We start from the raw sequence: 72089 nt of genomic DNA, 5'->3' as shown, positions 1-72089 counted from the left end.
TAATTGGGCCCCCCCCCCCAAAAAAAAATGTAAATAATTGTTGGGGGCACAGAAGAGCAGATCTCACAACTTTCCAGCCTTTGCATAGCAATTTTCTTCCTTGCTGAAGTCCTAGATTCCTCTTTCATTGCCCCATAAAATGTGATGCCAACAAGTGTCCCCCCCTCCTTAACACAGTATGATACCCCCCATGGTCCTGCACACAGTATAATGCACTCCCTATGGTCCTCCACACAGTATAATGCGCTCCCCATGGTCCTGTACACAGTATAATGAACTCCCCATGGTCCTCCACACAGTATAATGAACTCCCCATGGTTCTGTATGCAGTATAATGCAGCCCCCCATAGGGTAAAAGGCAGCCCCCACCATACGGTAAAATGCAGCCTCAGTCCTCCAGTATTATCAGTACTCACTGATTTACAAAAATAAAATAAATAAATACATACTTACCGCTCCTCGTTCCCCGCTGCTTCAGTCTCTGCAGAGCGTCTCCATCATCACCTCAGCAGCTGCCAGCTCCACTGTCTGACAGAGTGTGGAGCGTCATCACCCCACTGCATCAGACGCAGAGGAGGAATGATGGGATATGGAGTGTCATATGACTATCCCTCCTCCATCATTGCTATCAACCAGGGCCGGCTCCAGGTTTTCGTGGGCCCCGGACGAAAGAGTCTCAGTGGCCCCTTTAATACATACCACGATTCATGATGCATAGATATGGCGGAGAAATGTAGGTATACAACACAGGGCAAAGGCTGCCCTCTCATCCTTCACATATGCAGACATGCACACAGCACGCAGACATGCTCGCACGCACACAGCATGCAGACATGCACACACACAGCATGCAGACATGCACACACACAGTACGCTGACATGCATACACACAGTACACTGACATGCACGCACACACACAGTACGCTGACATGCACGCACACACACAGTACGCTGACATGCACGCACACACACAGTATGCAGACATGCTCGTACACACACACTGTACGCAGACGTACACACACACACTGTACGCAGACATGCACACACACGCGGTACGCAGACATGCACGCACACACACAGTACGCTGACATGCACGCACACACACAGTACACTGACATGCACGCACACACACAGTACGCTGACATGCACGCACACGGTACGCAGACATGCACACATACATATGCAGAAAAGCACATACACAGATACGTACATATTTGAACACATTCTTAAAAACACATAAAACAGACATAAATATATATATACACAGTCATACACACTGACATACACACAATACACATTAGAAATATATTTAATATTGGGACTGGGGAATCTGGTGGCAAGCCTCACTTACCTGCCCCTTGTCCTGTGTCCGGTCCAGCTGTGCAGGGCCGCCGGCATGTCTTATGGCCATCACAGGCTCTGGACCATCAGAGGGGCCCACTCACCGTCGGGGCCCCGACCGCTCCCCCAGCATGTCCACAAGGATGACCTCTGGCGGTGTTTGATTGCCAGCACTTAATCGGGGCCCCCCTCCTGCACCCTCTGCTCCGCCGGCGCTGCTTAATTGCCGGCACTTCATCAGGGCCCCCCCCCCTCGAGGCCTCCCTTCATCAAGGCCCCCAACGGGATCTCCCTTGAACAGGGCCCTCACGGGGCCTCCCTTTATCAAGGACCCCCATGGGGCCTCCGTTCATCAAGGACCCCCACGAGGCCTCCCTTCATCAAGGACCCCCCCCGGGCCTCCCTTCATCAGGGCCCCCCACAGGGCCTCCTTTCATCAAGGACCCCCACGGGGTCTCCCTTCATCAAGGACCCCCCCCCGGGCCTCCCTTCATCAGGGCCGCCCACAGGGCCTCCTTTCATCAAGAACACCCCCCCGGGCCTCCCTTCATCAGGGCCCCCCACAGGGCCTCCTTTCATCAAGGACCCCCATGGGGTCTCCCTTCATCAAGGACCCCCCCGGCCTCCCTTCATCAGGGCCCCCCACAGGTCCTCCTTTCATCAAGGACCCCCATGGGGTCTCCCTGCAACAGGGACCCCACAGGGCCTCTCTTCAACAGGAACCCCCTCGGTGCCTCTCTTCAACAGGGCCCCCCCTCCATCGGGGCCTCCCTTAAACAGGGCCCCCCTACATCGGGGCCCCCCTCCTGCACCCCCCGCTCCCCTGTTTGATTGCCGCCGCCCGTCTACACGGTTTTCAGACATGGCCGCGCAGTGCGCTGTGTGTGGCTGTGTCTGCTAGTAATGACGCGGCAGAGGTGACAAGCACAATTAAAGGCGCAGTGCCGCCCCTGCCGTCATTACTACAAGACACAGCCGCACAGCGCATGGCCATGTCTGAACACAGTGGCAGTGGTGGCGGCGGCAATCAAACAGCGGAGCGGGGGTTGCAGAAGGGGGGCGACTGCTACCGGGCCCCCCCGGCTCACAGGCCCCATAGCAGTCACGTGGCCTGCCGCCATTGGCGGTATGCCACTGCTTATATGGACCAAAATCGGTTTCCAAGTAAACGTGAGAGAGATAATGAGTCACCAGCAGTATCTGTTTAAGTTAAAGAATGAACAAAGCTCTACCTCAGTGAAGACGGTATCCTGTATCGTAAAGTAAGACAAAACCGACAGTTGGTACTACCCCGAGTGTTCCGTAAATTGGTCTTCAAAGAACTCCATGAAAACATGGGACACCTGGGAGTGGAAAGGACAACAAACTTGATCCGTGAACGTTTCTTCTGGCCGTACAGGCAGAAAGATATTGAGAGGTACGTGACCAGGGAGTATGGGTGTCTGAAAGATAAACGTCCCAACACATCAACCCGGGCATCTATGGGCAACATCCAAACTACGTATCCATTTGAGATGGTCTCAATACACATGCAAGGGTGGTTATGATCAGGGGTGGATTAAGAGTAGCAAGGGCCCCTGGGAGTTTAGAAAGCGCGCCCCCCCCCCACACACACACAGACACCTGATGTATCACATGTCACATGATCCCCTGTGATAGATCATGTGATAGTTCACGTGAAATTAATTTGGCACAATATTAATTATAATAATTATTTTTAGGCTGTGTGCCCACTATGCGTTTATTAAGCAATTCCGCTGCAGAAACGCTTAAAAAACGCTTGGTAAAAGGTAGAAATTTCCGCTGCGGATTATCATTGTGGAAAAATCTGCAGCACTACTAATTATTTTGCGGAAGCGCTGCGTTTTCGCCCCCATTGACTTGCATTGGAACGCGTGTAATCCGCATCACTGCATCTGTACATGCGGATTCTATGTGTTTCAATGTGCGGATGGTACCCGGGTCTGGAGAAGAGGAGACTCTCCTCCGGACCCGGGTACCATAGAATCTGTAAAAAAAGAATAAAATAAAAAATAAATATTATACTTACCTTCTGATGGCCCCCGATGTCTTTATCCGATGCGTCCTGGCTTGCCGGCAGCTCACGATGGTCTGAAAAGGACCTGCCGTGACGTCATTTAGTCATGTGACGGGTCACGCGACCGCTGACGTCGGCAGGCCATCAGAAGGTAATTATATATTTATTTTTTATTTTTTCCCATTCTTTTACGGTCACACTATATAAATCCATGCCGGCTGCATGGATTTATATAGTATGACCAAGTTGTCAAGCATTTTCCAAGTGATGCTAAAATCGGTTGGAAAAGCGCTTGATAACCTGCATGCAGAAATGCATGTGAAAAACGCTTCACATCCGCATGTCCCTGGCAGGAAAAATGCATGTAAAATCCGCATGTACAATCCGCATGCGTTTTTTCTGCAAGGGCGATGCAGAAATGCTCAAAAAATATCCGGAGCATTTCTGCATCGTGGGCACATAGCCTTACATTAATTGTATGACTCAAATATTGAGCACACGTAGCCATCTATACACGGCGGGAGGCCGCACGGCGCCATCTATACACAGCGGGAGGCTGCACGGTACCATCTATACACAGCGGGAGGCCGCCCGGCGCCATCTACACACAGCAGGAGGCCACATGTAGCCATCTATACACAGCAGGAGGCCGCATGTAGCCATCTATACACAGCAGGAGGCCGCACGTAGCCATCTATACACAGTGGGAGGCCGCACGGCGCCATCTATATACAGTGGGAGACCACACTGAACCATCTATACACAGCAGGAGGCCGCACGGCGCCATCTATACACAGCAGGAGGCCGCACGGCGCCATCTATACACAGAGGGAGGCCGCACGTAGCCATCTATATACAGCGGGAGGCCGCACGTAGCCATCTATAGACAGCCGGAGGTCGCACGTAGCCATCTATATACAGCAGGAGGCCGCACGGCGCCATCTATACACAGCAGGAGGCCACACAGCGCCATTTTTACACAGCGGGAGGCCGCACGGAGCCCCCCCCAGAGACAGCGGGAGGTCACACGCAGTCACGCTCACACAAACATATACAGACATATATATACACGCATAAACACATTTGAAACACAAAAATACATATAAACAGACATTACACAATGATATCTGCACACACACTCACTCAATCACACATACACACACTCACTCTCACACTCTCACACACAGACACACACACATACACACACTCACCATCCCTCGGCTCCTCTCCGGTGCAGCACTGCAGGCCGGGCGCGCACTGCGTGACGTCAGAGCTAGGAGACACGGCCGCGCACAGGTCTCCAGTAGCCCTAGCAATCATTGGCTTTCTCTGCAGAAAGCCAATGGAGAAATAAGAGGAATCAATCTTCTGTCTCACTCTATACTTGCTGTCAGGGTCGGTCTGGCCTGGCGGGAAATCGGGAAATTTCCCGGTGGGCCCCGATATGAGAGTGAGAAAATTGGTGGCGGGGGCCCTTTAAAAGCGCGGCTGAAGCAAATGTAGCATCGCACATTCATTGGTGACAGCGGGCCTGCAGTGACGTGCATGCAGCATACTTACCACGTGAGTCTCTGCCACTGAGAGGACGGATTCTTTCTGGGCGGTGACACGCACTGCGCTCTGCTTTCCCGCTGGCTGGCAGACTGTGCTGTGGTGTCAGGTGACACTGACGCTGCCGCCGCTCTCTTCTGGCCTCTGATACGCGCGCCCGCGCTCTGCAGTGCTTTCTCTCTGCTCCGGGGCCGGCCTCTGAGACGCCAGCGCCACCGCAGCTGATGTCTCGCTCTGCTCTCCCTGCTCCCGGGCTTCTGATACGTCCCATCCCGGCTCCATATCTGCCCTGGCCTGCTCCCCTGTAGTAATACTGGCTCCCGGGTGGTGGCACCGCCCCCTTCTCTCCTGCTCTGACTCTGGGCTTTCTTTTACCGGTTCCGGGGCTGGATATGTGGACGGTGACCTGCAGCACTCTACAGTTCAACTCTCCAACCTGGCCTGGAATTGGAAACAAGGCTGCGGGCCTACAGCTGTCACTGCTTCAATTTCATATCAAGAGCACCGTGCCAAATATTCAATAACGTTTTTATGGGTGAGTCATATGCCTGTGTGTGTGTATATGCCTGCAGTGCATGTGTGTATATGCCTGCGGTGCGTGCGTGTATATGCCTGCGTGTGTGTGTGTACAGTGTGTGTGTAAATGCCTGTGTGTGTACAGTGTGTATGTATATGCCAGTGTGTACAGTGTGTGTGTGTATATGCCTGTGTGTACAGTGTGTGTGTGTATGCCTGCGATGCGTGTGTATATATGCTTGCGTGTGTGTGTGTGTGTGTGTGTATATGCCTGCCTGTGTGTATATGCATGTGTGTACAGTGTGTGTGTGTATGCCTGCGATGCGTGTGTATATATGCTTGCGCGTGTGTGTGTGTGTATATGCCTGCCTGTGTGTATATGCATGTGTGTACAGTTTGTGTATATGGCTGTGTGTGTACAGTGTGTGTGTATATGCCTGTGTGGCACCCCAGGGGTCTGGTTTCCACAGTAATAGCAATATTATGTCTGAGAGCAGGTGGGAGGTCTCTTGGTCAGGAATCCTATGCATGCCACACCTCCTGCCCAGTCCTGGGAGGGGAAGAACTTCCCCTATATAAAACTGGGGCTGAGGCAGGGTGAGTTGGTTAAGAAGAGGAGAAGCAGCTATAGGAAAAAGAGATCAGGAGCTCTGGGGAAGTCGTGCTAAAAGGAATCAGGGGCTGGCAGCTGTAGAGCTCGCCCTGATTGAAGAGTTACCACCGGACCCGGAGTCCGAGGCTGTGGGGACTAATCCTTACCCAGCAGCAGAAACCGACCGGCAGGGGATTTCAGGTCCTCTGGCCAAGAAACCCGAAGGCACGGTCACACGCGTGGGACCAGCACCGCCGTCGTGGAGCGGAAGCCACTAGAAGGCCCCGAGTCACCGGCCATACGGGTGAGCACCACACGGTACACTCAGGGACGTGGGCTACTTGTACCCGCCTCTAGCAAGGTAGCCAGTAGAGTACAATTAGTTGGGGAGGCCTACAACTCCGCCAGGCCAGGGGAGATCCCATCTGTTCAAGGACTGACCAGGCCCCGACCGCTAGCCAGTACTCCGTGAGGGTCTATTTTTGTCACCAGTAAAGACCCTGAACTACACCGCATCGTCTCTGAGTGGTTCCTGCTACCCCCATCATCCACGTCGGCTGCCCTGAGGCCATACCCCTCCCGTTGGGGGTTATACCATCCACGCTGCACAATCCTTCCACCGGCCTCAGCGGTCTGCCCTGCAGCGGCAGCTCCATAGCTGCATTCAACGGGTGGCATAGTCGTCCAACATCTACTGCTAATACTCAGCCACACAGTTTGACTCCCTGGGCACGGACCGGGTCACCGCCACGAGACTACTACCCCCAACAGGCCCGGCTCCGGGTAGTCCCCGCGTGCGCAACGCTACACCAAGTAGGCCCAGGGGCGCGTCAACTTTGGCGTAGTCGGCAGGATTTCGTGCCCGCAACCACCGGGTACTGCGTGCCTGAAAAAGACTGTTCAAACTTACCAGTGGTGAAGATTCCCGCCATCCGGCGCCATCTTCTACCTTCTTCCCGCCATCCGCGAAGTTTTCCCGCCATCCGGCGCCATCTTCTGCCTTCTTCCCGCCATCCGTGGAGTTTTCCCGCCGTTGGATGCCATCTTGAGGACGCCGCGCGGGAAGAAGAGTGGCGTGGACTCCGAAAGCGCGCGAGAACTGAAGCCCCGCCTCACGTCCGGACGTTGCGTAAGGTCCTGGAAGGAGCCCAGCAGACGTCGACGTCACAGGAGCGCGACGGAAGGTCCTCAACCCTGACGATCCACTGCGGAGCCGCGGCCTACGGAAGAGGATCATCGCAAGGTAGGCCACGGTCCACTAGGGGGGAGAAAGATGTCGGATACGGAGGAGAGCTTCACTGCCTCAACCCCCGCCAGCGCCACCGCTGCTGCAGTCATGCCTTTCACCATGCCCTATATCCCGGGAGCAGCCTGGCTACCCCAGTACTCAGGGGAGTCACATACCCTGAATGACTTTAAAGAAAAGCTGGATAGCCTCTTTCAGGTGTACCCCCTCACAGAAGAGCAAAAAGTGAGCATCCTGGTGGCCCAACTAACCGGGGCAGCCCAAAGGGAGGTAAAGTCCTGGCCACCTGGGAGGAGGACTGTCGCAGGGATACTAACCCGGCTGAGGGACACCTTTGATACCCGCACCTCAGCCGAGATTAAGCTTAGATTCTATGGGTGCAAGCAGCGAGCACATGAGAGTATAAGGGACTATGCACTAAACCTACAAGAGGCCCTGAGAGCCATTAAGCAGACCGACCCTGACAGCGTGGGAAACGAGGACAGGCTGTTGACCGAGCAATTTATAGAGGGACTATATTGCAATGTCCACCGAACCCAGTTGCGGGCCATAGCCTTACAGGATCCTCATCTGGACTTTGCACAGTTCAAGGACAGAGCCATCCGGGTGCTCCGAGAACCGACACCGGGTGGCGTTGTGACCCACAGGCGCCCAGCTATCACTTACCACCAGGAGGCGGCGCCCTTGTCGGCAGGGCCTGTGGGGGCTGATGCGCAGGCTTTGAACAATGACCCGGCTCCAGACCTGCACCATCAGGTCCAAGAGCTAGCTAAAAGCGTTGCTGCGCTAACCCGAACTGTGCAGTCTTTACAGGTTTCCACTCCAGGGAAGATCCAGCTGGCATCCGGACCGGAGGACATCCCGTGGCGTCGACCAAGGAGGACCCCACCGGCCAGAGGAAGACCCAGCGACCGGTACAACGAGGACGGACAACCCATCTGCCGCCGCTGCAATCAACCCGGACATATGGCAAGGTACTGTCCTTTAAACTGGCACAACCTGGGGTAGAGGGCCAACCCCCAGGAAAAAGATCACCAGGCCCATCGAACTGGCGCGACAAATATGTGGGAGGACGTCCAGTCTTGCCTGTGGTACTGGATGGCATCCCTATGAGTGCCCTACTGGACACCGGGTCACAGGTCACCACCATCCCGTACGTGCTCTTCAAGCAGTACTGGAATGACTCGGATATCACCCGCTATCCAGACGACGACTTGAGTATCATCGCCAGTAATGGTCAGCCCGTTCCACAGATCGGATTTAAAGAAATGACCATTAAAATCGGTAGAGTCGAACTGGCAGCACAGGGACTGATCATTGTAGACATTGACAAGCGCGAGAGTCACCCAAAGATAACTCTAGGAACTAATGTGATTGAAAATTGTCTTGCAGAGGTGATTTTCATTTTACAGCAGGTTGCCAAGAACGCCAGCTCCGGCCAGCAGCGAGTGCTCCAGAAAGAGATCCGGGCACTGATGCGACGGCAACAGGTGGAACTCTCCGGTGGTGAGATTGGTAGCGTAAGAATGTGTGACCCTTTCCCTATTGCCATGCCCCCGAAAAGTGAAATGATGATTTGGTGCCGGGCAGCTATTGGTCTGAGAGGTAGAGATTACCAGGCCATGGTAGAACCAGTCTACTCAGACAGTAGGCCCACCATTTTGACAGCACGGGGGGTAGTTGATGTACGCCATGGGAGGGTGCCCGTTCGTATAATAAATATCGGGAAAAGGGAAGTATACCTGCCCCGGTATGCTACGCTAGCCAAATTATATACTATCAACCAAAATTCTATACAGTCTGTGGAACCCTTGCCTCCATCTCACCCGGAGGAAGGTAACGGCTCTACGAAAATAATGGAGGATTGGTGTCAGCAACTACATTTGGGTACTGACTCCACTCCCTCCCACCAGAAACAGGGAGTCTACCGGGTGGTTCGAGAGTACGAGAGAGTGTTTAGTAAACACCCGTTAGACTTCGGGCGAGTCAAGGGGGTAGAACACCACATCCCCACGGGAGACCATCCTCCCATAAAAGAGAGGTATCGACCCGTACCCCCTGCACACTACCAACACGCCAAGGGGATGCTTAGAGACATGAAGGAGGCTGGGGTAATCAGGGATAGCTGTAGCCCCTGGGCAGCTCCACTAGTCTTGGTCAAAAAGAAAGACAACACCATGAGAATGTGTGTAGATTACCGGAAAATTAACCATATCACACACAAAGATGCGTACCCCTTACCAAGAATAGAGGAGTCTTTGGCTGCTTTAAAATCTGCTAACTTCTTCTCCACCTTGGATCTCACTAGCGGGTACTGGCAGGTTCCTGTAGCAGAGGCGGACCGGGAGAAGACCGCATTCACCACCCCGATGGGACTTAGCGAGTTTACCTGCATGCCGTTCGGACTCTGCAACGCACCAGGAACCTTCCAGCGATTGATGGAATGCTGCCTGGGACACCGAAACTTTGAGACGGTCCTGTTATACCTGGACGATGTAATCGTCTATTCCAAGACCTACGAGGACCACCTGAAACACCTGGCGGAAGTGTTCGAAGCTCTGGCAAGTTACGGCCTAAAGGTGAAACCCTCCAAGTGTCACCTCCTGAAGCCAAAGGTGCAGTACCTGGGACACGTGGTGAGTGCTGACGGAGTGGCTCCCGACCCTGATAAGATCACCGCAATTAAGGAATGGCCAAGCCCCTCCAGCGTAAAGGAAGTGAGGCAGTTCCTCGGGTTGGTAGGCTACTACCGAAGGTTCATTCCCGGTTTCACCAAAAAGGCAGCTCCTATGCAGGACCTCCTGATAGGCCAGTCCAGGAAGGCCAAAAACCAGAAGCCACCCTTCAGATGGGAGAAGCTGGAAGAAGAGTCCTTCCGCCAGCTGAAGATGGCCCTCACGGGGGATGAAATCCTGGCGTACCCTGATTATAGCCAGCCCTTTATCCTCTACACCGACGCCAGTAACATCGGGCTAGGAGCCGTACTGTCCCAGATCCAGCAGGGGAAGGAACGGGTAATTGCTTACGCCAGCCGAAAACTGCGACCCACCGAAAGAAACCGTGAGAATTACAGCTCATTTAAGCTAGAGTTCCTGGCAGTGGTGTGGGCAGTCACCGAACGCTTTAAGCACTACCTCGCTGCTTCCCGGTTCACCGTGTACACGGATAACAACCCGTTGACTCACCTGGACACTGCAAGACTCGGTGCCCTAGAGCAGAGATGGATGGCCCGCTTGTCCAACTATGAGTTTACAATCAAATACCGGGCAGGACGCTCCAATACCAACGCGGACGCCCTGTCCAGGATGCCGAACCTACCGGACGTAGGGGAAGATTCAGAGGAACTGGAAGAAGTTGAACTCCCCGCGTTCCACCGTCATGGGACTATCCAGTATTCCCACCGTGTAAGGAGTAAGCAATCCGCTACGTTCAACCCATTACCTCATTACAACTGGGCGGAGACGCAAGACAGTGACCCTGCCGTCCGACTGGTAAAGGAGATGCTGACTCGGCCAGATGCACGCCTTGACCCAGACGCTCCGGAGGAAGCCAAGCAACTGTGGGCTGAGAAGAGTCGACTGTTCCTTTACAAGGGGAAGTTGTGCCGCAGAATGGTTAACTCCCGGACGCATGAACTAATCTGGCAAGTAGTGGTGCCAAGAAGAGACGCAGCTATGGTGATGGAGGCATACCACGACGGAGCTGGGCACTTCGGATGGAAGAAGCTGGAGTTCCTGCTGCGCGGGCGGTTCCATTGGGTAGGCATGAGAGGAACCATCGAGAGGTGGTGCAGAGACTGTGGCCCATGCAACCTAAGAAGGAGGGACCGTGCCAGCCAGAAGACTCCCCTGCAGTCCATCATTACCAGACAGCCGTTGGAACTGGTAGCCTTGGATCATGTAAAACTGACCCCAAGCAGAAGTGGCTACGTCTACGCGTTAACCATCGTGGATCACTACTCCCGGTTCTTGGTTGTCGTCCCCGTCAAGGACTTAACGGCTCAAACAGCAGCTAGAGCCTTCCAGCAGCACTTCTGCCGTCTGCACGGATACCCGGAGCAGGTGCTGACGGACCAGGGGCCTGCCTTTGAAGCGGAAGTCTTCCAGGAGTTCTGCACCCTGTATGGCTGCCGGAAGATAAGAACAACACCCTATCACCCGCAAACTAATGGACTTTGTGAGAAAATGAACCAGGTGGTGATAGATCTTCTGAAAACATTGCCCCTGGAAGAACATAGTCTGTGGCCTGAAAAGCTGCCCGACCTGGTGGACCTATACAACCACATCCCTGTAGGTTCCACCAACTGTACCCCGGCTTACCTAATGAGGGCAAGACCTGGTAAGCTTCCTGTTGATCTGGAGATGGGAGTCCTGACACCCGAGGACACTTCACCAGAAGCAGACTGGGACACAGAGAGGCAGCAGCAGTACCGGAAAGTACAGGAGAGCGTGGAGCGAAGTCTCTGTCAAGCTAGGGAAAGACAAGAGAAAACTTACAACCAGTATGCTCCCGCTGTTCCCCTGGTGCCCGGAGAGCAGGTCTTGAAGAGGAAAAGACGGCTCCACAAGTTGGACGACCAGTGGGAGAAGGACCCATACACCGTACTGCCCTCAAGCCACGACAACCCAAAGATCTGTACAATCAGTAAAGACGGAGGGGAAACCACAGCCATTGTATCCCGGGATCACCTGAAGAAGTGTCCCGAACAGCTACGGAACCCTGAAGAGGAACAAGAAGACCCTCGACCCGTAGAGGAAAGGGAAGATATGGTTAGTACTGTGCTCGGAGACTTCCCTCGGTCTTGGACTCAAGTCAATGGTGCTGTTGTGGTACCCGTCCTCACGTTCCTCCAACCAGCATCCCAAGTGCCTACGGAGACACAGGTAGAGCTGGAAGAACAGCCGGTCCAGGAGGCAGAAGACCCCACGCAAACAGACCAGGAGAATCAACCCTCTGCTTATAGTGAGCCTGCCATACCCCTAGTGAGCCAAAGAGTCCGTAGACGGCTGCCCAGTTCACCCTTGACAGCTCCTATACCCTGTAGCTCAGGACCAGTCAGCCAGCTCCGTAGGTCCACTAGGGTCACTAGAGGCCAGTTGCCCATACGGTGGAGGATCTAAATGTTCAAGCTATTTTATTAATGTTTACCTGTTTGTTGTTGCTTGTGTATAATTATGTGTTTCTAGTTATTTGTAGGAGTCTTTGGTGGATTTACCGGGAATCCTTTGTGCATATAGTTGGAGCGTAACCCAGGACGGACTAAAAGACTGATAAGGACTCGGGGCAGGACAGACCCCTACCTGGTTACGTCTCCCTGTTTTGGTGAAATGGACACCTTTGTTTTCCTCAAAAGTTACACCCGGTTGCGGACACGCCGTGACCACCTTATGTGTTGTCTCTACCAGAACGTTATTGTTTATACCTTGTTATGTTTACAAAAGTATGTTTAGTCCCGGAGTACTAAATTTCACTAGGGGGGAATGTGGCACCCCAGGGGTCTGGTTTCCACAGTAATAGCAATATTATGTCTGAGAGCAGGTGGGAGGTCTCTTGGTCAGGAATCCTATGCATGCCACACCTCCTGCCCAGTCCTGGGAGGGGAAGAACTTCCCCTATATAAAACTGGGGCTGAGGCAGGGTGAGTTGGTTAAGAAGAGGAGAAGCAGCTATAGGAAAAAGAGATCAGGAGCTCTGGGGAAGTCGTGCTAAAAGGAATCAGGGGCTGGCAGCTGTAGAGCTCGCCCTGATTGAAGAGTTACCACCGGACCCGGAGTCCGAGGCTGTGGGGACTAATCCTTACCCAGCAGCAGAAACCGACCGGCAGGGGATTTCAGGTCCTCTGGCCAAGAAACCCGAAGGCACGGTCACACGCGTGGGACCAGCACCGCCGTCGTGGAGCGGAAGCCACTAGAAGGCCCCGAGTCACCGGCCATACGGGTGAGCACCACACGGTACACTCAGGGACGTGGGCTACTTGTACCCGCCTCTAGCAAGGTAGCCAGTAGAGTACAATTAGTTGGGGAGGCCTACAACTCCGCCTGGCCAGGGGAGATCCCATCTGTTCAAGGACTGACCAGGCCCCGACCGCTAGCCAGTACTCCGGGAGGGTCTATTTTTGTCACCAGTAAAGACCCTGAACTACACCGCATCGTCTCTGAGTGGTTCCTGCTACCCCCATCATCCACGTCGGCTGCCCTGAGGCCATACCCCTCCCGTTGGGGGTTATACCATCCACGCTGCACAATCCTTCCACCGGCCTCAGCGGTCTGCCCTGCAGCGGCAGCTCCATAGCTGCATTCAACGGGTGGCGTAGTCGTCCAACATCTACTGCTAATACTCAGCCACACAGTTTGACTCCCTGGGCACGGACCGGGTCACCGCCACGAGACTACTACCCCCAACAGGCCCGGCACCGGGTAGTCCCCGCGTGCGCAACGCTACACCAAGTAGGCCCAGGGGCGCGTCACCTGCATGCGTGTGTGTGTGTGTGTGTGTATGTATTTGAGTGCCTGCATGTCTACATGTGTATATGTGTCTTCACACGTGTGTGCGTGCTTTCCAGCATGTCTGCATTTTTGTGTGTGATTCTCTGAGTGTGTCTGTGCATGACTGCGTGTGCATTTCTGTGAGTGCTTGCCTGCGTGTGTACGTGTCCCCATTTCTGTATGTGTATCTGCGTGTGTATATTAGGGCTCTTTCACATGTCCTGATATTTACGGGACTGGAGATATCCGTGTCCACCTGTGTGTCATCCGTGTGACACATACCAGCGCTTGGAAATCAATGTACAGTTAGCGCTGTTCCCAAGAGCTGGATGCTGCCCTCGTCATAGATCCCTGCCGGTGCTGCGATCAGCAGCAGCAGGGTCAATGATGAGAGTAGTAGTCTACTCCCGCCGTGTCCAACTGTAAAAATAGGAATAAAATTAAAAACTCCTTATACTCACCTCTCCTAAGTGTCACCCACTGTAATCCGTGCGAGCGCTCATGCCGAGGAGAACAACTCCTGCAGTGAGCGGGCCCCGGAGCTGTGCTCAGTGATTGACAGGGCACCCCTTGTTGAGCGCAGCTCCGGGGCCCGCTTGCTGCAGGAGTCATTCTCCTCGGCGTGAGCGCTCGCACGGATTACAGCGGGTGACACTTAGGAGAGGTGAGTATAAGGAGTTTTTTATTTCATTCCTATTTTTACAGTTGGACACGGCGGGAGTAGACTACTACTCTCATCATTGACCCTGCTGTTGCTGATTGCAGCGCCGGCAGGGATCTATGATGAGAGCAGCGTTTAGCACCCGGTGCTTGGGAAGAGCGCTGTCATCAGTGTGCGGGACGTTTTGCAGGAGGTGCAGCAGGTAAAAACATTCATTTGAATGGGTCTGCGTGTACCAATGTCTCTGGTACGTGTGGAAACTGTCATCGCATGTACTGACGTGTGAAAGAGCCCTTAGTATGTGTCTGTGTGCGCTTGTTTTCGTGTGTGTAAGCGTGCTTCTGCATGTCTGTGTGCTCTTCCGAAGATTTATTATATTTGGGGAGAGATGGGAGAGAAATTTTAGGAGACAGAATGGGGAGATGTGTGAAATAACTAGGGGAGGTGTGGGAATGGGTGCGGGAACAGAATGGGGAAGGGGGATGTATGAGGAAACAGTACGCAGAGTGGAGGAATAGTGTGAGGAGACAGTATGGAGGGAGAAAAGTGTGAGGTGACACAGCACAGAGACTAGGTAGTGTGGGGGAAGGTATAAAGATGCGGCAGTATGGGGGAAACAGTGTGAGGGCACAGAAAGGGGGGAACAGTATGCTGAGGAGGGGGAGTGTGATGAAGGGGCACAGTATAGAGACTGGGCAGTATAGGGGGGACACAGTGTGAGAGGACAATGTGAACAGGGGGCCCAGTATGGAAAGGAGAGGACAGTGTGCTGAGGAGGGGGAGTGTGATGAAGGGGCACAGTATAGAGACTGGGCAGTATAGGGGGGACACAGGGTGAGAGGATAATGTGAAGAGGGGGCCCAGTATGGTAAGGAGAGGACAGTGTGGAGAGCAGGTACCATAAGAGGGGTAGAGTGTATGTCATGTTTTGTGCAGGGAGCATTGTAAGAGTTAGGTTTATTCAGGGGCTCAGTGTAGATATTGTTATTCAGGAGCATTATAATGACACTGCTATCTTTAAGGGCATCGTGTTGGGATGTGCTGCAGAAGACCGGAGAAGATGGAAATCTGCAGAGACGAGCTGTGGATGAGAAAAGTCCTCAAGGGGTCTGGACAAGATGGAGACGAAAAGAAAGAGAACGACTCTAATCAGAGAAGACGTCTCAGGTAAGATACCTGGATGTAAATGTTCATTTGTGATCCTGCCTGTGTCTCATCAGTACTGTGGTTCCTGTATGGTCCGCAGTCTGATGATGACTGATAACTCCCAGTATCTCTATTGTTAATTACATACTGGGAGTTGTAGGTTTATGCGATACAAAGATATATGGGTCTGACCTGACATTACAAATGATGGTGGTTCAGATGATGCATTCATGTACTGATGTGTTTGTGCGCGTCTGCGTGTCTGGAATAATATGTTTTTTTGTAAGATGATTCATATGCTTGAGGCACCTTTACTAAATCTATTAGGTCTCTTTCACATGTGTTAGGGAATTCCATTTGTCTTTCCACATTTAGGAACAGACAAGTGAAATTTGCTAGCCTTGTCATAACGGTCACCTTTGGGATGTGCTTGTATGGAGCGGGTTCAGGAGCTGAGCCTGCTCCATACCGGGCAGATATCGGCTGTGTTACATAGCCGGCGTCTGCCTGTAACAGCAGTGATCAGAGCTCGCCTTGATTGCTGCTGTTTTGAGTATTTAAGTACCCTTGTCAATCACTGACAGCGGCATTTAGATAGCACAATGGCCGGTGCATGCAGTCACCTGCTCCCTTCAGCCCCCTGTGACGCAGTTGCAGGTTGCTGTTCGGTTGCCAGTAGTGCTGAGTGAGCGTGGTCGGATAAGAGACATTACAGTCACCGCGAACTACAAAGTGAGCGTGCTGCAATAACGTCCGGCACCTTGATTGTGACACTTCCATGGAGGCCAACCTCAGGCTGAGCTTCATTGAATGACTAACATGGTAGCTGCACCTGGCAACTAGTGCTGAGTGAGTTTGGTCGGATAAGGTGTGATCCCAGCATGCTCGGGTGTTATCCGAGTATCTTGTAGTGCTCTGCTAATATGCTCGAGTCCCCGGGGTAGCATGTTTTGCGGTGATAGACAGAAGCAACGCATGCAGGGATTACCTAACAAACCGGCAATTCCTGTATGTGTTGCGTCTGTCTACCTCCGTAAAACATGCTACCCCGAGGACTCGAGCATAGTAGCAGAGCACTACAAGATACTTGGATAACAACCGAGCATGCTGGGATCACACCTTATCCAACCACGTTCGCTCAGCACTAGTTGCCAGGTGCTGCTGCCATGTTAGTCATTCAATGAAGCTCAGCCTGAGGTTGGCCTCCATGGAAGATGTCACAATCAAGGTGCCGGATGTTATTGCAGCACCCTCACCGACCCTATGACAGGAAGCGAGTGGCGGCAGGGAGAATAAAATGTAATTTTCTCCGTGTAGCCAATGCTTTTCCAATAAGCCGTCTAACCAGGCTTTACACCCTATTTACCTGCAGATTACCCCTATATCTGCAGCTGAAAAATGCAATTTAAGGTGACAAGTTACCATTAAAGGCACTCTGGCAGTACGGAATGACTGTTCGAAGAAAGTCCTGCCGCTTGGTGCTCCACAGCGCGGCCAAACATGTAATTATAGTACATTATAGAAAAACATAACAAGTAATAAAACCGTTTAGGTGGGCTGTAGTGTGGGCCCCTAGAGTCAGTTCCCCTGGTGGGCCCTAGGCACCCCAGTCCGACCCTGCTTGCTGTGATCTCTTTAATTGCATCACGTGAAAAGTTAATTAAGCAAACACTGGCAGCACTCAAATTCCTCTGCTACATCTCTGCTAGGAGGAGGAATTAAAAGCTGCAAAGCCGTAATCACCCAAGGATCAGGATTCCTGAGTGAGTAATCACTGCCCTTTCACATCCTAATGGAAAGTGGCAACTCTATAAGGACGTGAAAGGACAGTGCAGTGATGAGAAGTGGTTAATTGTTAGAACTTCCTTCATTCTGAACATGAATATGGCTTCTCCCCAGTGTGAATTCTCAGATATTTAACAAACTGTGATTTATAAAACATTCTGGGCATGTATACGGCTCCTCCTCTGAGTTCTTTGATGCTCATCACTCTTTCTGTGCCTTAAAGCCCAATGAGACGAGTAGATAATTGTAAAAGTGATTTATTATATGATCATCAGAAGTGACCTAACGTTTAAGTCGGTGAAAAATTTACATGTAAGGATTATTGTGTACAAATAATTGCTTATTCTTTCGTCATTTACAGGTGTTGTTATGGAAACAACCTCCATCTCCACTGCATAATCAATGAGCATGAAATTATTATTTATTACATTACACAAATATTATAAATGATAAATCATAAAAGATTGTCCCACGAACCAAAGGACGTATTAATCAATAGATCTTGGAATAAAAATAAGTTCCACAGTTGGATGTGCTAAAAAATATGTTCCTGTGCTGAGATAATCTTATAAATGTGCCCCTGCTATTTACTGTATAATGACTGCGTCTGAACGTGTAGGAACATGGTCTGATCATACCACAGCTCTTGGCGGTGGAGTAAATACAAGAGTATACAGAGAGGACAGAATGGGTTCGTAGATGCTGCTTGTGAGGCAAAACATTTCCTTGTCTCACAGAAAGAATCACCTGGGATCCCATGTGTCATGATTCCACCCCTCACTGTCCTGGATGCAGTGAGTGAAAGCTCAGCTGCCATATTGAATCAAGGTCATGCTGATCTGTCAGTATTGTGAGTGAATCTAGCCGTTTAATCAGGGCAGGGTCGTAGTAGGTGTCTCCAATTCTGAGCGAATACCTGCCTATTTAGATGCTGTTAGTGTATGATTATTGCTCTTCATAGCTTTATCTTGGTGGTGTGTGTGTGCGCCTTGTTTTCCAGTGCAGTTTCTGATCTTTTGCTGCCCAATCTTGGACCTTGCCTTTGACCATCCATTTACCTAGCCCCCTTTATCTTGATGAGATACCTTCCTCGAATTCTGACCTTGAACTGTGACCTGACTACACCTTTGTCTTACCCCTCTGTTTATGATGAGCTCTCTATGTATTGGACATTGAACAACCCAGTCTCACGGCTTGTCTATGAGTAGTGACTCAGCACCACACCATGCTGTCTTGTCTATATACTCTGTATAGTCTCTAGAGTAAAAAATAAAAATGGCTTTAACCCTGTGGAAGTCCTTTGATGTTCAATCCTACTTGATTTAGAGCTATAATGTGTTCCACATTCTAAACTTGAAAGTGGTTTTTCCTTTGTAAACTGATTGATGTTTAACAAGATCTGATCTAATAGTGAAACATTTCCCACATTCTAAACATGAAGCTGGCTTCCCTCTGTGTGAGATCTTTCATGTCTACCAAGATGTGATTTTTGGCAAAAACATTTTCTACATTTAGGGCATGAAAATGGCTTTCACCCTGTGTGAATCCTTTGGTGTCCAATGAGATTATTTTTCTGGTTGAAACATTTCCCACATTGTGAACATGAAAATGGCTTCTCCCCTGTGTGAATTCTTTGATGTCTAACCAGGTGAGATTTCTGTTCAAAACATTTCCCACATTCTGAACATGAATACGGCTTTCCTTATCTGTGAATTCTCTCATGTTTTACCAGATGTGATTTCTGGTTAAAGCATTTTCCACATTCCTCACTTGAAAATGGCTTCTCCCCAGTGTGAATTCTCTGATGCCTAACAAGATCTTTTTTCGTGGTAAAACATTTTCCACATTCTAAACATGAAAATGGCTTCTCCCCTGTATGAATTTTTTGATGTTCAGTAAGAGCTGATTTTTGTTTAAAATATTTTCCACATTCTAAGCATGAAAATGGCTTCTCCCCTGTATGAATTTTTTGATGTCCATTAAGAGCTGATTTTTCTGTAAAACATTTCCCACATTGTGAACATGAAAATGGCTTCTCCCCTGTGTGAAGTCTCTGATGTTTAACAAGATCTTTTTTCCTGGTAAAACATTTTCCACATTCTAAGCATGAAAATGGCTTCTCACCTGTGTGAATTCTGTCATGTGCAATAAGAGTTATTTTTTGGTTAAAACATTTCCCACACTTTAAACATGAAAATGGCTTCTCCCCTGTGTGAATTCTCTGATGTGTAACAAGATTTTGTTTCGTGGTAAAACATTTTCCACATTCTAAGCATGAAAATGGCCTCTCCCCTGTGTGAATTCTTTGATGTGCAATTAGAGTTATTTTTTGGTTAAAACATTTTCCACATTCTAAACATGAAAATGGCTTCTCCCCTGTGTGAATTGTCTGATGATTAAGAAGATATTTTTTCGTGGTAAAACATTTTCCACATTCTAAGCATGAAAATGGCTTCTCCCCTGTGTGATTTCTTTGATGTTTAATAAGAATTGTTTTTTGGGTAAAAGATTTCCCACATTGTGAACATGAAAATGGCTTCTCTCCTGTGTGAATCCTTTGATGTTTTTTAAGAATACGTTTCTGGTTAAAACATTTTCCACATTCTAAACATGAAAATGGCTTCTCCCCTGTGTGAATTCTCTGATGTGTAACAAGATTTTGTTTCGTGGTAAAACATTTTCCACATTCTAAGCATGAAAATGGCCTCTCCCCTGTGTGAATTCTTTGATGTGCAATTAGAGTTATTTTTTGGTTAAAACATTTTCCACATTCTAAACATGAAAATGGCTTCTCCCCTGTGTGAATTCTCTGATGATTAAGAAGATATTTTTTCGTGGTAAAACATTTTCCACATTCTAAGCATGAAAATGGCTTCTCCCCTGTGTGATTTCTTTGATGTTTAATAAGAATTGTTTTTTGGGTAAAAGATTTCCCACATTGTGAACATGAAAATGGCTTCTCTCCTGTGTGAATCCTTTGATGTTTTTTAAGAATACGTTTCTGGTTAAAACATTTTCCACATTCTAAACATGAAAATGGCTTCTCCCCTGTGTGAGTTCTCTGATGTCTAAGAAGATTTTTTTTCATGGTAAAACATTTCCCACATTCTAAACATAAATATGGCTTTTCCACTATGGGAACTTTTTGATGTTCAACACCCAGTCTGTCACTTCTATTTTGCTTTACAGTCTGCGATGAATCAGGAAATAGGATCTGTGTAAAAGGATCAGATGATACATTTTGGATATGAGGGGCAGAGGGTATATCTTCAATATTGGCATTCTCCTCATAGGCATATTGAATGATATTACAATCATCTGCATAAAAATGTGAAGATACCGGATGTTCCTCTGGGTTCCTGGTACAGTCATCTACAAAAATAAAACCAATTATATTATCTTTTAGCAATATAACCTCCATAATTATAGTAATGTTTTATGACATTATAAAGAAGAGATTTATATAAAAAAATAAAAAAAAAATCACTCATTAGCAGACTAAAATAATTTAATTGCAAAACGGATCACAATTTCAGAGCAGGGAGCACTAGGTCACGATGTTACAGTTTTCTCCTTCTGTGCTGAAGACATCTTCATGTCTCGTATGTCTCATTGCTCTTTTCTAGTAAATTGCCCGGTGGAGAATCATAAGTGAACCTGTAGGTCAGAGCTGCGGGGGGCGTCCATCTCACACAATCCCGGTCACGTCTGCTACATTTACTTTAGCACAGAGCATAGCAAAGGGGAGGAGAAGTATGGTCATGGTCAAAGAAAACCGATCAAAGGATCTCACTGAGGAGCCCTGTGATGTACACACCTGGATAAAGGGTGTATAATGAAATGTATAGTCATGTGATTGATAACACGGGCATATATGTAGTAGGACTGTATACAAGGCTACACCAAAGAGAAATCATCTACAAAGAAGCCTGAAGTTTTATACTTTTTCCATCACTTTACACTAGGAGTGGATACACTAAAATGATACATTCATTATACAGCCGGCTCCTGCCTTTACCAGCAGCAACCGGAGCTAGCTCCATTCACTGCTGTTTAATCATTTAGATGCAGCTGCAATGGGTAAAGGGAATCTGTCACTAGGGTGAACAGCATAATGTAGGGGCAGAAACCCTGATTCCAGGAATATGACACTTACTGAGTTGCTTGCTGTCATCTTGATAAAATCCCTGCTTTCTCTGCTGCAGATCTAGCAGTTATCTTACTGTTGAGCTCTGTATAACTCCGTCCGCACCACTGATTGGCAGCTGTCTGACCATATACAGTTTACACAGAAAGCTCGTCAAAAAAGAGAAAAAATCCAGCACCGAATAAAGGAAAAGTTTCTTATGGCTAAAAATCTTATTTATTTAGATCCGTTAAAATACTATAGAGTGCATTATTCATTAATTTTTAACCACTTGAAAGCCTGGTGCGTATTAGTACGCCCCAGGACATCACCCCCGATTAAGTGAGGGCTCCGGCGCTGATTTAAACAGGTGACATGTGCCCGCAACAGCCGCGGATGGTATCGCGATCCACCCGCGGCTGTTAACCAGTTAAATGCTGCTGTCAATCTCTGACAGCGGTATTAGCCCCGCTCGTCGGTGACCCCGTCACATGATCGCGGGTCACCGATGCGTGGACATGACAACCCTGGGTCTGCAGCAGACCCTTGTGGTTGTCATGTAAAGATTGCTATGAGCGCCACCTAGGGGTCGGTGCTCATAGCAAGTGAGCATTTCTGCTACACAGAGGCGATCTGCTCATCACCTCTATGTAGCAGAGGCGATCAGACTGCTGCTGCTTCTATTCTCCTATGGAGACTATAGAAACAAGCAAAAAGTGTAAAAAAAAAAATGTTTTTTTAAAAAAAAAAAAAAAATTAAATTTAAATCACCCCCCATTCAAAATAAAAAAAAACAAAAAAAAAAACACATACATATATTTGGTATCGACGCATTCAGAATCGCCCGATCTATCAATATAAAAAAAGAATTAATCCGATCAGTAAACGGCGTAACGAGAAAAAAAATTAGAAACGCCAAAATTAAGTTTTTTTGGTCACCGCAACAGTGCAATAAAATGCAATAACAGGTGATCAAAACATCAGATCTACCCCAAAATAGTATCAATAAAAACTTCAGCTCGGCGAGCAAAAAATAAGCCCTCAGCCGGCCCCAGATCCTGAAAAATGGAGACGCTACGGGTCTTGGAAAATGGCGCCATTTTTATTTTTTTTTAGAAAATTTTGGATTTTTTTTTCACCACTTAAATAAAAAAGAACCTATACATGTTTGGTGTCTACGAACTCGTAATGACCTGGAGAATAAGAATGGCAGCTCAGTTTTAGCATTCAGTGAGCGTGGTAAAAAAAATAAATAAAAAACAACTGTGGTATTGCACTTTTTTTTACAATTTTACCGCACTTGGAATTTTTTTCCCGTACACAATATGGTAAAACTAGTAATGTCGTTCAAAAGTACAACTCGTCCCGCAAAAAATAAGCCCTCACACGGCCATATTGACCAAAAAATAAAAACGCTATGGCTCAGGGAACAAGGGGAGCAAAAAACAAAAACGTAAAAACAGAAAATCCCAAGGTCCTTAAGGGGTTAATGCACTTTATTGTATTTTAATGGATCTACATAAATAGCATTTTTATTCATAAGCAATTTTTCCTTTATTTGGTGCTGGATTTTTTCTCTTTTTGATGTGTTTTGCTGATGGAGAAACCGACCCCGCTATATCCGAGCATCAGTCCTGGTACTTCATTTATATTTGCCTGGACTTCATGGTGAGCTGCCAATCAGAGGTGGGGGTGGGGTTATACAGAGCTCATGAATACGCTGGACTACCTGGCAGCAGGTTTACAAGTCCTCCAGTGATAATCCCAGTGATATTATCAAAACTACAGCAAGCAGCCCAATAAGAGACATATCACTGGAATCAGGGTCTCTGACCCTATGATATGTTGATCTGCTGATCAGGTGGAAAAGGAAGGCCTAATGACAGATTCCCTTTAAACTAAAGTAGTAAGACTAAAAAATTAATAATAAAAAAGAGTTAAATTAATAAAACAAATGTAAATATATACAAACACACACTTATGGTATACAGTACAGACCAAAAGTTTGGACACACCTTCTCATTTAAAGATTTTTCTCTATTTTCATGACTTTGAAAATTGTACATTCACACTGAAGGCATCAAAACTATGAATTACCACATGTGGAATTATATACTTAACAAAAAAGTGTGAAACAGCTGAAAATATGTCTTATATTCTAGGTTCTTCAAAGTAGCCACCTTTTGCTTTGATGACTGCTTTGCACACTCTTGGCATTCTCTTGATGAGCTTCAAGAGGTAGTCACCGGAAATGGTCTTCCAACAATCTTGAAGGAGTTGCCAGAGATGCTTAGCACTTGTTGACCCTTTTACCTTCACTCTGCGGTCCAGCTCACCCCAAACCATCTCGATTGGGTTCAGGTCTGGTGACTGTGGAGGCCAGGTCATCTGGCGCAGCCCCCCATCACTCTCCCTCTTGGTCAAATAGCCCTTACACAGCCTGGAGGTGTGTTTGGGGTCATTGTCCTGTTGAAAAATAAATGATAGTCCAACTAAACGCAAACTGGATGGAACAACATGCCGCTGCAAGATGCTGTTGTAGCCATGCTGGTTCAGTATGCCTTCAATTTTGAATAAATCCCCAACAGTGTGACCAGCAAAGCACCCCCACACCATCACACCTCCTCCTCCATGCTTCACGGTGGGAACCAGGCATGTAGAGTCCATCCGATCACCGTTTCTGCGTCGCACAAAGACACAGTGGTTGGAACCAAAGATCTCAAATTGGGACTCATCAGACCAAAGCACAGATTTCCACTGGTCTAATGTCCATTCCTTGTGTTTTTTAGCCCAAACAAGTCTCTTCTGCTTGTTGCCTGTCCTTAGCCGTGGTTTCCTAGCAGCTATTTTACCATGAAGGCCTGCTGCACAAAGTCTCCTCTTAACAGTTGTTGTAGAGATGTGTCTGCTGCTAGAACTCTGTGTGGCATTGACCTGGTCTCTAATCTGAGCTGCTGTTAACCTGCGATTTCTGAGGCTGGTGACTGGGATAAAGTTATCCTCAGAAGCAGAGGTGACTCTTGGTCTTCCTTTCCTGGGGCGGTCCTCATGTGAGCCAGTTTCTTTGTAGCGCTTGATGGTTTTTGCAATTGCACTTGGGGACACTTTCAAAGTTTGCCCAATTTTTCGCACTGACTGACCTTCATTTCTTAATGTAATGATGGCCACTCGTTTTTCTTTACTCTTACTGCTTTTTTCTTGCCATAATACAAATTCTAACAGTCTGTTCAGTAGAAGTATCAGCTGTGTATCCACCTGACTTCTGCACTACACAACTGATGGTCCCAACCTCATTTATAAGGCAAAAAATCCCACTTATTAAACCTGACAGGGCACACCTGTGAAGTGAAAAACATTTCCGGTGACTACCTCTTGAAGCTCATCAAGAGAATGCCAAGAGTGTGCAAAGCAGTCATCAAAGCAAAAGGTGGCTACTTTGAAGAACCTAGAGTATAAGACATATTTTCAGTTGTTTCACACTTTTTTGTTAAGTATATAATTCCACATGTGGTAATTCATAGTTTTGATGCCTTCAGTGTGAATGTACAATTTTCAAAGTCATGAAAATACAGAAAAATCTTTAAATGAGAAGGTGTGTCCAAACTTTTGGTCTGGACTATATATATATATATATATATATACACACACACATACTAGCTATTGAATCCGTTCTACGCCCGGGTGGCAAGCATTTTTATTGGTATATGGTCTCCCATGCTGGTATGTGATGCCCCCATCCTGGTATTTGTGCTGCCCCCATCCTGTTCCCCCATCTTGTTATGTACTGCCCCATCCTATCCTGGTATGCATGGCACCCCTCATCCCTATCCTGGTATGCATGGCACCCCTCAACCCTATCCTGGTATGCATGGCACCCCTCATCCCCAATCCTGGTATGCATGGCACCCCTCATCCCCAATCCTGGTATGCATGGCACCCCACATCCCCAATCCTAGCATGCATGGCACCCCTCATCCCCAATCCTGGTATGCATGGCACCCCTCATCCCCAATCCTGGTATGCATGGCACCCCTCATCCCCAATCTGGTATACATTTTACCCCTCATCCCAATCATGGTATGCATGGCACCCCATCTCTCATCCTGATATACATGGAACCTCTCATCCCCAATCCTGGTATGCATGGCACCTCTCATCCCCAATCCTGGTATGCATGGCACCCCTCATCCCCAATCCTGGTATGCATGGCACCCCTCATCCCCAATCCTGGTATGCATGGCACCCCTCATTCCAAATCTGGTATACATTTTACCCTTCATCCCAATCCTAGTATGCATGGCACCCCTCATCCCTATCCTGGTATGCATGGCACCCCTCATCCCCAATCCTGGTATGCATGGCACCTCTCATCCCCAATCCTGGTATGCATGGCACCCCTCATCCCCAATCCTGGTATGCATGGCACCCCTCATCCCCAATTCTGGTATTCATGGCACCCCTCATTCCAAATCTGGTATACATTTTATCCCTCATCCCAATCCTGGTATGCATGGCACCCCATCTCTCATCCTGATATACATGCCCCCCTCATCCCAAATTTGGTATACATGGCACACATCTCATCCCATTCCTGGTATATATGGCACCCCTTATCCCCCAATCCTGGTATGTATGGTTTCCTCATCCCTATCCTGGTATGCATGGTCCCCTCACCTCCCAATCCTGGTATGCATGGTACCCCCTCATCCCTATCCTGGTATGCATGGTTCCCTCACCCCCAATCCTGGTATGCATGGTACCCCCCCTCACCCCCCAATCCTGGTATGCATGTCACCCCTCACCCCCCAATCCTGGTATGTATGGTACCCCTCATCTCCAATGCTGATATGCATGGCACCCCTCACACCCTAATCCTGGTATGCATAGTCCCCTCACCCCCCAATCCTGGTATGCATGGTACCCCCCTCACCACCCAAGCCTGGTATGCATGGTACCCCCTCACCCCCCAATCCTGGTATGCATGGCACCCCTCACCCCCCAATCCTGGTATGCATGGCACCCCTCACCCCCCAATCCTGGTATGCATGGCACCCCTCACCCCCCAATCCTGGTATGTATGGCACCCCTCACCCCCAATCCTACTATGCATGGTCCCCTCACCCCCCAATCCTGGTATGCATGGCACCCGTCATCCCCCAATCCTATTATGCATGGTACCCCCTTATCCCTAATGCTGGTATGCATGGCCCCCTCACTCCCAAATCCTGGCATGTATGGCACCCCTCATCCCTCTATCCTGGTATGCATAGCCCCCTCATCCCCCAATCCTGGTATGTGTGACCCCCTCATCCCCAATGCTGGTATGCATGGCACCCCTCACCCCCAATCCTAGTATGCTTGGCCCCCTCACTCCTGAATCCTGGTATGCATGGCACCCCTCATCCCCCTATCCTGGTATGCATGGCACCCCTCATCCCTATCACTCTGCACACATACAAAAAATAAACACTTATACTCACCTTTCTTCCCTGTGGTCCAGCGCTGCGTTCCGCTCTGCCGGCGGCCGGGGGAGGAGTGTGGCGCCGGAGTACGCGTGTGCCCATACCGCGCTGTCCGGCACCATTTTGCTGAAGACACACTGCAAATGTGTCTTCAGTAAAATGGCGCCGGATAGCGCTATGCGCATGCGCCGATTCTGACGCCTCACTCCTGCCCCGGTCTCCGGCAAGAAGAGAGGTGCCACGGCAACGCTCCACCCGGTCAGGTATATAAGTATGGCGCCGGAGATCGCGGTATGCGTAGACATTGAACGCATACCGCGATCTGCGGCGCCATACACTCCTCTTACCTGTAACGGCTCCATGCATTCTTCTGACTGGAGCCAGACTGCGCGTCGCGCATGCGCAGTCTATAAAGGCTTCAGACAGAGGGACGCATCTCCGTTTATTTTATAGATATACATGTATATCTACATATAGAAAAATACATGCGTTTTTGTGAAATAAGGTACTGTAGAGTGTGGCCAAAGGATATCAACACCGTCCACGCAGCTCGTTTTCTTTATTAAAATGGGCCAAAAAAAGAATTACCAGACTCTGAAAAGTCTGAAAAGGACGTAGCTCCTGAAATTGCTGAGATATTGGGACGCGATCACAGAAACAGCAAAAGTTTTGTAGACAACAGGGTCGCAAAAAACATGTTGAAAAAAAAAAGACGCAGATAAAATGCCGGCTCGTTACTACTAATCTGAGATGACAACAGAGCGCGCGCTGTCATTGTGCACATCATAAAAGGACTAGCCCGTGCCCTGAAACGAGCATCACTAATGATGCTTTCAGGAAGGGGCAGGGGCAGTCACCCCCTAATAACGACCTGTTTGTGAATCCCAGCATGCACTGGGATGCTCAAACAAAGCGTCATCAAAAAGGAAGTGGGGAAAAAAATAGAAAAGCAGACAGTTTAGTTAGATAAGGATATGGAATTTTTAATGCAAGTATATTAGAAAATGGTTTAGTTTATGGCACTACATAGATAGGGATTCAAAATGAAAATAACTTTGATGTGACACTGAGTCACTTATGGACAAGCTGTGAGACAGGGTAGTCAGGAGGTCCGAGGTCAAATACCAGGAGGGCATGTGGTACAGAGGGACAAGACAACGGCGTGGTCAGGTAACAGTCCAGGGTCAAATACCAGGGGGTACGTCAAGACAAGGGAGTAACAAAAACAAATGGAAGGCAAGTCTGGAGTCAGGTACCTGCGTGCAAAGAGCATCAAGAGCAGAAGGGATAATCCACATGAATGGTCACAACAAATCCTAGGATCGGCAACAAGATCACAGAAAGACACAATGAGACACAGACCTAAGCACACACCAAACAAAACTAAGCTGCAGCTGACACTGAACTGTTCATGGCTAGCCAGTTAAATAGCTAGCAAATTAGCAAGGATGGGAGGCACCCGAGGAAACGCCCACAGGCTAGGCCAGATTGAGCAGCAGGCCTGTCAATCAAAGTGCTGTCAGCGCAGCACGCCCCAGCAACAGATTCGATCCTGTAGGGGTTAGCCGTCACTCACAGCATCCCTAGGCCACAGTAATGATGAAGCCATGACAGTACACCCTCTGCTAGGGGGATGGGGGCCATCAGACCCCCAGGCTTCCGAGGAAACCTAGAATGAAAGGCCCTGACAAGTTAATGGGCCATAATGGATACAGTTGGAACCCAGGATCTCTCCTTCGGTCCGTATCCTTTCCAATGGATGAGGTGCTGGAGGGAATTACAGATCCTCCGGAAATCCACTACCCACTCCATGGGCGTACCCACCGTGGGGCAGGGGGGGCAGCTGCCCCCCCCCCCCCTAGAAGCAGGCACGCAAGCCGCACACCAGGGCCGGCGTCAGCACCCGGCGCACCCGGGCAGACAGGGGGGGGGGTCCCTCACCGTCAGCGCCCGCTCCCCCCCGCTTGCTTAGGGCCCCGGCACCCAGCACAATACTTACCCCTCCCCGTGCCTCCGCAGCAGCTCCTGCATCCTCCGCGGCTGCTGCACTGTGACGTCTCAGATCAGAGGGAGCGGTGACGTCTTTACACCGCGCTCTCTCCTGAGCAGTCACAGCGCAGAGCGGGATGAGGCCGGAGACGCTGGAGTCCGGAGCTGAGCAGCGGCAGCAGGTGAGATGTGAGGTGAGTATTTGATATATTTTTTTTATTATATGGAGGCCTGTCGCAATATAAGGGAGGGGGGTGAGGTGGGGGTGTGTGACATCCTGCATGAGGCAATATAAGGGGGGGTGACATCCTGCATGGGGCATTATAAGGGAGGGGGGGGTGTGACATCCTGTATGGGGCATTATAAGGGAGGGGGGTGTGTGACATCCTGCATGGGGCATTATAAGGAAGGGGGAGGTGTCACCCTGCATGGGGGATTATAAGGTGGGGTGACATCCCACATGGGGCATTATATGGGGGGAACAGCCTGCATGGGGCATTATGTGGGGGGAACAGCCTGCGTGGGGCATTATGTGAGGGGAACAGCCTGCGTGGGGCATTATGTGAGGGGAACAGCCTGCGTGGGGCATTATGTGGGGGGAACAGCCTGCGTGGGGCATTATGTGGGGGGAACAGCCTGCATGGAGCATTATATGGGGGCCAGTATTCTGTATGGAGCGTTATATGGGGGCCAGTATTCTGTATGGAGCGTTATATGGGGGCCAGTATTCTGTATGGAGCGTTATATGGGGGCCAGTATCCTGCATGGAGCATTATATGGGGGCCAGTATCCTGCATGGTGCGTTATATGGGGGCCAGTATCCTGTATGGATTGTTATATGGGGGCCAGTATTCTGTATGGAGCGTTATATGGGGGCCAGTATCCTGTATGGAGTGTTATATGGGGGCCAGTATTCCGTATGGAGCGTTATATGGGGGCCAGTATTCTGTATGGAGCATTTTATGGGGGCCAGTATTCTGTATGGAGCATTTTATGGGGGCCAGTATTCTGTATGGAGCATTATATGGGGGCCAGTATTCTGTATGGAGCATTATATGGGGGCCAGTATCCTGTATGGAGCGTTATATGGGGGCCAGTATTCTGTATGGAGCGTTATATGGGGGCCAGTATTCTGTATGGAGCATTATATGGGGGCCAGTATTCTGTATGGAGCATTATATGGGGGCCAGTATCCTGTATGGAGCGTTATATGGGGGCCAGTAATAATAATATAATAATAATAGTTTTTATTTTTATAGCGCCAACATATTCCACAGCACTTTACAAATTTTAGGGGGGACATATATAGACTATACAGAATAAGCATATCTCATATCGAAAGGAGTGAGGGTCCTGCTCGCAAGCTTACAGTCTATGAGGAAATGGGGGAGACACAAAAAGTAAAAAGTACATATATTGTATAATGCAGCCTTGATATACTAAATAGGATAAATAATAATACATGGACTGTGTACAGTCCTGACAGAGGCTATTAAGTGCATGGTTGGTATGAACCTGAAGTTGAAGAAGATTTTAATATGGGGTTAACTGGGATGGACAGATAGTGTGTGGAGGCGATACCCCAGTCTAAAGAAATGTGTTTTTAGGGTTCGCTTGAAACTGTGGGTATTGGGAATTAATCGAACTGTCCTGGGTAGTGCATTCCAAAGAATTGGCGCAGCACACGAGAAATCTTGGAGACGGGAGTGGGAAATTCGGATTATGGAGGATTTTAGTTTTAAGTCATTTGCAGAACGGAGGGCACGTGTAAGGTAGTAGACTAAGACAAGATAGGAGATGTAGGGGGGTACTGAAGCATGGAGCGCTTTGTGGGTAAGCGTGATAAGTTTAAATTGAACTCTATATTGGATGGGCAACCAATGCAATGGCTGGGAAGAGTCATCGGTGTAGCGGTTGGCGAGGAATATGATCCTGGCTGCTGCGTTAAGGACGGATTGGAGAGGGGAGAGTTTAGTAAGAGGGAGACCGATTAGTAGAGCGTTGCAATAGTCCAGACGAGAATGAATAAGAGCTACAGTAAGAGTTTTTGCCGAGTCAAAGGTGAGAAAAGTCCTGATTCTTGAGATGTTTTTGAGGTGTAGATGACATGAACGAGCGAGTGATTTGATGTGAGGAGTGAAAGAAAGATCTGAATCAAAAATGACCCCAAGACAGCGGGCTTGTTGCTGGGGAGTAATAGTTGAGCCACAAACAGAAATAGCAATATCGGGCACAGGTAGGTTAGTGGAGGGAGGAAATACGAGAAGTTCAGTTTTTGACAGATTCAGTTTTAGGCAGCGGGAGGACATAATGTTAGACACAGCAGAAAGACAATCACTGGTCTTTTGTAGTAATGCAGGGGTGATGTCCGGAGCAGAGGTGTATAATTGGGTGTCATCAGCATAGAGATGGTACTGAAAACCGAATCTGCTGATTGTTTGTCCAATAGGAGCGGTGTATAAGGAGAAAAGAAGGGGGCCTAGGACTGATCCTTGAGGAACCCCGACAGTAAGGGGAAGGAGAGAGGAGGAGGAGCCGGCGAAAGACACAGAGAAGGAGCGGTCAGAGAGATAGGAGGAGAACCAGGAGAGAACAGTGTCCTTGAGGCCAATAGTGCGGAGCATAGTGAGGAGGAGCTGGTGATCCACAGTGTCGAATGCTGCAGAGAGATCCAGGAGAATCAGCAGGGAGCAGTGACCATTAGATTTAGCTGTTAGTAAATCATTAGAGACTTTAGTGAGGGCAGTTTCAGTAGAATGTAAAGAGCGGAAACCAGATTGTAAAGGGTCAAGATGAGAGTTGTCTGAGAGATAGTGGATGAGACGGGAGTGGACCAGGCGTTCCAGGAGTTTAGAGATAAAGGGAAGATTGGAAACAGGTCTGTAGTTGGCCGTGCAGTTCTGGTCAAGGGATGGTTTTTTAAGTAATGGTTGTATGCTGGCGTGTTTAAAAGAAGAGGGAAAGATACCAGATGAGAGGGAGAGGTTGAAAATTTTAGTTAGGTGAGTGGTGACAGCTGGAACAAGGGACTGAAGGAGATGTGAGGGAATAGGGTCACTGGTGCAGGTGGTAGGGCGAGAAGATGCAAGGAGCCTGATCACTTCATCTTCCGTGACTGGTTCGAAGTCAGAAAGTGAGCAGGATACAATGTGGCGGGGGAGAGCATGCATAACATTTGGGGATTGGGAGAAAATTTCCTGTCGGATATGGTCAATTTTTTCTTTGAAATAATTGGCCAGATCGTCAGCGCTGAGGTCGGTGGTCGGGGCCTGTGTTGTTTGATTGTGGAGAGAATAAAACGTGTCAAAGAGTCGTTTAGGATTATTGGAAAGTGAGATGATGAGGTTGTTAAAGTAGGTTTGTTTGGAGAGGTGAAGGGCAGAGTTATATGTTTTCAGCATAAATTTATAATGGAGGAAATCTTCGGGCAGATTTGATTTTCTCCACAGCCGTTCAGCGCACCTGGAAAAGACGTGTTTGAGGCGTGTGCCAGGGTTGTTGCCGTCTATGCTGAATTTTTCTTTGTGTAGGAGGTGCGGCTTTATCCAGGACACATAGCATTATTTTGTTACAATGCTTCAATGCATCAATGCTTCAATGCAGTATCCTGCCTGGAGCGTTATATGGGGGCCAGTATTCTGTATGGAGCGTTATATGGGGGCCAGTATCCTGTATGGAGCGTTATATGGGGACCAGTATCCTGTATGGGGCATTTTATGGCGGCCAGTATTCTGTATGGCGCGTTATATGGGGGCCAGTATCCTGTATGGAGCGTTATATGGGGACCAGTATCCTGTATGGAGCGTTATATGGGGACCAGTATCCTGTATGGGGCATTTTATGGCGGCCAGTATACTGTGTGGAGCGATTCACCGGTTTCTGAGCTATTGTGGAATTTACAATAGATATCACTCATGTAATGTAAGAAGTGAAATCTTTGCATTGTACTATATATATATATTTCTCTTCGGTATCTGTGACCATGGCTTGCCCCCCCTAGTTTTGATCCTGGGTACGCCCATGACTCACTCTTTATCTCATACTTAAGACTGTTATTGACAGCAGCAGGAGGAGGCAGGGACGAAGGCGACATCACCGAGGGGACAAACTCCTTCAACAAGTATTTATGGAAGACATTAGGGATGTGGAGAGACTTAGGAAGCTTCAACCTAAAGGCCACCGGACTGACCACTTCAAAAACCTCATAGGGACTGATGGACTTTGGACCCAACTTTGCCGAAGGTACCCTAAGTTTAATGTTTCTGGATGACAGCCAAACCCTATCGCCCACTTTAAAAACAGGAACCGCCGAACATCTTCTGTCAGCCTTACGTTTTTGGTAAACTTGAGCCTGCCCAATATTCTTTTGAATCTCTTTCCAAACTACTCCAAGCCCCCTGGTGATCTCCACCCCACAAAACTCAGAACTTATCCTGCAAAACTCTCCAAAATGGGGATGATAACAATAATTACAGAAAAATGGCGAAATTCCAGTGGATTGATTGACCCGACTGTTAAAGGCGAACTCTGCCGTAGGTAGGAATGAGGACCAGTTCTCCTGCTCAGCCGCAACAAAACACCTCAAAATTTGCTACAAGGATTGGTTTGTCCTCTCTGTCTGACCGTTGGTTTCAGGGTGGTAGGCAAAGGAAAAAGACAAGTCAATCCCCAGTTTCTTACAAAAAGCTCTCCAGAACTTGGAGACAAATTGCACTCCCCTATCAGACACAATGTTAAGAGGAATTCTATGCAACCTCACCACATGATGAATTAACAACTCTCCGGATGCATATTAACACCTTTACAGCCTGGGGCATATTAGTACGCACAGGCTGTAACCCCCGGTTCAGTGAGGGCTCCGGCGCTGAGCCCGCACTGAATCGGGCACATGTCAGCTGATTATTACAGCTGACATGTGCCCGCAACAGCCGCGGGTGGAATCGCGATCCACCCGTGGCTGTTAACATGTTAAATGCCGCTGTCAATCTCTGACAGCGGCATTTAACAGCGCCGCGCCGGAAGCGCGTCACTTACCCCGCCCATCGGTGACCCCGTCACGTGATTGCGGGTCACCGAATCATGGGCATGACAACCCTGGGTCTGCAGCAGACTCCAGTGGTTGTCATGTACTGATTGCTATGAGTGCCACCTAGTGGTCGGCGCTCATACGACAGGAGCATTTCTGCTACATAGAGGTGATCTGCTGATCACCTCTATGTAGCAGAGGCGATCAGACAAGTGCTGCTTCTAGTCTCCTATGGAGACTATAGAAGCAAACAAAAATTGAAAAAAAAATGTTTTTAAAAATGTTAAAAAAAATTTAAAAAATATAAAAGTTTAAATCACCCCCCTTTCGCCCCATTTAAAATAAAATAATTTAAAAAAAAACACATACAAATATTTGGTATTGCCACGTTCAGAATCGCCCCCTCTATCAATATAAAAAAATAATTAATCCGATTGGTAAACAGCGTAACGAGAAAAAAATTCTAAACGCCAGAATTACGTTTTTTGGTCACCGCAAATTGCAATAAAATGCAATAACGGGCGATCAAAACATTGTATCTACCCCAAAATATTATCAATAAAAACTGCAGCTCGGTGCGCAAAAAATAAGCCCTCACCCAGCCCCAGGTTCCGAAAAATGGGGACGCTACGGGTCTTGAAAAATGGTGCCATTTTTATTTTTTTTTTTTAGGAAACTTTGGAATTTTTTTTCACCACTTAAATAAAAAAGAACCTATACATGTTTGGTGTCTACGAACTCGTAATGACCTGGAGAATAATAATGGCAGGTCAGTTTTAGCATTCAGTGAACGTGGTAAAAAAAATAAAAAAAAACCCATCTGCGGTATTGCACTTATTTTTGCAATTTCACCGCGCTTGGAATTTTTTTCCCGTACACGATATGGTAAAACCAGTAACGTTGTTCAAAAGTACAACTCGTCCTGCAAAAAATAAGCCCTCACACGGCCATATTGACCAAAAAATAAAAATGCTATGGCTCTGGGAACAAGGGGAGCAAAAAACGAAAATGCAAAAACGGAAAATCCCAGGGTCGCGAAAGGGTTAAATTGTAAGCCCCTCTAGTCAAGTCAAGAAAACCATTTCCCCCCAGAAAGCGGATTATAAAGGTTTGGGATGAGTCAAAGTGGGCAAGTATTCTTAACCGTGATTTTGTTCATTTCTTGGAAATCAAGGCAAGGACGGAGACTCCCATGTTTCTTTTGTACAAAGAAGAATCCAGCAGCCACAGAGGAGGAGGAAGGATGGATATGACCCTTCCGTTAACAAATTTTTCAAGGGGCTACGTTGAAGCCCAGATAAGTTATACAGACGAGCTTTAGGTAATTTAGCACCAGGGACAAGATCAATAGCACAGTAATAAGGATGTTGGGCAGGTAATGTCTCCACCCCTTTTTCCAAAAACACATCTCCGAAGTCTTTCAGGTATCCCGACAGACTTTTCAGACATCAATAATCAGACTGTGAATGAGCAACCATGGAAGCCCCAATACCACCCCAGCAGGTAGCTTATGCAAGACAAAACAGGAAATGGATTCTGAGAGAAGTGCTCCTATTTGAAGTGTAAATTCCATCATTAAAAGTTCTGAAGTAGCGGACTTTTATCAATCGCAAAAATTTGAATGCGTTTTTCCAGAATAAAATGTCCCTAATCCTAATTTCTGAACCAACCCAGAATCAGTAAAGTTACCTGCAGACCCACAGATAATGAAAGCCAATTCTGGCAAGACCTGGTTCTTGAAAGAAAAAACAGTCTTAAAGGGGTTGTCCATTACTTTCACATTCCTTAGTATAGGGCATCAATGTATGATCGGCCGGGGTCCCACACACGGCACCCCCGCAGATCAGCTGTTATTGGTGCCGGTGGCAGCGGCCGCTGGACGGAAGTCCTTACCTGCCGTGCTTGGCCGTCAAGTTGTAGTGGCCGGCGCGGGGTACTGCACATCCGCCTCCTATTCACCGCAGGTAAGCACTTCTGGCTAGCGGCCGCTGCCGCCGGCACCGATAATAGCTGATCGGCTTTCCTAAGGATAGGGCATCAATGTGAAAGTAGTGAACTTCTTTAAGCAGTACTTTACCTGAGGAGAAAAAGGGTACCTGGAAGTCTGAGTGACCTCCTCGACTATCACCCAGACATAGACGTTCTCCCGACTGCTTGCTTGCTTGCTTAAGGGCGAGTAGAGCAGTCCTTCAAAAAATTGTCCTGCAAGACCACAGTAGAATCAGAGACCAACATTCTGTCTGTTCCTTCTCTATGGAACAAAACCTGGCATGTCCAACCTCCATTCGCTCTACCGCAAAGAAAATAGGTATGCTCCAGAGAAGTATATAAGGCATCCCACTATCCACCATGCCTCTCACGAATTCTGCGGTCCATACATATGACTGGGTTATGGCCTCCGCTAAAGAACAAGGGGAATCATGCAGAAACAAAGTGTCCTTCAGGGATTCAAACAGACATCTATGAAATTGGCACCTGAACCTCAATGGACCATTGTTGGAATTTAGTACTGTAGTCCCCAGTGGTGTGGCTCCCCTGTGTCAGATTCATGATCCTAGCTATGGACTGGCCCGCCCATTCCCCAGACCTGAATCCGATTGAGCACATCTGGGACATCATGTCTCGCTCCATCCACCAACGTCACATTGCACCACAGACTCTCCAGGAGTTGGCGGATGCTTTAGTCCAGGTCTGGGAGGAGATCCCACAGGAGACCATAAGCAACCTCATCAGGAGCATGCCCAGGTGTTGTAGGGAGGTCATACAGGCACGTGGAGGCCACACACAATACCGAGCCTCATTTTGACTTGTTTTAAAAGACATTACATCAAAGTTGGATCAGCCTGTAGTGTGTTTTTCGACTTTAAATTTTGGGGGTGACTCCAAATCCAGGTCTCCATTGGTTAATAAATTTGATTTCCATTGATGATTTTTGTGTGATTTTGTTGCCAGCACATTCAACTTTGTACAGAACAAAGTATTCAATGAGAATATTTCATTCATTCAGATCTAGGATGTGTTATTTGAGTGTTACCTTTATTTTTTTGAGCAGTGTATAATGTATATGGCATACGCATATTTACTATATTTTACACACATACGTATATATACACATATACTGTATACATATATTACATAAACACACATAGATACACATATATTGTATATAGTGTAGGAAAGGTAGTTAGGCTAGGGGTTAAATCCTAGCACTACAGGTCCTGTTTAGGTGCACCTGGATATCTATGACTAGAATCAGGCAATGTGTTCACTGGTCAGTCAGCTGGGGGAGCGGAGCAGAGTGGATGGTGTTGGAGCTGGAGCGAGACAAGCCAGAATCTCTCTGAGAAGAGTCTGCACAGCTTGTGTGCACCAAACTGCAAGTATCTCTGGTTGTAAGTAGAAATGGAGTAAGCCAGCTCACCAATAGTTGGAGTTCAGCATGCACGGAAAGCACGATACGACCATTCGTGTAAATTGAAAGAGAAAAGGTTTTCCAGACCCTGGTAAAATATCATCCAGAAAAGTGTGACAGAAAGCAAAGTGTTTCAAACGTAATCCAATGTTTTTTGTCAATCTTGTTGCTATGAATGATAGCTGTTTTGTTGTGAATGAACTGAGACTAGATCAGCCGTGTCTGAGTAAGGGTCTGTATTGTTTAGTCAGTACCTGCACAAGGATAGGGATTTTAGATTTATGGTTTTGTTTTTGGCACTGTGCAACCAAAGGAAATAAACATTATTCTGCTTTTGATATCAAAACCCTGTGGCTTCGTGTGATAAGAGGCTACTAAAGAGTGTAAACCTCTACAATTGTTTTTTGATTGCGATCCATGAAGTTCCAGAAAGCAAAGGTGATTACAGATTAAAGACTGAATGCCCTTGTTAAAGGCAGCTACAGCATTGTGGACACAGTCTGAAAGCATGAAGGATATTCTTAAGCAACTGGTTCAGGTCAATCTGCAGTTACAACAGCAGTAGAAACAGGTCCAGCAGCAGCAACAGGCCCAACACGAAACCCAAAAATTCCTGATCCAGCAGTTGCAAAATCAGCATCAGCAGAGCGCCTCCTCAAGGCACCAGAGGCACAATCCAGGGGTATAATTGGTTGGCTCGAGTGAAACAATTTAAGCCTGGTAATCGGGTACTTGTGTTAGTGCCCACAGTTGAGAGCAAGTTCCTTAACAAGTGGCAGGGACCCTACGAAGTGTTGCAAAAAGTGGGAGATGTGAACTGTATGATACAGCGACCAGGGAAAAGAAAGCCCTTCACCACATATCATGGCAACCTACTAAAACCCTGAAAGCATAGAGACCAGCTTGAAACCCCTTGCTTGTTGACCCAGTCAGAAGCCAACATTGTGGGTGCCACAGGGGCAGAAACGGTCACGTTCCCAAAAAAAAGGCAAGGCCAGAAAATGGTACCCAAAAATTGGGACAGGTTCTCAGAATTACTAGGTTAGCCTCAGGTCGTCAAGCATGAGCCTCATGTGTGGGTCAATTTAAAGTCCTGTAGGATTCCTGAGGCCCACCGGGAGATAGTCTCAGAACAGTCGATACAGAACTGGCCTCTTATAGGCACTGTGGGTTGACAGACGGTACCCAGACCCTCGGCTTTGGGCAGAGGAGAGGTGGGAGGGTGGTATGTAGCAAAGCCGGGTAAGCTAAAATTAAATCCTAGCACTACATGTCCTGATTAGGTTCACATGGATAGCTATGACTAGAACCAGGCCTTGTGTTCACCGGAGGCTGTCATCTGAGCAGACTGGATTTGTGTTGGAGCTAGAGAGACAAGCCAGATATTCTCTGAGAAGAGACGGCACAGACCGTGTGCACGAAGCTGCACATATTAGGGGTTGCAATGGACAATACTTGTTTTGTGTGACCGAACTGGGATTAGTTCAGCCATGTCTGAAGTAGCCCGGGTCTGTATTGTTTGGTTTGCACCTGGACAAGGCTAGGGATTTTATGCTTTTGGTTTTGATTTTGGCACTGTGCAACCAGTGGAAACAAACATTATTCAGTTTCTGATATAAAAACCTTGTGGCTTTGTGTTACAAGCTGCTACCTGAGAGCGTGAACCCCTACAATAGATATACTGTATATATATTACACACACAAGTGATCAAAATCCCCCCATCTTTTCCCCAAAAAGAAAGAAAGTTAAAACAATAAGAAAATAATCACATGTGATATTTTCACGTCAATAAAAGTCTGATCAAAATCTAAAATTAAATTACTTGTACAGTAATTACCATGGGAGTTTTTAGAAAAAGCGACACCTAAACTGCCATTTTGGAGTTATCTAATTTCTCAAAAAAAAGGGAAAAAAATAGAATAAGTGTCCCCAATGTGGCGCCATTATACACTGCAGCTCACAACATAACACAAGTCCTCACACATCTCCATCGATGGAAAGATAAAGACGTTATGAGGCTCAAAAACTAGTGACACAATCACCGTATTCACACTGAGCGGAGATTGAGAATCCTGTCGCCAGTTTATTTTACATAAAAACACTCAAAAAATAATGGCAGAATTGTGTTGGCTTTTTTTACAATTGAATCCAAGTAACATCGAGACCTAATAATAAAAACTAATATATATACAGATACTATTAGTTTGTTATCGGTTTTACAACTTTTCCACAAACATTCCAAATCTCATGGAAAGAAAATACCGTACTTAGTTCCGAGAGCCGCGTTGTCTGATTATTCTTATTCCGGATGATTCACAATTTTTGATTTAACTCTTTTGGGGGCAGCTGTAGATGCATAACTCATTTATTTTTTGGAAAAGGAACTGTCAAAATAATGTATTAATTTCTCTTATCTGGGTTACACTATATAAGTGTCTTTTTTTTTTCTTTCACAAAGTAAATACAAGTCGCGGTTATTTGGGGGGAAGTCTCCATGTTCTGTATTCTGTCACCAAACACTGACATGAGATTAATAGGAGCTAATGGTTCCTGAGTCACAAATTAGGCAAATTCTTTCCTTCATCAGAACTGACATCAGATGATGAAGAAATCGGCCGCTCACATAAGTATAATTCATCTCCCGCTGTATATTATCATCCATATTATAAATGCACGACCTGTGACATCACATATAACAGGATCACATTATTATCAATTCAGATTGTGGCTGAACAGTGAATATTCATCTAAAGCTCCTCACCTGGGCGGTTATCTGTAGGGGTCTCCTCTTTACACCGCTGATCGCCCCTCTCATTTCTCTCTGGAGCATTAATATTGTTCAGATCTTTATCCAGATCCAAAAGCTGCAAAACAAATATTGTAAAAGTCCCCGATGATTGGAGAAGTCCCCGGGAATAATGGTGAGAAGATCCGGCCATGTCTGTGGTCAGCTGTGATCCTGCCGTCTCCACCGCTCTCATTACACAAGTATAAAACATCTAATACTGGAGGAGAAGACAAGACTGAACACAAGTAGGTCACAGCCGTCTACACATCATAGGGGAGATTTCCATCTACCTGATGGTCCTGTGCAGGAGGAGGAGCGGGACATCTCTCTGGGGTTGTCCTCTTACTGGAGAGACCTGCAGGAGACACAGACAGGACTGACATCATTATTACATACAGAGAATTATAGGCCGTGTGGATTTAGTCCTGTCTATTACCTGGTGATGTGCGGGGCCGGTGCTCCTCCATCATCACCTCCTTGTACCGATCCTTGTGTCCTTCTAGATACTCCCACTCCTCCAAGGAGAAATAGACGGTGACGTCCTGACACCTTATAGGAACCTGACACACACAATGATACCGTCATCACCCAGAATCCTCCAGTGCCGTCCTGTATAATGTCCCAGCATTCCCAGCAGTGTCACCTCTCCAGTCAGCAGCTCAATCATCTTGTTGGTGAGTTCTAGGATCTTCTGGTCATTGAGGTCCTCATGTATCCGGGGGTGAGGTGGAGGCCCTGGGATTGGGCTCAGGGTTCCTCCCCATCCTTCAGACACAGGGGCCTGACAGCGATCACTAGAGGTCTTCTTCACTACTGTGTAATCCTGAGTGTGGAGACATTAATAATCACTACAGACATTTCCAGAGTCCATCACCTCTCCGGTCACATCTCCTGTTTTTCCCATAGATAATGATGTCATGTGATGACATCAGAAACTCTCACCTCTCTGGTCATATCACCTGTTATTCCCATAGATAATGATGTCATGTGATGACATCAGAACCTCTCACCTCCCCGGTCATATCACCTGTTATTCCCATAGATAATGATGCTATGTGATGACATCACAACCTCTCACCTCTCCGGTCATATCACCTGTTATTCCCATAGATAATGATGTCATGTGATAACATCAGAACCTCTCCGGTCATATCACCTGTTTTTCCAATAGATAATGATGTCATGTGATAACATCAGAACCTCTCACCTCTCCAGTGAGATGAAAGATTATCTTCAGGGTGAGGTTTAATATCCTCTCTGCCATCTGGTCTCTGTCCTTATTCATCCTTGAGTCGGGAAAGTAATTTTATATACAATTTATTAGCAGAGGATCCTTTTTTGAAGGAACCTGAATAGAAAAAAGATGAGACGATATAAAAATGACACGTTATGTCAGTTGGTCACATCTGTACATAATGGTTGCAGCCAATCACTCGGTGGAGTGCTGATATCAGTATGTACGAGACTGCGGAATACCATCAACGACAACAATAGTCATGTGACATACACAACAACGTCATTAAGTTATGCTTAAACCACAATCACATCATTAATACCTTCCCGACGTATGACGTAGTTTCACGGAATACATCTTGTCCCAATCTCTGAAGCAGGCCCAGAAGCTGAGTCCGCATCTTTCCCGGCAGATAATGACTGTGTTATTCAGCCATTAGCTGCCTTTAATACCAGAGAGTAGAGCACAGTTCCACTTGCAGCTGTTCACTCCTTTACTCCGCAGTCTATTTTCAGCTTTCTGACCGGGCCAAATGTTATTATTCTGACCACTGTCAGTTTATGTGGTAATAACTTTGGAAAGCTTCAACAAATCCCAGTGATTCTGAGATTGTTTTTGTGACATTTTGTACTTTATGTCAGTGGTAAATTTTGGTCAATATGATTTTTTTACTTCTAGAAATAATGAAAATTTGACAAAAAAATTGTAAAATTTTACAATTTTCAAACTTTGAATTTTTATGCCCTCGAACTAGTTATACCATTCAAATTAGTTAATAAATAACAATTATCACATGTTTAATCTCAAATCAGCATCATTTGAAACATATTTTTTTTGTTAGGAAGTTGGAAGGATTAGAAGTTGATCAGCAATCAGCAAACATAATTTACAAAACCAATTTTTTTAGAGGCCACATCCATTTGAAGTGACTTTGAGGGGCCTATGTGACAGAAGAAAAACAAAAATGACACCATTTTAAAAATTGCACCCCTCAAGGTGCTCAAAACCACATTCAAGAAGTTTATTAACCTTTTAGGTGTGTCACAGGAATTAAAGCAATGTGGAAGGAAAAAATTAAAGTTTTACTTTCTCCCATAAAAAAATTGCTTTAGCCCCAAAGTTTGCATTTTTAAAAGGTGCAATTTTTCCTGAGTACACCGATACCCCATATAAGGTGGGAAACTACTGTTTGGGTGCACAGCAGGGCTGGGAAGGGAAGGAGCAACATTTGACTTTTGGAGCGCAAAAATTGGAATACATAGCGGATGCCATGTCGCATTAGAAGAGCCCCTGATGTGCCTAAATAGTGGAAACCCCCACAAGTGATGCTATTTTGGAAACTACACCCCTCAAGGAACTTATCTAGAGGTGTAGTAAGCACCTTGAAACCACAGGTGCTTCCCAGAATTTTATAATGTTAAGCAGCGAAAATTAAAAAATACATTTTTCCTGTAAAAATGTTGTTTCAGCCTGAAATTTTTAATTTTCACAAGGGTAAAAGGAGAAAAAGGACTGTAAAAATCGTTGTTCAATTTCTCCTGAGCACACTGATACCCCATATGTGGCGTAAAAGTACTGTTTGGGTGCATGGCAGAGTTTAAAAGGGAAGGATCGCCAATTGAATTCTGCAGCGCAATTTTGGCTGGAATAGGATGTGGACGCTATGTCACATTTGAAAAGCCCCTGACATGGCAGAACAGCAGAAATCCACACAATTGACCACATTTTGGAAACTACACCTCTTGAGGAATTCATCTAGCGGTGTATTGAGCATTTTTAGCCCTCAGGCAATTCACAGAATTGTATAATATTGGGATGAGTCAATGGAAAATGACCATTTGTTCCACTAAAATGTTGCTTTGGCCCAAGTTTTCAATTTTCAAAAGAGATAATAAAAGTTAATGCAACGTACAATTTGTTACACAATTCCTCTGGAGTACGCCAATACCACATATGTGGTCAAAAACTACTTTTAAGGCATAGTGCAAAGCTCAGAAGGAAAGGCACCATATTGGAGTTCAGATTTTGCTGGAAAGGTTTGAGAGTGCTGTGAAGATGGGGAAGATGGCATAACACCTCTCTGAAGACGCCTATTGTTTTAAAAGTACTGTATTGTATGTTATCCTCTGGGAGGCTACAGCTCCTATTAGTCAAAAGTGACAGGGTTAATTGTATGGTCGGCCCATGGTTGGTAGGAGGATTGGGGAACTCTGTGTCAGTTCCTGTTTAGTTGTTAGTAAGAGAGACATGAGACATCCTCAGAAGAAGGTTATCATCACTGGGTGTGTGTGTAGTTGTGACCAGGAAAAGAAAGCAAGTTTCAGCAAGGGATCTTCAGTGGCAGCAGTGTTCTTCCTTAAGCAAGCAAGTCGAGGTGCCTACAGCAAGAGACATTTAGCAATGTCTTTAGTGTTGAGCAGACCTAAAAGCTGCCATCAGTGGGGCAGTGTCAGTTAGCCTGGGGCCCGTTTAGTAAGGTGACAGCCGGAGAAGCTCCCTTATGTTGTTCACAGGAAGTGTAGTTGGAGTGTAGAGGTCACAGTGAAACCTATCAACCCTTTGTGGCACTATACTGGGATGATTGAGGATCTCAGCTTAACCTGCAGTTCTACAGTAACGTACATTTCAAGTATTGTGTCGCCGTCCATAATCACCGTGAATATGCCTCTGCATTGTGCAGAAGAAAACAGCAAGCTTATTTCCTGCTATCCTCTGTATATAAGTTTGATTGTCAGTAAAAAGGACTTCCCTTTTACAAGCTGGTCTGGTTTCCTCATTGTAGGGTTAAAGGTCCGATGCCGCACAGATTGTGACAGAGCTGAACCTGAAGGTGTCTGCAGAACCAACACAACCACACACACAGTCAGGACCCCGTTTTTATGTTGAGTGCCGGGGCGCAAAAGACGAGTACCTCACCCACAGATACCGCCCTGCGCCACGTTACAGTGCCATGTCACATTGGCAAAGCCCCCGAGGTGCCAGGACAGCAGAACCCTCTATTGTAACAAACGACAATTCTCAATGAATTCATCTAGGTGTGCAGTGATCATACTGACACCACATGTGCCTCACAGAGTTTTATACCATTGTGTGGTGAATAATGAATAATTATATTTTGATCTCTAAAATGTTGTTTTAGCATCAAGTTTTTATTTTTTATAAGGGCTAAAAGGAAAAAATGGACCTCTCGGTTTGTTGCAAAAATTTCTCCCTAGTGCGCCAATATGCTACATGTATTCGGCAACTACTTTCCAGCACAGTGGTAAGCCGAGGAGGGAAGGAGTCAACAGTATCACTGTGCTGGATTGACAAGCAAACTCACCTGACCTTAACCCCATAGAGAATCTATTATAGAGAATCTATGGGGTATTGTCAGAGGAAGATTAGAGACCCCAGACCCAACAATGCAGACGAGCTGAAGGCTGCTATCAAAGCCACCTGGGCTTCCATAACACCTCAGCAGGGCCACAGGATGATCGCCTCCATGCCGCATTGATGCAGTAATTGATGTAAAAGCAGTCCAACCAAGTATTGAGGCATTTACTGAACATACATTTCCGATTTTAAAATCATTTTTCAAGCTGTTGTTGTAAAGTATTCTAATTTACTGAGATAATGACTTTTGTGTTGTCATCGGCTGTAAGCCATAATCATCAACATTAACAGAAATAAACACGTGAAATAGATCACTCTGTGTGTAATGACTCTATATAATAGATCCCTCTGTGTGTAATGACTCTATATAATAGGTCCCTCTGTGTGTAATGACTCTATATAATAGATCCCTCTGTGTGTAATGACTCTATATAATAGATCCCTCTGTGTGTAATGACTCTATATAATAGATCCCTCTGTGTGTAATGACTCTATATAATAGATCCCTCTGTGTGTAATGACTCTATATAATAGATCCCTCTGTGTGTAATGACTCTATATAATAGATCCCTCTGTGTGTAATGACTCTATATAATAGATCCCTCTGTGTGTAATGACTATATAATAGATCCCTCTGTGTGTAATGACTCTATATAATAGATCCCTCTGTGTGTAATGACTCTATATAATAGATCCCTCTGTGTGTAATGACTCTATATAATAGATCACTCTCTGTGTAATGACTCTATATAATAGATCGCTCTGTGTGTAATGACTCTATATAATAGATCCCTCTGTGTGTAATGACTCTATAGAATATAGGAATTTCACTTTTTGTATTGAAGAACTGAAATAAATTAACTTTTTGGTGATATTCTAATTTAGTGAGAAGCACCTGTATATATACCAGGATGTGGCCATATATATGGTGATAGATTGACCCAAAGTGTTTCCTGTGTCTGTCTCTGAGAGCTTGAGGGAGTCAAAGTCTGCGGCTGGTTTATTACTTCATAAACCCGAAAACAAAATAAACATGGTCTTTCCGGCAAACCAGCAAAACAAAAGATAACTTATAGCGCAGTAGCACAGTCCATATACTTGTAGGTTTCGCCCACACAGGTTACACTACGGTCCAGCTCTCACTGGAGACTCCTCTGTCTCCAAAATACACCAGGAAAAAAAACTCAATTCTGGAAATTTTACAAAAACCCAACCCAAGATGGCTGATTAACCTCCTTAGCACCCAACATGCTTGAGACAAACTTCTGGGTTTCACATCACAGAAGACAGCAACCTCCGTTACACATATTTCCTCTCACATACATCACCAGTGTCCCTGTCACTATACACACACATATGCATACATATATTGTATACCAGGATGGGGGTAATTCCGGTCCAAATCTTGCACCGGGGCCCATCAGACTCTAGTTACGCCACTGACAGTACTGCTTAGCCACACGGCGATGCTCGGGAGGGACAGAGTGCTATTTGACTCTTGGAGAACAAATTATCATAAATTAGTTTGCGGACTCCATATACAGAGCTCCTAAGTGCCTGAAGAGCAGAATATCCTCTCAAGTGACCCAATTTTGAGAATTACACCCCTCTGGGAATTTATCTACAAGTGAAGTGATGATTTGACTCCATGGTTGTTTTTCAGAAACAAGCTGCAATGGATGTAGCTGAGTGAAAATTGCAAACTGCCGTGGTAGTGACCAGTGCGTGGTGGTGACTAGTGCGGGGTGGTGACCAGAGCGTGGTGGTGACCAGTACGTGGTGGTGAGCAGCCTTTCAAATGGCACTAAATGATGTTTTTTAGCCTTATTTAACCTATTAAATATAAAAATTATAAAAAAAGACGTAGGTTTCCCATATTTTTCAAAACCAACCAAGGTCAAGCAGATAGCTGTGGGCTATTATCAGGCTGGGAAGGACCTACTTTGGTCTTCCACATATGTGGAAAAAGGTGCTCTGGTCAGATGAGACCAAAGGAGAACTTTTTGGGCTAAATGCAAAACGTTGTGTGTGGTGGAAAACCACATCACCACTATCACCATGAAAACCCCATCCCCATTGTCACATATAGTGATGGCAGTATCTAGTTGTAGTGCTACTGTGTGCTTCTTTAGAGGCTTCTCTGGGGGGCTTGCACTTTTAATCCTCCCTCATAGTTGCTGCAGCATTTAGGAGGGAGGAGTGAAAGTGAACACCCCCATAGAATACTGTAAAGAAATTCCCAGTTGCACTAGAACCAGAGGTTACACATACTCCTATCTTCTTCATCCCACAACCCCAAACAGTTATTCAACACTTTAAACTGCCTCCTCGGCCCACCATTGCCCCTTCCAACCTCCCTCATCTTTGCAGAAGATTTTGCCACACATTTCAAAAACAAATCAGGCAAGTCTTTACTAATCAACCACCACATTCCCTCCATATAACAGACCAATTCTCTTCCCCCATAACCTTCCTCCTCACCATCACTGAAGGAGAGCTTACTCATCTCTCTAAATCACACCGCACCACTTGTGCACTTGATTTTCTCTTCACTTGGTGACAAAGACCTTGTCCTCTCCTGGATCTCCTCATATATCACTAACCACACATTTAGCGTCTCCCATTTCCATACTACCTTATCATCCCACCCTCTCTCTGTTCTCTGTGTAGGGACCCCTAATGTTTTCCATATATACCTTCTGGCCTGGGACAACTTATAAAGTCCAATACCATCTATACGCTGATGATTTACCTCCCAGGCCCAGACATCACCTCTCTGCTGTCCAGAATCCCAGAGTGTCTGTTTCCATATCCTCCTTCTTCTCCTCACGCTTTCTAAATTCAACGTGGACAAATCTGAACTTATCATCTTTCCTCCATCCCACTGAATTCCCCTACCTGATCTATTTATCACAATAAATGGCATTTTGCTTTTCCCTGTAGCGAAAGTCTGCTGCCTTGGAGTAACCCTGACTGCCTTTTCCTTCAAAGAGCATGTGACGACACAGGTTCTAATCTTAATTAGCTAGACATCTAGATTTGTTAGGCCAAATGAAATACACTATTGTGTTTGTGTTGACTTTTGATTGTGTGTGTTTCTTTGGTGGATCAAGAAGGACAGACTAGTATTTGTATAACCCTGATTGTTGACTTCTTGTGGTCGGTGAATAATGATGTATGCTACTATGCTAATTGCATTATATACCAAGCCAGCTAGTTGTTGATTTATAAGAGCAGGGGGATACCAACTATGTAAATTGATTAAATGCTCAGACAATGAGACCTGAGCACTGCACCTTTCTCCCTGACCTGTGAATGATGATCTGAGACACAGAAAAATATAAAAAGGGATTTCTATTGTGCTGCACGGAAACTCAAAGATTCAGAGAGACTGTTCAGGATAGCAGTTTGGTAGCATGGCTCCATCCAGAGAGACACAGATTTGGATTTTACAGGATTTCAGCCTAAGGGTACATGGCCCCGGCTGGAAGAATGCAGATCTGCTCCACTGACCATCAGATAACCTATGGATACATTTGGGGAAACCAGGTTGGGACAATGAGATCACCTGGTCCTATAGATATGTTATTTGGGGTTGCCAGATGGGACCCTCCAGTCGCTTGGAACCCATGGACCTCTCAGAGAAGCCAGGGTGGGGCCCCCCGGGTCTCCTGGCTTTGTACCTCGATGGACTGTCAGCTTCCTAAGCTAGCCACTATCTCCTCTCTGTGGGGGCCAACCCAAAGCAGGGGTCCACTGGTTAAGGTAGTTGGCCCTGGAAATCCCATAGTCGCAGCTGCTCTATTCCCAGCGTGCCAGCGGACGGGTGAGAGTGTGTAATTTTGCACCATCTTGGGTATTTGCTGGGACTGTTCTGTATGTTTATTGTCTGATGGTTCAATAAAATATTTCCACACTGTTTTACCCTCCCCCTGTGTTGTCTAAATAGTATTACACCCACGGAAGACCCCGGGTCTTCACACAGCACATCCAAGCCCTTACCACCTCCTGCCGCCCTCAACTCAAAAATATGTCCAAAATCCGTCCTTTCCTCAACCCTGAATCTACTCAAATGCTAGTGCCCTCATCTAACGCCTCAGCTATTGCAATATACTCCTCTGTGGCCTTCCTGCTAACACTCTGGCACCTCTCCAGTCTGTCCTTAACTCTACTCCCCAACTACCTCTCTCCTCTACTCCTCCGTTTCTCTGTAATAAGAAGCAATGAAATCCCTGAAGAGCCCTTGCAGGATGTACCATTAACCCCTTTATCCCCGAGGGTGGTTTGCATGTTAATGACCAGGACGATTTTTACAGTTCTGACCACAGTCACTTTATGAGGAAATAACTCTGGAACGCTTCAACGTATCCCCCTGATTCTGAGACTGTTTCTTTGTGACATATTGTACTTCATGATAGTGGTAAAATTTCTTCAATATGACTTGCGCTGTGAAAAAATTTGGAAATTTGACGAAAATTTTGAAAATTTCGCAATTTTCAAACTTTGAATTTTCATGCCATTAAATCAGAGAGATATGTCACAAAAAATAGTTAATAAATAACATTTCCCACATGTCTACTTTACATCAGCACAATTTTAGAACCAAAATTTTTCTTTGTTAGAAAGTTACAAGGGTTAAAAGTTGACCAACGATCTTTCATTTTTGCAACAAAATTTACAAAACCATTTTTTTTACGGACCACATCACATTTGAAGTGACTTTGAGGGGTCTTTATGACAGAAAATATCCAAGAGTGACACCATTCTAAAAACTGCACCCCTCAAGGTTCTCAAAACCCCATTCAAGAAGTTTATTAACCCTTCAGGTGCTTCACAGGAATTTTTGGAATGTGGAAGAAAAAAATTAACATTTAACTTTTTTCACAAAAATGTTACTTTAGACCCAATTTTTTTTATTTTTGCAAGGGTAACAGGAAAAAATAGACCCCAAAATTAGTTGTTCAATTTCTCCTGAGCACGCCAATACCCCCATATGAGGGGGAAAACCACTGTTTGGGCGCACGGCATGGTTTGGAAGGGAAGGAGCGCCATTTGATTTTTTGAATGTAAAATTTGATTGAATAATTAGCGGACGCCATGTTGCATTTGGAGAGCCCCTGATGTGCCTAAAAAGTGTAACACCCCACAAGTAACACCATTTTGGAAACTAGACCCCTCAGGGATCTTATCTAGATGTGCGGTGAGCACCTTGAACCCCCAGGTGCTTCACAGACATTTATAACATTGAGCCGTAAAAATAAAATTTTCCCATTTTTCACACAAAAATCGTTTTTAGCCCCCAATTTTGCATTTTCATAAGGGAAATAGGAGAAAATGAACCCACCAAAAAGCTATTGTTTAATTTCTCCTGAGTACGCCGATATCCCATATGTGGGTAAAATACACTGTTTAGGCGCACGGCAGGGTTCAGAAGGGAAGGAGCCGTGTTTGGGGAGCCCCTGATGCGCATAAATAGTGGAAACCCCCCACAAGTGACCCCATTTTGGAAACTACACTCCTCCAGGATTTTATCAAGGGGTATAGTGAACATTTTGAACCCAAAGGTACGACACAGAATTTGATAACATTATGTCATCATATTGAATAAGCTGTCATTAGTCTTGAGCATAAGTTGTCATTCGGTCTCTGGCAGTTTTCAAAGTGGCTTGTGGAAATATCCCGGAAATCCAGCACCAAATACCACACAGTAACTTCCCTTAGACAGTCGGATACTGGCTGATGACCATGTTCTACCTATTGTGTCCCCCCCATTTCCATATAGATTGTAAGTTTGCGAGCAGGGCCCTCAATCCTCCTGCAACTGTTGACATGTGATACATTGTATTTTTTATATTGTCTGTATATGTCTCTACTTAATTGTAAAGTGCTGCGGAATACGTTGGCGCTATATAAATAAAAAATATTATTATTATATATTATTGAGCGCAAGTGCTCACTACTTGAGTTTGCACCAAGTATCGCAGGTGCTCAAGTAACATGCCCGCGCCGCATGTATCACGGTTATTTAGACACCCAAAAAAACATGTGGGGATTGCTCGTGCATGGCAGGCAATCCCCGCAAGGTTTTTTTGGCTGTATAACAGCCACGAAACATATGGAGCAGAGACTCGAGCATGTCACTCGAGCGCCTGCGATACAATGCAAACTCAAGTAGCGAGCACTTGCGCTCAACACTAGTCGCCATATCGTCGTCGTCTTTTTTTCTTTACTTTTGAAAAAATCCCAACCCTAACCCCAAACCTAATACAACCCCAACCCTAGCCCAGCCCTAACCCTAGCCCATCCCTAACCCTACAGTTTATTTTTTACGCCTTTTCTTCTGGGGTATAAGTGATTAGATTACTTTATTCTTCAGGTCGGTGTGATTACAGCGATACCAGAATCATATCGGGTTTTTATGATTGACAGCTGTCACGCACTAAAAAAACACTTTTTTTTGCAAACACTAGAATTTACATCACCATATTTTGAGAGCTGTAATATTTCCATATTTCGGGCGACAGAGTCATGACACAGCTTATTTTTTGCGGGACAAGTTGACGTTGTTATTGGTGCCATTTTCGGGCACGTGACATTTTTTGATCGCTTTCTATTCCTATTTTTGGGAGGCTGAATGAACAAAAACCAACAATTCAGAAATTGTTTTGGAGTTTTTTTATGCTGTTCCGCGTGTGGTAAAATTGATAAGGCAGCTTTATTCTTGGGGTCAGTATGTTTACAGCGCTACCACATTTATATTGTTTTTTTAAATTTTGGCGCTTTTACACAATAAAAGCTATTTTATAGAAAAAAATATTTTTTGCATCGCTTTATTTTGGGAGCTATAACTTTTTTATTTTTCAGCTGATGGAGCTGTATGGTGGCTTGTTTTTTTGCGGGACAAGATGACGTTTTCAGCAGTACCATTTGTATTTACATTCGTCTTTTTGATCGCGTTTTATTCCATTTTTGTTTGGCAGTGTGATGATAAAGCATTGTTTTTTTACTTCGTTTTTTAATTTTATTTTTTACCATGTTCACTAAAGGGGTTAACTAATGGGACAGTTTTATAGGTCAGGTCATCTGGACGCAGAGATATCAAATATGTGTACTTCTGTTGTTTTTTTTTTCAGAATATTTATTTATGGGTACAGTATGTGCTTATTTTGGGGGGATTATTATAATTATTTTTTTTTAATATTTTTACAATTTTTTTTTTTCTTCACTTTCTGGTACTTTTTTTACTTTTACACTATGTCCCACTATGGGACTTTCACTTTTTGCAGCCAGATCGCTTATATAGCATAGAGATGCAGCAGCATCTCTATGCTATACAGCCTGTCAGCGCTGCATGCTGAAGGTACTTTGATCACGCACTGCGTATGATCAAATTAACTTCATGCCTCCTGGTGACCCAAATGTCATCATGACGACATCGCGTCACCATGATGACATCGGTTCACCATGACAACCACCGGGACCCGGCAGAGACAGCGCGGAACGCCGGAGAAGAGGTAAGTAAGCGGCGCTTACCTCCCCTTGCTCTCAGAATGCTGCTATCGACTTCGATCACAGCATTTCAGGGGTTAATGTGCTAGGAGCAGTGCAGGACCACTCCTAGCACATAGCACCGGATGTCAGCTATGACAATCAGCTGACACCCGGCGGCAATCGCCCCACACAGGCGGTGAGATCACATTGTGCGTAATAGTACATACTTGGTCCAATAGCCCAGGGCACAGGGACGTACTATTACTGACAATGTCAGAAATGTGTTAATAAGGAGAGACTGCAATCTGCTGGCCAGGCAAAATCAAGTGGAACCAAACTGCAGCAGAAAAATTGCAGGGGGAGCGAGTTCTGGTGCTGGACCTGGTCAGGTGCCATGCATAACAGAATTTTGGGATATAAAAGCCCTGCTCGCCAAATCGTTGGGCGCTTTGGTGCTAAGAGAGTGCAAGGTGCAGATGTGCACAGGAGAAGATGCTGCAGCCAGAGTGACAGGCCGCTGCATGAAGCGTGTGCCAGCAAGGTACTGGCTGCTTGCAGACAAGATCCAGACAATGCCCAGTGAGACTCAGAGCTCAGACTGCGCCGGTCACGACCTGAACCTGTATCCTATGCCGGTCAAGCCTCAGAGACCAGACATTGTCTGTCAGGAGCCGAGGACCAAGTCCTTTACGTCCCAAGCCCAAAAGACTTCCACCGGCGGTCAAGCCGAGAACACTCGCGAGGAGACTGCGCCAGGAGAAGCATGCCTGCGATCGCGGACAGACAACGTGAATGAACAGGGCCGTCACGTCCAGCTATAACCTACGGTACCAGGGTCGGCTGGGATTAGACAGCAAGTTGGGAGGGGCCGGTTGGTGTGTCGGAGGCTCAACATGCTTTAATAGACTACGCCAGAGAGAGACTTGCGGCCTTGTGAGAAAACTCAGTGACCCCGGCTAGGCCAGAGTAAAAGAAGGAACTTACGTGGTGACACCCAAAATAGGTGTTAAAGGAACATTAACATTATATAGTGAAAGACTTATGTAGCGTCGGCGTCTCTGCCTCCTGCCGGGCAGAGACGCCGATCCCCTCACCGCCACGGTCCCGGTCTGGCGTCCTCCAGTTCCCCTGCTGCTTGTGCCCAGGGTGCGCGCCTGTGCAAGGTTGTTGTTTGTGTGCTAACACTATCTTCAGCCCTCAGGTTCCCGTGCCCGCCTGCCTGTCCATCAGCCGTGCCCGCCTGCCTGTCCATCAGCCGTGCCCGCCTGCCTGTCCATCAGCCGTGCCCGCCTGCCTGTCTACCTGCATCTCCTGCCTGTCTACCAGCCGCGCTCATCTGCTGTGACTGTCAGCTTCAGCAATCAGACCCGTGGGAGTCGCCTGCTCTCACAGAAGGTCGGTCCCAGAGTGGCACCTGGTTCACCTTCCCGATCCCTCCTTGGTTCACGGAGTCGACTAAGCCGCCGTGTGGCCAGGGTCGGTCCGGGTGGGCACTTAGTTACGCCCCTCTGGTCCCTCCTTCCATCATAGCACAGAGGTTCCACCACCCGGATCCGTAACAACTTATAGTGAAATTCCAAGCTTATTGTTCTTCGTTTCATTGTTTATTTGCCTACTTACTAACACAAATTGTTCAGAGTTACTTTAAATTACTGTAAAATTACTACTGAATTTCAATAGAGTTTTATCAATCACTGACTGTTGTTGCCTTGTGATATCTGTGCGTTGCATCCAGACACCTGAATTACATCCAGGGCTGTGGAGTCGGAGTCCATATTGGTGGAGTCGGAGTTGGAATCAGAGTCGGTATAAAATGGACCGACTCCAACTCTTAAAATATATAATAAATTGGGTACAGTAGTTCAATGCATTTTGTGGGGAATATTTTTTTCATAAGAATTTGGGAAAGTTATGGAATGTCCTATAAATGTCTGTCCTATTCCTGATCTAAGGGTCTAGACTTTTAGCTGAGATGAATCTGTGCTACAGTACATTTATCACTTAAACATGAGCCATGTATGAGGGAGTCGGAGTCGTGGAGTCGGAGTCGTTGTCATGGTAATTGAGGAGTCGGAGGTTTGGCTTACAGACTCCACAGCCCTGATTATATCTCCCCTCTGTAAACCCCTTCACTGACCCCAGTTCCCAATGTATGCAGTTCAAACTAAACTACTTACATTGACCTATAAAGCCACTGTCTCCTCAGCATATCTTCAAATCACCCCCTTTTCCCCATTAAAAATTAAGAAATAAAAAATTGTAAAAATACACATATTTGGTATCACTGTGTTCATAAAAGTCCAATCTATCAAAATATAAAATTAATTAATCCGATCAGTAAACGGTGTAATGGGGGAAAAACAGTTGAAATGGCAGGATTGTGTTTTTTTGACAGCCAGAACAACAATAATAATAATCATTTTTTATTTATATAGCGCCAACATATTCCGCAGCACTTTACAATTAAGCGGGGACATGTACAGACAATAAATTCAATACAAGTTAAGACAGTTTAAACAGTTACTGTTAGAACTCTCCCGTCTGTTTTTGCTATCTTGTGTTTTGCGGTCAAGTGACCAGCTGCCTATATATTCCAGCTCTGCCCTGCTGGCTTTGCTGGACTTCAGTGTTTTCTAGACTGTCTTACTAGCCATGTGCTTCTGTGCCTATTCTGTCAGTTTGCTTGGTCCTCTGGGACCTCTAATACTTTTTGTCAGTTTGTCTTTTGCTCTGCAACTACTTCTGTTAGGAGGTGTCCCATTTTTGTCCCAGTCCTTAGTTCTTTTAGGGACCCCTCCCTTTATTCTATAGGTCTTCGTTCAGACTAGCCGAGGACGAAGGCGGGTCTGTTCGCAAGGAACAGGCAGCCCGCTACATCGTAGGGATTCAGCTTAGTCTTACGGTAGGGACAGCTTTCCCCTATCTTTCCTTGGTTTATGTTGCAGATCATAACAGTTACATTAGGAGTGAGGGTCCGGCTGCTCGCTGCTTACATTCTACAAGGAAATAGATGGGGGACACAATAGGTGAGAAGTGCTTGTTATTTCAGGTCTGGCAATTATAATAAATAGGGATTTTCATATAAAGCTGCATGATCCGGTCATCAGCCTGTATGTTTAAGTGCAATATTCAAGTACCGAGTGCAGTTGTGCATGCAGGGTGTGGAGACAGATGAGGAGTAAGGAGCAGATTCTGAATAATATTTAGGAGGGAACAGGGGAAAGTTAGTTTAATGAGTAGTTGAGGTGGTAGGCTTTTTTAAAGAGATTGGTTTTTAAAGCGCGCTTTAAGACATAGGGGCTAGGCATCAGTCGGATCGTCTGAGGTAGAGCATTCCAGAGAACTAGCGCAGCATGAGAGAAGTCTTGGAGCCGGAGGTGCGAGGTTCGGATTATGGGGGATGTTAGTCTTAGGTCATTTGTAGAACGGAGGGCACATGTAGGGCGATAGGCAGAGATGAGCGAGGAGATATAAGGCGGTGCAAAACTGTGGAGAACTTTGTGGGTGAGAGAGATGAGTTTATATTGGACTCTGTAGCTGATGGCCAACCAGTGTAAAGACTGGCACAAGATGGAGGAGTCGGTGAAGGGGCTGGACAGAAATACGACCCTGGCTGCCGCATTCAGTACGGATTGGAGAGGAGAAAGTTTGGTAAGAGGGAAACCGATTAGAAGAGAGTTGCAGTAGTCCAGACGAGAGTGAATAAGAGCGACAGTAAGAGTTTTAGCAGTTTCAAAGGTGAGAAAAGGTCGGATTCTGGAGATATTTTTAAGATTCAGGTGACAAGAGCGAGTGATCGGATATAGGGAGTAAAGGAAAGTTGTGTGTCACATATGACCCCAAGGCAACACAAGAAAATGTAATAAGAGGCGATCAAAACATCGAGTCTGCCCCAAAGTGATATCAATAAAAGCATCGACTCAGGGTGCAGAAAACAAGCCGAAATCATTATGGTTCCTGGAAAATGGCGACGCAAGAATCTTTTTTTTTTTTTTTTTTTTACAAATTTTTGAATTTTTTTAAATTACTTAAATAAAACCTCTTTATTTAAGAGTTCGGTAACTGCGCACTCGTACTGACCTGGAGAATCATATTACCTGGTCAGTTTTACGATATAAAGAAAATAGTAACTAAAAAAAAACAAAAAAAATAAACAATTTTTGCTATCTCACCGCACTTGGGATTTTTTTTCCTGCTTTCCAGGGCATCACATGATAATACGGATGGAGAAGTTCAAAAGTACAACTCGTCCCGCAAAAAACAATCCCCCGTATGGTTATAGGGACGGAAAATAACAAAGTTCTGGCTCTGGGAAGAAGGGGAGGAAAAAACAAAACTACCCAAGTTTATTTGCTCTGGCGGTGATTGTCCTGTCCTGGAGAATCAGATTTCAGGTCACTTTTACTGCACAATGAAAGCTGTAAGAAAAAAACACAGAAAACAATGGAGGAATTGTTTGGGGGGACGGGGGTCACATTTTCACTGTATTTAGTATTTTTCTCCCATTTTCCAGCACATTCATGGTAAAATGGACGATGCAAATCACATGTACAACACGTCCCGCAAAAAAAGCAAAACCTTATACAGCGATGTGGACGGAAAAATACAAAAGATACGGAAGACGAGGAGGAAAGACTGAGAGGAGCGAAAACAAAGATTGTCATGTCAGGAAAGGGTTAAAAGCTACAACTTATTCCGCAAAGAAAACCTTCACCGTCTTTCAGCCCAAAACCGGCCCCAAAGGGGTTAATGAGCCGGAGCTGAGGAGACACACACGCACATACCTCCACCTGCAGAGCCAGCACCGCTGTGTGCTGACAGGACCTGTGTGATGTCACCGTCATGTGATCAGTCACATGGGGGGAGGAGTCACATGATGTCACTCATGGTCAGAACTTTCTCTGACGATGACTGTAGAAGTACATAAACGACACTTTCAAAATATTTACGTTCCAAATTTTTTTTCTGGATTCAGTTAGTCATCTATACAGTTTATCGCGGTTATTGGTGCATTATGGTGATTATATAACACTACAAAAAAGCGTTCAACAATTTCCTGGGTAAAATTTCTCCCCCATACACTATTCTGTGATCTGGGGTACTTTTTTTTTTTCAAATTCAAAATTTTCTTCAACTTTTTAATATACAGGGAAAAACAATTTGGAAAAACCTTTGCTTTCAACTCCTCAATGGAAGTCACAACAATGCAACAAAAGTTGCTTGGGAAGGTGATCTGTCCAGTGGTTGAGTTTACTGGTGCCTTGCCATCTCCAATAGTCAACAGCTGGCTCGAAAACAGTCCTGCAGAAACATTGCCTGTCATGTAGACCCTCATGTTTGTGTTCAGTGACATTTTCTTTACTTTTCTCAAGAGGTACGATGCTTTGAGACAGGCATTCAGTTCGTCTGCAGGGGTTGATCTTGGAATAACAGGTAGTGTTTGGCGGAAGTCACCTGCCAAAACAACAACTACTCCTACGATGATATATTTGTTGCTACACAGGTCTTGCAGCAGTCTGTCCACTGCTTCCAGAGCCCTTTTGTGTGACATGGTGCATTCATCCCAAATGATGGCACTGCATTTTTGAAGCAATTTGGCCAGTCCTGATCCCTTGGCAATATTACACATGGGGCTGTCACTATGAGACAGGTTAAGTGGTAGTTTGAATGTCGAATGTGCTGTCCTGCCACCTTTTAAAAGCGTAGCTGCAATTTCAGAAAATGCCACTGCAAGTGCAATCTTTTTTTGATGTCGAAATTTTGCCAGGAGCAAGTAGATTACAAACGTCTTTCCTGTTCCACCTGGAGCATCAAGGAAGACAATCCCACCTTTGTTGGTTTCACTGAAACTTAAAATGTAGTTATAGGCGTCCCTTTGATCTGGTACCAATATTGGCTCGTTCTGAGACACAAATGCTGTCAGTTCATCAATATTGTAGTTTGTTTCTAGGAAAATCTCCCTACACATTTGGATGCCTTCAGGATTTCGTATTGGAGCAGGCAAACCAAGCAACTGTAAGGCTTTTCCTGACATTGCTATGCACTGATCTTCAAGGAGCATTAAAGTTTTATTGACCATTTCCTCAGTGAAGTTGATGAGTTGCTGAGTATTTTCCCTTCTAATATGCATGAGGATGTCCTCACTGAGATCAGTTTTGTACTTTGTCCAAATCTCAAGAGGATTTGAAATGCTACTAGTGTTGAGCGAGTGTAAGGTGCCCCAGCGAGGTAGTCGTGGGCGAGCTGTAGCCCCCTCTCGCTATGGCACCCTACAGACAATACGTGTCCTCCCTCTGAAGTGTGGCTGTGTATGTAGTGCTCTTCACTTACTTCAAGCCATCCGATCGCGGCTGTCTCCAGGCAATTTTCTTCTGGGACCAGGGCAGCAATAATTTCAGAGGACACGAGGTTCTTAACCAGAACTTGGACTTTACTTGGGGAAGAGGAATATATACAATATTTACAGTCAGATATAATGGATAAGGCCCGACAGGCAATCATCTCTCTCACAGGCGCTGTTAACTGCTTCAGCCCTGGTTCCCTCTTTAAGCGGAGCATCTCTGTGGCTATAATCCCTGGCCCAAGAGACTCCTCTGTATTGACAGTGACCTGGATCCGATATCTCTCCCCCACGTCTTAGCCTGGAGTCCTATTTAGCTTCCTCTGCTTCCTGCAGACTAGAAGTGCCCCGTGTCCTCACTAGGCTTTGATGAGTTTCTCCGGCGGGCTGACAGGACTCGTGCTCTTGTGTGGGGAGACTTGCACACTGGGATCCCACTGTCTGAGGGTACGGAGCTCCCGTCTACCCTAGCAGCCACTATAATCAGGCTGTCTGAACAACTTGCGGTCTCAACTCCTACTAAAGAATCACTTCCTGATTCTGGAAACTAAACAGAGACTTTCCTAATATGCCCACCCTCAGTGAGCTGTCATCATAGAACTTTAACCCATCACTGTCTATAACTTTGCTGGCAGACTCAACCTGACATCTGCACCCAGAACAGTGGCATCTTGTGGCTGTTTTCAGGTACTACAGCCCAGAAGGAATTATACCAGGAACAAGCTCTATATCTCTCTAGGCTTGATAAGGGCACTAAGTTCCCCCTCTACTCTACTAACTGGACCACTAAAGCTAACCCCCTTAGCTTGGTCTACCACAGTTAGGGAGGTCTGACCTCTGGGACACTTCCTTTAACTATCTCAGTACCAAGGGAAGGCTACACCCTTCCCCACTATTACACGAGCATGCTCGACACTGCTCGGTACTCGCCCGAGCATCACGCTACTCGGGATGTTTGGCAAGCAGCGAGCATTTCCGGGTTACTCGGGCGGGAGCTCGGGTCTCCGCCCTGCATGTTTGGCACTCTTTACAGAGCCAATGAACATGCAGGGATTGCCAGCCAGTCACTGTAATGCCGCAGCCATGTTGTTTGTGGGCATTACAGTGATTGGCTGGCTGCACAGCGTCACCTTGAGTCTGGTATAGGCCACAGAAACAGAAGTGTGGTTTTGCAGTTCAACGGGTAAAATCTGTGTAGTATCCATTTTTGGGCCTTTGGTATCTAAAAAAACAACAGTTTGAGTGTGTCGCTCACTTTTCAGCCGCAAATCTATTTATTTTAAAAAGTCTGGTATACACCAGTTTATCAAAACTGTGGTTTTGCTGTTCCATGGTAAAAAAATCTCTATTATCCTGCTTTATGCATTTTTTGCAGTAAAAAACAACAGTAGTGTCTCCTGAGTGTTCTGACACAAAAATATATCTGTTGAAAATAGTCTGGTGTACGCCTGACAAATCCCAGTGTGGTTTTGCAGTTCAACGGGTAAAATCTGTGTAGCATCCATTTTTGGGCCTTTGGTATCTAAAAAAAAAAACAGTTTGAGTGTGTCACTCACTGCTCAGCCGCAAATCTATATATTTTAAAAAGTCTGGTATATACACCAATAAATTAAAACTGTGGTTTTGCTGTTCCACGGTAAAAAATCTCTATTATCCTGCTTTTTGCATTTTTTGCAGTAAAAAACAACAGTAGTGTCTCCTGAGCGTTCTGACACAAAAATATATCTGTTGAAATTAGTCTGGTGTACGCCTGACAAATCCCAGTGTGGTTTTGCAGTTCAACTGGTAAAATCTGTGTAGTATCCAGTTTTGGGCCTTTGGTATCTAAAAAAAAACAGTTTGAGTTCACCCGCAAATCTATATATTGTAAAAAGTCTGGTATACCGAAGTAAATTAAAACTGTGGTTTTGCTGTTCCACGGTAAAAAATCTCTATTATTCAGGTTTTGGTATTTTTTCCGTAAGGAAAGACAGTAATAGTTTCTCCCTGATTGTTCTGATTGTTTAAAAGAGTCGGGTGTAGGCCAGAGAAATAGAACTGTGGTTTTCCTCTTCCACGGTTCTAATCTACTTTTTATTACCCTTTTTCCATTGATAGTGTGAGTGTAAGCTATTTTACTTCCTTTACAATGGGCAAGGCGCGTGGCAAGGGACGTGGAACTGGACGTTCTGGTGATGGTGCATACAGAGGACGGGGCCGTGGCCAAGGTGAAAATGTACCACAACCAACAGCCACATCTTCTCGCTCCCACTTCTTGACCGAATTGCTAGGGAAGCACAGAACAACACCAGTATTGCGAACTGATCAGTGTGAACAGGTTATTAATTGGATAGCAGATAATACTTCCAGTTACCTGGGCACCACCACCTCCAGTCTGTCTTCCACACGGTCAACTCTTAGTAGCTGTGAATCTCGACCGCATACTCCTCCTCATCCTGATGCTCCTTCCTCCCACCATGCCGAGTGTCGTCAGACAGCAATTGATCCCACACTTGGACACTCTGAAGAACTGTTCACTGGTCCATTTCCATATTTGTGCCCCTCGCCTGCTACGCTTGAAGTGGTGGAAGAGGAGATCCCATGTAGCGATGCCCAAATATTTGAACAGCCACGGCCACAGGAAGTCGACGCTGGCAATTTGTCACAAGAGGTGGACGATGACAAGACACAATTGCCAGGAAGTGAGGAGGAGCACCGTGGTGCGCAAATGGAAGTGGAGGAGGTGGTGGATGATCTAGTAACTGACCCAACGTGGCAGGAGGACATGCAGAGTGAGGCCAGCAGCACACAGGGGGAGGGAGGCAGAGTACCCCAACAGGCAGGAAGAAGCAGTGTGGTGGCCGCAGACAGAAGGCAGGCAACCATTCCCCGTAACACCAACACGAGGGACTTTGCCAGTACAAGTGGTAGGTCTTCCAGAGTCTGGAATTTTTTTAAATACTCTGCTGATAACCCCAAAAAGGCCATTTGTACCACCTGCCATGCCAGCATCAGCAGGGGTGACAAAACTACCAGCCTGACTACCACCAGCATGATCAGGCACATGGCAGCAAAGCATCCGACTTTGTGGGGCGAACCCCAGGGTCCACGACCAGTGTCAGCGGGTGTCACCACTGCTTCTTCCGCTGTTGTGTATGCAATAGAACCCCCTGTTGTGTGTGCAAGGCAATCCCCTGTCCATACTGCATGTAAAGATGCCCCCTCCTCTCAGTCTTCACTTGTTATGGCAGTTTCTCAAGAAACAGCATCAACGTCCACCTCCACGTCCCACCGCAGCGTTCAATTGTCCATATCCCAGACCTTTGAACGAAAGCGGAAATTCGCAGCTAACGCCCCGCAGGCCACAGTCCTAAATTCGCACATTTCACGACTGCTTGCGTTGGAAATGCTGCCTTTTAGGCTGGTGGAGACGGAATCCTTCCGCAACCTTATGGCGGTGGCCGTCCCTCGGTACTCGGTCCCCAGCCGACACTATTTTGCCCGGTGTGCCATCCCCGCACTACACAAGCACGTGTCCCAAAACATCTGCCGTGCCCTCAACAACGCAGTTACTGGGAGAGTCCACCTGACAATGGACACGTGGACAAGTTCCTGTGGCCAGGGACGGTACATCTCCCTGACGGCACACTGGGTAAACATAGTGGGAGCCGGGACCCAGTCGGACCTTGGGACGGAACACATCTGATGCCAACACAGAGGATTGCGGGCCCTATGTCAGTCAGAGTTGTCCCCACAGTGTACAGCTCCTGCGCATCATCCTCCTCCTCCTCCTCCTCATGTTCAGCCTCCATCTCAGATATCACCACATAAGTTACAAGCTGGAAGCACTGCAGTACTGCCTCAGCCAAGCAGCAACAGGCTGTGATGAAACTCATAAGCTTGGGTGATAAACCTCACACTGCTTGTGAATTGTGGACAGCTGTGAAAGAGCAGGCAGATCTGTGGCTGAGACCACTGAACCTACATCCAGGCATGGTCGTGTGTGACAATGGCCGTAACCTGGTGGCGGCTCTGAGGCGAGGCGAGATCACACACGTACCATGCCTGGCTCATGTGCTTAACCTCGTGGTTCGGCGGTTTCTTAAATCGTACCCCGAGTTGCCAGATCTGCTCGTCAAAGTACGCCGCCTGTCAGCTCATTTTCGGAAGTCGGCTACAGCTTCCGCCACCCTTGCTGTGTTGCAGCAGCGTTTGCAGCTTCCGGCACGCCGACTGGTGTGTGATGTCCCCACACATTGGAACTCTACCCTCCACATGTTGCAAAGGATTTGTGAGCAGAAGAGAGCAGTTGTGGAGTACCAGCTGCAACAAGGCCGTCGATATTCAGGTCAGACTCCACACATAAGACCTCATGAGTGGACCTGGATGTCTGACATATGTACCATCCTGACAAACTTTGAGGAGGCCACCAAGATGGTGAGTGGCGATGACGCCATCATTAGTGTCAGCATCCCACTTGTCTGTCTTTTGCAGCGCTCTCTGCAGAGAATTAAAGAGGAGGCATTGCAGCCAGAGTATGATGAGATGGATCAAGAAGCCATAGTGGGCGATTACACACAGCCCAGCCTCATCTCATCCCAACGTGCATTTGGGGACAATGAGGGAGAGGAGGAGGAGGAAGAACAGGAGCTGTTATCATGCGCTGTAGACGGTAGTACCTGTACATGTGTCATACCGTCGGTTCAGCGTGGGTGGCCTGAGGACAGGGGGAGGAGGAGGAGGAGGAGAGCATGGTCAGTCGTCATCTTGGTGAAGACACAGAAATCTTGCCTGTTACCAGTCTGGCACGCATGGCTGACTTTATGTTACGCTGCCTTAACCGTGACCCTCGCGTTGTCAAAATGTTGGGTGACAGTCATTACTGGTTGGTTACACTTTTAGACCCCCGCTACAAGGAGAACTTTCACTCTCTTATTCCTGAGGTGGCGAGGTCTACAAAAATGGGCCAGTACCAGAAGGCCCTTGCAGCAGAACTGTTAAAAAAATTCCCATCTGAACACGCTAGCGGCAGAGGTCACAGTTCATTGACGAATCAAAGCGTACAAGCGAGAGAGAGGCAACTCCAATCCAGCAGAGGCAGGGGAACACTGTCAACGTTCTGGGACAGTTTTCTCAGACCCTCCCTTCGGACAGACCCTGAGGCGCGGGGTACTCTCACAAGGAGTGGAAAGTTTCAAAAGATGGTGAGGGAGTACCTTGCCGACCGTACCAGCGTCCTCCGTGATTCCTCTGTGCCTTTTAATTATTGGGTATCCAAGCTGGACACTTGGAATGAACTCGCTCTGTATGCCTTGAAGGTCCTGGCCTGCCCTGCCGCTAGCGTGTTATCGGAGCGTGTTTTTAGTGCCTCTGGGGGAATTATAACTGATAAGCGCACTCGCCTGTCAACTGACAATGCTTACAAGCTGACCCTTATCAAAATGAACAAGGGCTGGATTGGGCCAGACTTCTCATCACCACCATATGACAGCAGAGTAACATAAAGTCAAATCCATTGTGCTATTTCGGGAGGTGTATTCCCATGCACCGCTTCACAACCACACATGGGTATATGATTCCACATTTCGGCTGTTTTTTGCTCTTCTCCTTATCCTCAGCCTCCACCACCACTATACCACCAGGGTGACCGTGGTCCGTGTTGCCATTATTGAAAGTTCCTCCGTCCTTATTTTTGTCAGCTTTTGCTTGGAAGGCATAAGCAAAGACTGTGGGAGACCCACTCCCCAATAATGGGAATAATATTTTTAAGATACTGTATGGCTCTTGTAAGGGGCTTTAAAAGCGTCTTGTTATACCACTCTGACCTCCACGTCTCTTGTAAGGGGCATTAAAAGCGTCTTGTTATACCACTCTGACCTCCACGTCTCTTCTGAGGGGCATTAAAAGCATCTTGTTATACCACTCTGACCTCCACGTCTCTTGTAAGGGGCATTAAAGGCGTCTTGTTATACCACTCTGGCCTCCACGTCTTTTGTAAGCGGCATTAAAAGCGTCTTGTTATACCACTCTGACCTCCACGTCTCTTCTGAGGGGCATTAAAAGCGTCTTGTTATACCACTCTGACCTCCACGTCTCTTGTAAGGGGCATTAAAAGCATCTTGTTATACCACTCTGACCTCCACGTCTCTTGTAAGGGGCATTAAAAGCGTCTTGTTATACCACTCTGACCTCCACGTCTCTTGTAAGGGGCATTAAAAGCATCTTGTTATACCACTCTGACCTCCACGTCTCTTGTAAGGGGCATTAAAAGCGTCTTGTTATACCACTCTGACCTCCACGTCTCTTCTAACGGGCATTAAAGCGTCTTGTTATACCACTCTGACCTCCACGTCCCTTGTAAGGGGCATTAAAAGCGTCTTGTTATACCAATCAGACCTCCACGTCTCTTCTGAGTGGCATTAAAAGCATCTTGTTATACCACTCTGACCTCCATGTCTCTTCTGAGGGGCATAAAAAGCGTCTTGTTAAGGTATTGGGACCTCCATGACTCTTCGAACAGGCATTGCATTTCCTCCTAATTTTTGGAAGCTTTTGGTTGTAAAGCATAAGCAAATACTATGGGAGACCCACTCCCCAATAATGGGAATAATGTTTGTAATATGCTGTACTGCATGGCTTTTGTAAGGGGCATTGCAAGTTGCTCCGTCCTAATTTTTGGAAGCTTTTGCTTGGAAGGCATAAGCAAATACTATGGGAGACCCACTCCCCAATAATGGGAATAATGTTTGTAATATGCTGTACTGCATGGCTCTTGTAAGGGGCATTGCAAGTTGCTCCATCCTAATTTTTGGCAGCTTTTGCTTGGAAGGCATAGGCAAAGACTATGGGAAACCCACTCCCCAATAATGGGAATAATGTTTTTAATATGCAGTACTGCATGGCTCTTGTAAGGGGCATTGCAAGTTGCTCCGTCCTAATTTTTGGAAGCTTTTGCTTGGAAGGCATAAGCAAATACTATGGGAGACCCACTCCCCAATAATGGGAATAATGTTTTTAATATGCTGTACTGCATGGCTCTTCTAAGGGGCATTAAAATCATCTTGTTAAGCTACTGTGACCTCCACGTCTTTTCCAAGGGGCATTGATATTGTCTTTTTATTCCACTGCGACCTCCACCACTCTTCCAAGGGTCATTAAAACCGTCTTGTTAAGCTACTGTGACCTCCACGTCTCTTCCACAGGGCATTGATATTGTCTTTTTATTCCACTGTAACCTCCACCACTCTTCCAAGGGGCATTAAAACCATCTTGTTAAGCTACTGTGACCTCCACTTCTCTTCTAATGGGCATTAAAACCGTCTTGTTAAACCACTCTGAACTCCACACTGTTAGAACCTTGCTCTTAGGTTTTTTTTTCCTTTGCTGGTCACATGACCTTGTTGGCCTATTTAATCCTGCTCCGCCCTTCTGGCTTTGCTGGACTTCATTGTATATCTACTTTCTAGCTAGCCTGTGCTCTGTGTCTTGCTCTGTTAGTTTGCTTGGTCTACTGACCTCTATGTTCTATATATTTTGTTTTGTTCGTCTGTCTGCTACTATTTCTGTTAGGAGGTGTCCCATATTCCTCCCAGTCCTTAGTACTTGTAGGGATTCCTTCCCCACATCTATAGGTCTCCGTACAGACTAGCTTAGGACTTTAGCAGGTCTGATCGCAGGATCAGGTTCCCTGTTACATCGTAGGGATTAAGCTGAGTTCTATCGTAGGGACAGATCTCCTCTCTTTCCTTAGCTCTGGTAGCAGAACATAACAGTAAGTCCAGCCAGCAAATTCTCTAAGGAAAGATTTTTCTGTTCCATCATGGTGTCGGTTCAGGATTTGGTTCATCGCCTGCAGGGACTCTCTCTGGAGGTGGCCGAGCTCCGTCAGCACGTGAGTAACTGTCCTGGAGCACATTTCTTGGAGCCTAAGGTATGTTTGCCGGATTTATTTTTTGGTGAACACCGAGAATTTTTTTCATTCAAAAATGCTTGCTTATTGTATTTTCGTTTGAGACCTAAGTCCTCTGGGGATGAATCCCAGCGCGTAGGGTTCATAATGTCACTTTTGCGCAAAGAGCCTCAGGAGTGGGCCTTTTCTTTGCAACCTAGTGATACATGCTTCAGATCAGTGGATAGTTTTTTTTCTGCTTTGGGACTATTATATGATGATCCTGACCGTGTCGCATCAGCTGAGACTGAGTTGAGACGTTTAAAACAAGGATCAGGTAATGTGGAAAAATATTGTACTCATTTCCGTCGTTGGTCTACTCAAACAGGGTGGAACGATTCTGCTCTGAAAAGTCTATTTCTTGCTGGGCTCAGTGAAAGGGTTAAAGACCTGCTAATTGCTTATCCTACACCTGAAGATTTGCAACAGGCTATGCAATTAGCTATACGGGTGGATAGGAGACTGCGTGCTAGGGTTAATGAGAGCAAATCCTCTGCTATGTCAGTTTCTGGTTATGAGAATGTGTGTACTAACAGTGGTGAACCGATGGAGATTGGATCGGTGGCACCTCGCTCTCAAGAAAAAGACCGTCGATTTTCTGAAGGCTTGTGTTTCTATTGCGGAAAATCTGGTCATTTGATTAAAGGCTGTGAGCTTCGTATGAAGGAAAAAAAAAAATGGTCAGTCATGCCCGTATTGCCTGTTTAAATTCCAAGGGTATATTTTTAGCTGCTTCCACGATTGCTCAGAAAAAATTAATGGAATTTCGGGTGTTTGTTGATTGCGGGTCTACTCTAAATGTAATTGATGGGGGATTCGTGGAAAAACTCAATTTAGAACCTGAACCTTTATCATCCCCCATTGCTGTGGTTTCTGTGGATGGTTCCCCTTTGAAGAATATTACTCTCAAGGTCTGTGAATTTCCTCTCACTATTAATGGTGTTCACCATGAGAAATTGGATTTGGTAGTGTTGAATAACTTGCCTTCTCCAGTAATATTGGGATTGCCCTGGTTAAAATTTCACAATCCTGTACTGGATTGGTCTACCAGTGAAATTAAATCCTGGAGCCATAAATGTTATGACAAGTGTTGTAACGGGTGTATTGCAGCTTTGGATAGGGGAGAATTGCCTGTTCCTATTCAGGATTTTTGGAGAGTTTTTTCTGAGAAGGAATCGCAGGTTTTGCCTCCCCATAGAGACTATGATTGTTCTATTGAATTTGTCCCTGGAGCGACTCTTCCTAAAAGTCGTTTATTTAACCTTACTATTCCTGAGAGGAAGGCTTTGAAGGAATACATACAGACAAGTTTGGCCGCCGGTCACATTAGGCCCTCTAAGTCTCCTGTGGCGGTTGGATTTTTTTTTGTAAAAAAAAAGGACGGCGGTTTACGTCCTTGTCTGGATTTTCGTGAGATTAACAAAATTACTGTACGCAATCCTTACCCACTGCCATTGATTCCTGATCTGTTTAACCAGTTAATGGGGGCCAAGTGGTTCTCTAAAATTGACCTTATGGGGGCATACAATCTGTTGCGCATGAAGGAGGGTGACGAATGGAAGACTGCTTTTAACACTCCTGTGGGTCATTTTGAGAATCTGGTTATGCCTTTTGGTCTTACTAATGCTCCTGCATTTTTTCAGAATCTGATTAATGACATCCTTAGACCTTTGATCGGCAAAAATGTGGTTGTGTATTTGGATGACATTTTGATTTATTCGCCGGATCTGGAGTCTCATTGGCGGAGCGTGCGTGAGGTATTACAGTTATTAATGGACAATTCGCTTTTTGCTAAGCTGGAGAAATGTGAGTTCGCTGTACAGAGAATTAGTTTTTTGGGCTACATTATCTCCAGCAAAGGTTTTGAGATGGATCCGGTTAAGGTTCAGGCTGTGCAGGAATGGCCTAGGCCTATTGGTTTGAAATCGATACAGAGGTTTTTGGGTTTCGCCAATTACTACAGAAAATTCATAAAAAATTTTTCTAGTATTGTCAAACCTCTGACTGATCTCACCAGGAAAGGTGCTGATGCGGTTCAGTGGTCTTCTGAGGCCATTGAAGCTTTTGTGTATCTCAAGGAGAGGTTCACCTCTGCTCCCATCCTTATGCAGCCTGATGTGACTAGGCCGTTTTTGGTTGAGGTTGATGCTTCCTCTGTGGGGGTTGGCGCAGTATTGTCTCAGGATAACGGGGATGGATTACATCCCTGTGCCTTTTTTTCAAAAAAATTTTCGGAGACTGAACTGAATTACGATATTGGTAATCGGGAATTATTGGCTATTAAACTCGCATTTGAACACTGGCGCCACTTCTTGGAAGGTGCGGAATTTCCCGTTCAGGTTCTTACGGATCATAAAAATCTGATATATCTTGATGCTGCCAAGCGCCTGAATGCCCGTCAGGCTAGGTGGGCACTGTTTTTCTCGCGGTTTAATTTCTCCGTTACTTACATCCCTGGTACTAAGAATGTTAAGGCGGATGCCTTGTCTCGCAGTTTTTCTCCCATAGTCGGTGCTGAGAAAGAGGAGAACATTTTACAAGAAGGTGTTGTGATAGCTGCTTTGGACTCCGTTTTGGAAAATGAGATTCTTAAAGCACAGGAGAATGCCCCTTCTAACACTCCTCATGGGAGGTTGTTTGTGCCTGGGACCTTTAGGAGAGATTTGTTTGTTGAGTGTCACGAATCTCGGTTGGCAGGTCATCCCGGAATCTCTGAGACCAAGAGACTGGTGGGTCGCAGTTTTTGGTGGCCTGGATGGCAGAAGGAAGTCATTAAGTGGGTGCGTCAATGTACTATATGTGCTAGATCTAAGTCCTCACATACTCCTGCTGCGGGGTTGCTTTGTCCTTTGGAGGTTCCCAGTGCTCCTTGGACACATTTGGCTATGGACTTTATAACTGACCTTCCCCCCTCTGAGGGTTTTACTGTCATCTGGGTGGTCGTGGACCGTTTTAGCAAGATGTGTCACTTGGTTCCTTTCGTCAAACTGCCCTGCGCTAAAACTCTCGCTAAGGCCTTTGTCAAGGAAATTGTCAGACTTCATGGCGTTCCTACTGACATTGTTTCTGATAGGGGTCCTCAGTTCGTGGCTCGTTTTTGGCGTGCCTTTTGTGATAGGTTGGGAGTTCATTTGTCGTTCTCGTCCGGATATCATCCTGAATCTAATGGCCAGACAGAAAGGAAAAACCAGGATGTTGAGCAGTTCTTGCGTTGTTTTGTGGCAGACAATCAAGAGGGGTGGTCTGAGTTTCTGCCACTTGCTGAATTTGCTCTGAACAATCATACATCTTCTTCTGCTGGTTGTTCGCCTTTTTTTTGTTGTTCTGGGAGACATCTGTCGTTTGGGTCGTTCTCCAAGTTGGGATCTGCCGTGCCTGAGGAGGAGAATTTTTCCGGTGATTTGGAGAGAGTTTGGACGGATGTGCGTGGTAATCTTCAGGAGGCCAACAGAAAATCTAAAGACTACTTTGATAGGAAACGACAGGAGGTTTTGTTCGCTGTTGGTGACATGGTTTGGTTGTCCTCTAGGAATCTGCGGTTGAGGATTCCTTCTAAGAAATTGGGTCCCAAGTTTGTAGGGCCCTTTAAGGTGCTTCAGGTTGTCAACCAATCTGCTGTTAGGTTGGAGGTTCCTACCTCCTGGAGAATTAATCCGGTATTTCATGTCTCTCTGTTGAAAAAAGCTGTTGTATCGGATTGTGACGCCTCTGCCTCTGTTCCTCCGGTGGTGGAGGACGGGGAATATGAAATTTCTCGCATCCTTAACTCTAGACGGTATAGAGGTAGTTTGCAGTATCTTGTGGTCTGGAAAGGTTTCAGTCCCGAGGATAACTCTTGGGTGAGGTCAGATGATGTTTCCGCGTCCAGACTTATCAGAGCGTTTCACAGGAGATTTCCTGATAAGCCTGGTCCTAGGGGATCCGGAGGATCCTCTTAGAAGGGGGGGTACTGTTAGAACCTTGCTCTTAGGTTTTTTTTTCCTTTGCTGGTCACATGACCTTGTTGGCCTATTTAATCCTGCTCCGCCCTTCTGGCTTTGCTGGACTTCATTGTATATCTACTTTCTAGCTAGCCTGTGCTCTGTGTCTTGCTCTGTTAGTTTGCTTGGTCTACTGACCTCTATGTTCTATATATTTTGTTTTGTTCGTCTGTCTGCTACTATTTCTGTTAGGAGGTATCCCATATTCCTCCCAGTCCTTAGTACTTGTAGGGATTCCTTCCCACATCTATAGGTCTCCGTACAGACTAGCTTAGGACTTTAGCAGGTCTGATCGCAGGATCAGGTTCCCTGTTACATCGTAGGGATTAAGCTGAGTTCTATCGTAGGGACAGATCTCCTCTCTTTCCTTAGCTCTGGTAGCAGAACATAACACACAGCTCTTCCAAGGGGCATTGAAATGTTGTTTTTAACCCTAGAATGCATACCTGGGGCCTCGCAGGCCCGCCCTGTTAATTGTTTTCTATTTTCTGCAAGATTTCTTTAGTTAGAATTTTTAAACTCTAGGTATTCCTCAGTTACATAGTTGTTTGTCATTTCCAGTTGGTCATTTATTTATTATTTGCACACGGGCCTAAAAGGCCCCAGGTATGTGAAAGTGTAGATTTTTATGGTCATGCGTTCTAGGGTTAATTACCTATAACCTCCACGACTCTCCCAACGGGCATTGCATTTCCTCCTAATTTTAGTCAGCTTTTGCTTTTCAATGCATAGGCGAACACTAAGGGAGACCCACTCCCCAATAATGGGTAGAAGGTTTTTAGTACGCTGTAATCCATGTCTGTTTCAAGGGGCATTGCAGTTCCTCATAATTTTTGGAAAGCCTTCCATTCACTGCTTAGGCCAACAGTGTACAGGAGACCCAGTTGTTATAAATGGAAAAAACGGTTTAGTTAAGGCCCTCTGACCTCCATGTCACTTCCAAGGGGCATTGGAGTGCCTCGAAATTTTTGGTAGGCATTGCACTCACAGTATGCCCTATAACTGTGTATCCGAACTGCTCCTTTTGGTACAGAAACATATTCTACAAGACATGTGTGGTTGACTGGCCTGATATTGATATGAATGGTCCCTGTTCCTCCTTCTCTTTCTCCTTTGCCACCACCTCATCCATCATTTATCACCTGAAGCTTTGTTTTAACGGGAGTCATAGAACTGGGATAGTAGCAGGAAAACATCCAGCAATCCTCGGAGGATGGAGGATATGCACCAAAACGCTGACCACCTCAGGCCTAGCCGCTACTACATACATGCGCTTGCATTCCAAGGAACAGAAAGCTAAGGAGATGGATGGCCTCATGATCATGAATAATTTACTCGTTATGTAGGAGGCCGACCACTGCTGCTGTCTACCTTCTGAACTTTGTGTTGAAGCCTGATTGACCCAGGACCCGCAATCCTCTATGTCTGGAGGACGTGTTGCATCCCAGTGTCCAACTGTGTCCCGGCTTCCACAATATTAACCCAGTGTGAAGGCGTAAGTGATATGGACCATCCCTGGCCACATTCACTTGTTCACGTGTTTGTGGTTAGGCTTTCCTTCCCACTAAATGCACTGG

The 72089-nt window shown here is 46.3% G+C and overlaps 2 protein-coding genes and 1 pseudogene across 2 annotated transcripts; all 3 read right to left on the bottom strand.

Moving 5' to 3' along the window:
* Positions 1–17653: 17653 nt before the first annotated feature.
* Positions 17654–40331, bottom strand: LOC141272040 (uncharacterized; annotated as a pseudogene).
* A 94-nt stretch (positions 40332–40425) lies between these two features.
* On the bottom strand, positions 40426–42304 carry LOC141272783 (gastrula zinc finger protein XlCGF66.1-like). Its single transcript, XM_073683886.1, has 5 exons — positions 41722–42304; positions 41373–41513; positions 40809–40988; positions 40602–40725; positions 40426–40520 (listed from the first exon to the last, which is right to left on the bottom strand). Exons 2-5 carry the CDS (start codon positions 41448–41450, stop codon positions 40426–40428), a joined length of 477 nt encoding a protein of 158 aa, XP_073539987.1. The 5' UTR covers positions 41451–41513; positions 41722–42304.
* A 4388-nt stretch (positions 42305–46692) lies between these two features.
* LOC141272050 (uncharacterized) lies at positions 46693–59120 on the bottom strand. The gene is made up of 2 exons (XM_073682342.1): positions 57050–59120; positions 46693–49220 (listed from the first exon to the last, which is right to left on the bottom strand). Exon 1 carries the CDS (start codon positions 58393–58395, stop codon positions 57241–57243), a length of 1155 nt encoding a protein of 384 aa, XP_073538443.1. The 5' UTR covers positions 58396–59120; the 3' UTR covers positions 46693–49220; positions 57050–57240.
* Between the last annotated feature and the right edge of the window lie 12969 nt (positions 59121–72089).

This window comes from Phyllobates terribilis, unplaced genomic scaffold, assembly GCF_046119375.1.
Source record: "Phyllobates terribilis strain yellow unplaced genomic scaffold, ASM4611937v1 Scaffold_1__5_contigs__length_1240528914, whole genome shotgun sequence".
NCBI lineage: Eukaryota > Metazoa > Chordata > Amphibia > Anura > Dendrobatidae > Phyllobates > Phyllobates terribilis.
The sequence above is the reverse complement of the archived record's forward strand: the minus strand, read 5'-3'. Positions and strand labels throughout refer to the sequence as shown.

Bases quoted from the DNA above. Each gene is read 5' to 3' on its own strand.
- LOC141272783 (XM_073683886.1), bottom strand. From the start codon at position 41,450: ATGAATAAGGACAGAGACCAGATGGCAGAGAGGATATTAAACCTCACC. The intron at 40,726-40,808 runs GTGACACTGCTG...TGTGTGTGTCAG, and splicing joins TTGAGCTGCTGACTGGAGAG to GTTCCTATAAGGTGTCAGGA. The intron at 40,521-40,601 runs GTAATAGACAGG...TGTCTCCTGCAG, and splicing joins CCGGCCCCGCACATCACCAG to GTCTCTCCAGTAAGAGGACA.
- LOC141272050 (XM_073682342.1), bottom strand. From the start codon at position 58,395: ATGCATATTAGAAGGGAAAATACTCAGCAACTCATCAACTTCACTGAG.